Raw genomic sequence first — 72,089 nt, 5'->3', positions numbered from 1 at the left:
TCTGTTCATATATTTTCTGTTTCTTTGTGATTCAATCTTGGTAGTTCGTATGTTTCTAGAAATGTATTCATCTCTTCTTAGTTATCCAATTTCTTGAGTTGTAATTGTTGATAGTGGTCTCTCATGAACCTTTGTATTTCTGTGGTATCAGTTGTGATGTCTCCTCTTTTGTTTCTGATGTTGAGTCCCTCTCTTTTTCTTTTCATGGTTAGTCTAGCTAAAGGTTGTCAATTTTGTTGATCTTTTCAAAGAAAACAAAAACTTTTGGAGTGCCTGGGGGGCTCAGTCAGTTAAGTGTCCAACTTTGGCTCAGGTCATGATCTCACCGTTCATGGGTTCAAGCCCCACATCAGGCTCTGTGCTGTCAGCTCAGAGCCTGGAGCCTGCTTCGGATTCTGTCTCTCCCTCTCTCTCTCTGCCCCCTCCCCCACTCACACTCTATCTCTCTCTCAAAAATGAATAAACATTTAAAAAATTTTAAAGAAAACAACAACTCTTAGTTTCATTGATCTTTTCTGCTGTCTTTTTGGTCTTTGTTTCATTTATTTCTTCTCTGAACTTTACTATTTCCTTCCTTCTGCTAACTTTGGGCTTAGTTTGTTCTTTCTAGTTCCTTGAAGTGTAAAGTTGGGTTGTTTGAAATCTTTTTTTTTTTTCCTTAATGTAGGCGTTTTTGCTCGCATATCAGGAATTGACAGAATCCAAGAGTGGAGGTGAAGGTTGAGTGCTAATTTAAGGGGAAGTTGTCATCCACAGGGAACTTACAATTATCCAGAACCATTGCAGTGAATTAATTGAAGGTGATAAAACTTTGGTGACTTAAATACATAATGACTTAAAGGACATATGCAGGAAGTTCTCAGGTGATGGGGATGAGAATTAAAATGTGGTGACAAAAATAACTCAGAGAAGTAATGGTATGTGAGCAGCAGGTAAACCAAGAAGTAAGCCCCTCTCCCACCAGTGACTTCATTGTTTTCTTTCTTCTTCTCCACATTCCACTTCTTTCCCATTATAACCATGATGGAAGACAAGAGAAGGATGAGACAGTGGAGGAAATGAATGGAGAGGAACAACACACCTTTGATTCCAGGTGCTTTTTATACATTCCCATTGAGTCTCTAAAATAACTGAGGTATAGATAGAAGCCCCAAATAAGTGTTGGCTATGATGTGCCAGGCACTATCCCAAATGTACCTGTAGCTCTGTCTCTTTGAGAATCCTCACAACCCCATGAGCAGGTAGGCTCTGATCCCAAGATCAAAGGTGAGAAAAGAGGCACAGAGAGATCCTGTAATTTGGCCAGTCACCTTGCCAATATGTGGCATTGAGAATAAAAACAACCAAGTGGATTTGAGTCTAAACACTAAGCCTGAGCACTGGATGTGCCCCCGGGTTTTTCCACAGGACAGAGAAACTTGGGGGGAAGGAGGTAAAGACAGTATCTGGTACACAGTATGCTCTATAAAATATGGATTTGATAAATCTATCCTCTTGGGTGAGTTTTCATTTTCTTCTATTTTCATGTCTCCACAGGTCTGGTCTGTTCTCTCTTCCAATTGGTTGTCTTTGTCACTGGCACTGAGGTTCTAGGTCTCGAGAGAAAATAAGCGATGTGAATCAGAATTCTAGCTCTTTTTCCTGCTCTTCCTCCTGCTCTTCTTCCTCTCCTTGTTATTTGTTCCCATCCTTGATGTCCTCTGCCTCCTCCTCCTCCTCCCCTTTTGAAAATGGGGTCATGCTGTACATGGTCTATTTAAGCAAGGAGGAACTACAAAGGTTCAAGCAGCTTTTAGTGGATGAGAACCCCAGACCTGGCTCTGTCCAGATCACCTGGGACGAGGTGAAGACAGCCAGATGGGGGGAGGTGGTTCATCTCTTGATGGAGTACTTCCCTGGACGACTGGCTTGGGATGTGACTCGTGACATCTTTGCCAAGATGAACCAGACAGAACTGTGTCTTCAGGTACAGATGGAGCTAAATGGTAAGTAATAATCTGGTATAAAAATGGGGATGGGTTTCAGTGCTAAAGAAACAAATGCTTAACTGGCCAACCATACTGAATCAGAAGGCAAACAGTGGAGTAAGCTGATGACTGAGTGCAAAGGCAAAGACCATCATATGAGCATATTAACAACAACAACAACAAACTTAATCAGATACTGCTTATTTAGGACCTATCTGTAGCCCATCTTCGTTACTTATAGATGCCATGTTTGTGAATCTGACTACTCACTAAAATTTATTTGTAACTCCGAAATCAACAATGGTGGTACTTTGATGCTCATTTACAGACATGCAGGATGGAGGACAACTGAATGCACATGTTTCCAACTGCAGACGAACAAAGCAATACTCTGCCTTCTTACCTGTGTTCCCATCCTGCAAACGAGTGTCTTTTCCATCATCTATTTAGTGCCACTTTTTGTGTGTTTTTGCGTATTTTGTTGGTGCCATTGCTGTTGAACCTGATCCCCAAAGCATAGTGGTGGAGTGCTATTTGGTGTCCTAAGCACAAAAGGGTCGGGACATGCCTTACAGAGAAAATACATGTGTTGGGTAAGCTTCATTCAGGCATGAGTTATAGCATGGTCGAATATGATGTCTTTAAACAAAAACAAACATATGGATTGAAGAGTCAAAAATGTAGACAGAGGCTATAGGAAGTTATCTCTGTATTCACATGGGAGCAGTATTGGCTAATTGAATGTTCACAGTAATTTTATAGAACATAAATGGCATGAATAAGAAGAATCAATGACTATACGTGTATACATGTATATATATGATTATGTTCATATACATATAAATCTGCACATAGATTTATACAAATACATCTATATGTGAACATACATATATATTAAAGTCTGTATATATTTTATATACACATACACGTGTGTGTGTGTTTTTGTGTTTATTTCTCCCTCTGTGTTTGGCTAGGCTATAAATTTGTTTTTGAACACCTTCCTCAGTACATCCTAAAACAGCACCATTTTCTCACTTCCTAATGTCATGATGGGGTCAAGACAATGTTCTTCTCCCTGGACTAAGGTGGTGAATTGTTGCCCCCATCCTGAAAGATCCCATCCCCTCCACATGGCTTTCCCTGTCCTGTCAGTCATTCCAGTGGAATATTCTCCTTCCCCGTCTGTTCCAGACATTCTACCCAGACTGGAGCCAGCAGATGCAAACCCAAGAGAAATGCCAGTGAATATGGAGGAAAGAGAATCTGGTATGTGCTGGCATCGTGACAAAGCCTGGAGGAAAATAGGCTGTGGGTTAGGGTGAGAAGCTCAGTTCCTGAAGCAGGGCAGATTATAAATGAGTAAGTCAGCATCTCTTCTATGAATCAGAACTTAAGATAAAAGAGTAGTTGGGGACACACATAACTCAAAGTCCAGCCACCAGCCCAGATGGAGGCAGGGGCCCCAGCTACATCCTTGAGACATCGCTCTGTCCTTCTAGCTCCCTCTTCTTTTGTGGGACCCAGTTTCAAGTAGTGTCTCCTGCCATGGTGGCCATCTTGATCACCAGCTACCCTACACATACATTGTACCCACTTAGCATCAGCAGAAAGAGGAGTATTTTCTCATTTCTCCAGCACTCATCCTAGAACTGACTCATCTAATGAACTGAGGTCCCAAGCTCATGAATGAATGATGTGATGAAATGCTCTGGTTGGTTAAGACTGGTTCATGAACTTCAGAGAGAGCTTGGTAATAGGACCGGCCCACAGCCCAATTTAACAAACTGAGGGCTGCAAGAGGAGGTTTTCCTAAAGAATCATGGTAGTGCTCTTGCCAGAATGGGAACGGTTGGTAGGCAGACAAATACAGTGCATCTCTTATTCCGTCCTCTTCTTCATTCCACCATCCTGGGCCATCAGAAGTCAGATTCTACAAAGAACCCAAATTATTTTTGTGCGAAGTGAGTTTGTGCTTCTCAGTCAGGTTGTGTGAAGAGACGAGGTCAAAAGGAACCAAGAGCCCAAGGCCAGCATTCTTATCTGCCATGAAAGCATGTAGTAAGTGGGATGTGGGTTTCCCAACTCCAGCCTTAGCACAGTTAGATTTCACCTGTTCAACAAACACTGGAGGGCTTATAGTTCTGACACCACAGTCTGAGACAGAGTCATAAACCCTACTTTATTTTGGAGATGGCAGGCTGGGGGCTGAGATTCTGTGACTGGCTTACCCTCATAGAGCTAACAGGTCCATAGATCTTGGACTTATAGTAAGCTTCCTTCTACCCATCAGCTGGGGCTGTGGGGGGAATGCAATTGTACCAGACAGCATGTCTAATTTGTAAAGTTTCCTGTTGAGGAGAGGGGAGAGAGAGTGAGAGTGAGAGTGAGAGTGAGAGTGAGAGAGAACGAAAGAAAGAAAAGAAAAAGAAAGAAAGAAAGAAAGAAAGAAAGAAAGAAAGAAAGAAAGAAAGAAAGAGAATCACATGTTGGGATGAAGGTTGTGACAGATCCTGTTAACTCCTGACCCCATATCTCATGTGCTAACAGAATCCAGTTTCAATTAGGGGTAATATGTGACCAGCCCTAAGGGAAATATTTTTTCCAGACTCCCTTAAAATTGGGGTTAACTATCTGACAACTCTAGGCCATAAGATATAATTAAAAATCTCCTGAGTTCATGAATTTGTACTGATAAAAGTAGACATGAGCTGTTAGTATGTCCCTCCTCCCCACTATTTCTGCTTTGAATACAAATGCCATAACCCACTACATAACAATAACATAGCTACAATAGCAGTGTCTTATTCATGAGGCAAGAAATATGAAGAATGGGCTCATAGAAATGTGATATTACTTGGCCCTGAAGCTTCAGAACCACGAAACCGATTTCAACATCTCTACACCACCCTCCCCATATTTCTTTAATAAAAAGCAACCCTTGTTCTGTTTAAGCCACTTCAAGTGGACTCTCCTGTTTACTCGCAGCTTCTAACATTGTGCAGTGCTCTCCAGAAAAGTGCATGGCGTGTGCAGGTGTGTTGTGGGGCTTGATGTAGGCATCAAGGTCAGTTTTCTTTTTGTTCAATTAGTTCTCGCAGATAACCCTGATGTTGTATCTGTATTTCTCCCATCTTGCTCATCTAGATAAAATACAAGAGTACAAACTGCACGTGATCGATGAGTGTTCCACAACATGTAGCAAGACCACTTGGCCTGGGAACCATCTAGACTTCTTCTACCAAGAAAGAGAGACACAAGAGGTTCTTACCATGTCTGTTTTTTCCCAGAAGACCTCAAGGGAGACAGCCCATGACTGTGGTCCTACAGGGAGTTGCTGGGGTTGGAAAAACAACCATAGCCAAAAAGGTGATGTTGGAGTGGGCACAAAACAAGTTCTACCCCCATAAGTTCTGGTGTGCTTTCTACATCCATTGCCGGGAAGTGGCCCAGGTGGACAAGCAGAGCTTCTCGGAGCTGATTGCCCATAAGTGGCCAGGGTCAAAAGCTCTCATGTCCAAGATTATGTCCAAACCAGACCAACTTCTGCTCCTCTTTTATGGCTTTGAGGAGGTAACATTAACCCTCACAGATAGACCAACTGACCTGAGTGAGGACTGGAGCCAGAAATTGCCTGGGTCTATCCTGCTGACCAGTTTGCTGAGCAAAAGAATGCTTCCTGAAGCCACTATACTGATCACTCTGAGGTTCACGTCTCGGAGGAAACTTAAGCCCTTCCTAAAACAGCCCTCTTTTATAACCCTTGCAGGGTTTGGTATGGCAGAAAGAGGCAAGTATTTCAGGACCTATTTCGGAAACAAGAGGGAAGCTGATGAAGCCTTGAGTTTCGTCATGGGAAACACGATTCTCTTGTCCATGTGCCAGGTCCCTGTGGTTTGCTGGATGGTGTGCTCTTGTCTGAGGCAGCAGATGGAGAGAGGAGCAGATCTCAGGCAGATGTATCCAAATGCCACGGCTCTATTCGCCCAGTATCTGTCTAGCTTATTTCCCACCAAGGCTGGAGGACTTCCCAGCAACACTCACCAAGAACAGCTGAGAGCTCTGTGTTACTTGGCTGCAGAGGGTATGTGGAACATGAAATGGGTGTTTGACCCAAAAGACCTGGAGCACCACCGTTGCCACTTTTCTCCGTGTGAATATTTTTCAAAGGGTTGCAGGTGACCAAGACCATTACACTTTTGCCTTCATGAGCTTCCAGGAATTCTTTGCTGCCTTGTGGTACGTCCTCTCCTCCCCGCAAAGACTCAGAAATTTCCAGGTGTTGGACAGCGTTCACGTCACACGCCTGATAGCCTACCCCGGAAGAAAGAAAAACTATCTCGCTCAGATGGGGCTTTTCCTATTTGGCCTTTTAAATGAAGCGTGCGCTTTAGCCGCGGAGAAGTCATTCCGATGCAAGCTGACCTTGAGTAATAGAAAGAAGTTGTTGAAAGTTGCAGCCCTGTCACATGAATTTGGCCCCCCAACCCCACACCACGGCGTCCCACAGCTATTGTACTGTCTGCATGAAATCCAGGAGGAGGCATTTGTGAGCCAGATCCTAAATGATTGTCAGAAAGCTGCTTTGACCATCAGCAAGGTCAAAGACATGCAGGTGTCTGCTTTTTGTCTGAAGCACTGTAGACACCTGCGGTGTCTAAAACTGACCATCACCCCGACCGTCACCCAAGTGTCCACACCCCACCCAGAATCCCTCCGTTCCACTGAGTGAGTGCTCTCCTCTCCGCTTGGGCAGCCTGACCTGTCCAGGGACCTTGCCTGCGGTCCTCCCGGCGTCCAGGGCGACCACCTGTCCTGAGGCGGTCCCTTACATAAGGGACTTTCCATTTTAAAACCAGGACAGGAGGTGCTCCCAGGATGCAGATTTGCATGCTAAAACCAGGAGAATCCTGGAGAAGCAAAGTGATTTGTTTACCTTCTTTATCTCTAGTCTGCATCCCCTCCCCCCCTTCTACATGGGGACATTGCATCTGTCCCCCCTACTTCTGTGTGTCTCCAGCTCATTAGTCTGTAGGGAGGTGCTGTCCAATGGAAGTTTTCTCTGAGAGTGGAAATGCACTATCCAATAAGTGAACCACTAGCTACGTGTGACTACTGAGCACTGCATTTAAAAAAAAAAAATGTTTTTAATGTTTATTTGGAGGTTTTTTTTGGGGGGGAAGGGTAAGAAAGAGAAGAAGACATACAATGCAAAGCAGGCTCCAGGCTCCCAGCTGTCAGCACAGAGCCCAACACAGGGCTCAAACTCACAAACTATGAGATCATGACCTGAGCTGAAATTGGAGGCTCAACCTACCAAGCCACCCAGGTGCCCCCCTGACATGGCATTTTTCAATTTTATTTCATTTTGGGGCACCTAGGTGGCTCAGTCGGTTAAGCATCCGATTTTGGCTCAGGTCATGATCTCACAGTTCATGAGTTTGAGCCCCACGTCAGGCTCTGTGCTGACAACTCAGAGCCTGGAGCCTGCTTCTGATTCTGTGTCACCCTCTCTCTCTCTGCCCTTCCCGTGCTCACACTCTGTCTCTCTGTGTCTGTCAAAAAGAAAGAAACACTAAAAAAAAATTTTTTTAAGGTGAGAAATTTCCTTTGTGTTGGTGAGTCTGTTGATAACGTTTGCAGTTCTTGAAGAGAGTTGGTATATTTATCCCAGCTTTTTTGGAGCTATAATTGATATATAACATTGATATATGTTTCAGGTATACAACGTAGTGATTTTATATATGTACACATTGCAAAATGATTACCATGATAAAGTTACTTAACATATCACTCATCTCACATGGTTACAATTTGTGTGTGTGTGTGTGTGTGTGTGTGTGTGTGTGAACTTTTACAATCTACTCTCTTAGTGACTTTCAAATATATAACATGGTAAATGGTTTGCATGCTTTGACTACCTGTATCCATTCCTCTCCCCACTCCCATACACGTAGTTGGTATTATTTTGATGTATTTGTATTTAAAATGGATATGAAACGTACATGGCTTTATTTAATGGGATTTTATTTTAAACAAAAATTACATGCTAGTGTAAGTATTCCAAACTTTTCTTTTTTTTCACCTAACAGGTCTTAGAAATATTTTTTAAAAAATTTTAATGTTTATTTATTTTTGAGAGAGACAGAGACAGAATGCGAGTGGGTTACGGGCAGAGAGAGAGGGAGACACAGAATCCGAAGCAGGCTCCAGGCTCCGAGCTGTCAGCACAGAGCCCAACGCGGGGCTCGAACCCACGAGCTGTGAGATCATGACTTGAGCTGAAGTCGGACGCTCAACCCACCGAGCCACCCAGGGCTCCGGTCTTAGAAGTATTTTAATATCTGTGCACACTTTCTTTAATGGTTCTTCTTTAACGAGGTGTACTAAAGTCTCCCAAAAATAGGTGTACTGGAGATAATTATAGCAGTTCCCCCTTCGTATGCTTGTGGGTTATTTCCAACTATTTAATACAAACAGCATGAAACAAAATTCCTCATAGGCACCTCTTGGTCAGCCTTTCTGAAAAAGATTGCATGGGGAGAAATGAAGGGGGAAATCAGCAGGTGTTTCCAGAGCCACACTACATTACATGTGAGTCTAGCTATGCATTTTCCTCTCCTGCACTCACCATGCCAAAAGAGACTAATATTCCCTTATTCTCCTACACAGGGTTTTTTTTTTTAATTTTTAATAACAGTTTTATAAGCAAAGAGTAAGACTAGAGAATGCAGATATAATTTAATCTCTGCCTCCATATAAATCCTAAGTGGTTAAAACAGCAACTCTCTTTCTTTCTAAGTCATGGGGAAATACAGGTACCTTTCTTTACCTAAGGCTACAAGTCTTCCTGGAATAAAATGCGAAATCTTGTAATGGTTCTTCTGGGCATTTTTTTTTAAGTGAGGGAGTCTTACTGGAGTCATAAAGGGGTCTGTGGATCACAACCAAGGTAAGGGAACACCAGCCCTGGGTTTACAAGTGGGTTTGCTCAAGTTTAATCTCTGACGACAAGCCACGGGGTTTTTTGTCTCTTGCACACAGACCGGAAAGCAGCAATCAGTGTTTTCTCTGGTGGCGAGACTTCTGCTCCGTGTTTTGGACACATGCGAGTTTGGAAGTCCTGGCTGTGACAAACACTTTTATGGAGACTGATTCAGCGAGGGCTCTTCATGCAGCTCTGAGACACCCTCGATGTCCACTGGAAAAACTAATGTGCGTATAACACAGACCCTGGTTGGAGGGAATTCCATGGAAACAGTCTGCTTCCCATCCCGTTTTTCTTCCCCTTCTCTGCTCACATAGACTTGCAGAAACCACCCATGTTTATATTTTTCCCCCTTCTAGTTGTAATGAGGCAGAACAAACAGCTCTGTGTAAGTTTAAGGTGTGCAGACTAATGCTCCCTCTCTCTCTGCCTCTCCCCTACTCATGCACTCTCTCTCTCTCTCAAAAATAAATAGTTTTAAAAATTAAAAAAATACACACATCACCTTCTAGAGTCACCTTCTAGAGTTACCTTCTAGAGTTAGTTTAATTTTTAAAAATTAAAAAAAATACACACATCACCTTCTAGAAGTTAAATTTTTTTCTTCTTTGTGATAAGAAGGATCTGCTCTCTTGGCAACTTTCAAATAGACCAGCCAGTGGTGTTAACCACAGTCATCAGGCTGTACGTCATGTCCCCAGTACCGGGAAGCTTGTACCTTTTGACCACCCTCACCCAATTCCTCCACCTCCTGCCTGACAACCACAAAAACATATCTCTTCCTGAGCTTTAGGGTTTGTTGTTGTTGTTGTTGTTGTTGTTGTTGTTGTTGTTGTTGTTTTAGGTCCACATATCAGTGAGGTCACTTTTCCGTTAAGACATACAAATGGAAGGGCGCCTGGGTGCCTCAGTCAGTTAAAGGTCCAACTTCAGCTCAGGACATGATCTCATAGTTTGTGGGTTCAAGCCCCGTGTCAGGCTCGGCGCTGACAGCTCAAAGCCTGGAGCCTACTTCCGATTCTGTCTCTCCTTCTCTCTCTCTGCCTCTCCCTTGCTCATGCTCTGTCTCTCAAAAAATAAATAAATAGTAAAAAAAAATTTTTTTTGTTTAAAAAAACATACAAATGGGGTAGGCTTCCCCATTTCACAGATGAACGAACTGAGGCACAAGATGATACAGCTGATATGTACTTAAAATATGGATTTAAACTGGACATCTTGTCTCCAGAGTCTGTTCTGATAGCCAATACCCCATGTTCTTGCTCCCTGTGCTTTTTAATACCTAGAAACCCAGTAGCTCCTCAAAATTGCTTGAAATAGCCCACCAGACATCATGGGATTGCCCCTAGCCAGCATCTGACCTATTTTCTCTGCTGTTACTATAACGATTATTATTAGCTCCCACTTATCGAGTGCCTACTGTACATCAAGCACCGTGCAGTACCAATTACAGGTATCATGTATGTTAATTCCCATACCCATCTGAAGGAGAAGGCATCCTTCACTCTCTCGTGGACTCAAAACTGAAGTTTGGAAGGTAAGGGATATATGTAAGTTTGCCCAACCAGGGAGGCCAAGCTGAGCTGAGAACAACCTGGTTCGGAGCCCTGGACCACACAGAAAGGCTCTCACATGTGTATAGACTAATTGAATGTAGAACTGATTAGCAAATGGGCATGTGTTGGTCAAAAAGTACAAACTTCCAGTTAGAAGATAAGTTCTGGGGATCTGATAAGACAGCATTGTGACTGTAGTCAACAATACTGTATTGTAAACTCCAAAGTTGCCAAGAGTTGATCTTCAACGTTCCCATCATAAAACAAGTAATGATAATTTTGTAATGGGATGAGGGTGTTAGCCAACGCCAAGGCAGCAACCATTCTTCAATATATTAGTGTATTAAATCAACACATTGTGCACCTTAACTCATACATTGTTATGTGTCGATCACATCTCAATAAAGCTGGAGGATAAGAAGGACTAATTAGCCACCTTGACTGTGGTAATAATTTCATGAGTGTATTATATATATATATCCAACACCAAATGATAATCCTTAAATACATGATATATGTGTTTACTGATATATCATTTATACCTCAGTAAAGCTGTTTTTGTAAAAAGAACTAATTAGCCGATAAGATCTTGTAACTAGGCGCTGCTTACTTCTCCAGCTTTAGACATGTGAATCCCTCCATGTTGAATGAAGACTTCTTCCAAGTTTTGATTGAAAACTGGTATATGAGACACTTGGAAATACAAGGCACAGAAGTGAGATGTGAGACCATGGAGTTTCTGTGCACAGCCTTGAAGTACCCACAGTGTTATCTACAGCGTCTCAGGTAAGACAAGCCTGGGATTGAGAGAGACCCAGACTGGTTTTCCGGAGGTGGGATTACATGTGTGGTCTGCCTGCCATCTTTCTTTCGATCTAGTTGTTGTTTTTTTTTTTTTTCCAAGGTGTACAACATGATGATTTGATATACACACACGTTGAGAAATAATCATCACCATCAACCTCACCTAGTTACCATTTGGGGGAAGGAACATTTAAGATCTCCTCTCTTGGCAAATTTCAAGTATATAATACGGTGCTGTTAACTACAGCTGTATGTTAGATCCCCACAATTCACACATCTTACAACCCAAAGACCATCTTCTCCCCCTTACCGCTACACTCCTGACCTTGGCAACCAACATTCTACTCCCTGGTTCTAACTTTCACTCAACTTTTCACACTCTACAATTTGACCATATCCTAGATATGTCTAAGATACAAGACTAGAGCCTCCAGTGGTGAGCTTGACTCCCCTCATACTGGCTTGCAAGAGGTGATTTCAAAGAACACAGGAGTTTTGTGAGCTGATTTTCTTTCTTTCTTTTTTTTAATTTGTTTATATTTGTTACAACCTCTTAAAGCATAGTGTGACTTGAGAACTACATTTCCACTCACAAAACTTGAGGAGTTACTTCTCCAACAGCTTTACAACATGCCTAAAGCAGGCTTATAATTTCGCTACTCTAAACGATGCTCTTCTTTGGAAAACAAGCCCTATAGTCATTCCCATCAAGTTGGTTCAGTTTAACATACTAGTTTCTGGAGGCCTGGTACATGCAGTTGATAACCACAGGGGACAGAAGATTTAAAAAATAGATCCTAGGAGGTGAAGGTTGTTCTAGCCAAGATTTTGCTTTTAAGCATCAAGGTATAGTTCAGAACACTTCAGTGACAGAAACATTTGGTCTTACTTGATGGCTAACACTTTAGACGATGCAGTTCACATTGGGTTACATACACCTTACGACGAATGTTACCTTGTCCTGTTAAGAGCAGTTAGCATGGCACTAGAAAAGAAAAACCAGCTGGGCTCTAGTTTCTATGCATGATTTTCAAACGCCATTATTACAAAGTTATACAGACTTACAATTAAATAAACTATATGAAAAAAACAAATTTAGGGGCACATGGCTGGTTCAGTCAGTAAAGCATGTGGGGTGAGTTCAAGCCCCATATTGGGCATAGAGCCCACCAAAAAAAGAAAAAAAGAAAAAAGAATAATAGATTATCAAAATTCATCACCTCCTAATTTCTTTACTATACTATTATTGATGCCAGCATTCAGCAAACTTTTTCTATAAAGGTCCAGATAAGTATTTTCAGCTTTGTGGGCCATACAGTCTTTTGTCATGACTTTTCAACTCTGCCGTTATAGGTCTAAAGTTTCCATGGCCAATATGTAAATGAATAGGTATGGCTATGTTCAATAAAACTGTATTATTATTAATTTGTTAAGCATCTGTGAATAATACAAGTTATTAATAGCTATTATTAATAATTTATTAAAAATTTATTAATAACTCTATTCACTATATAATTTACTAATATTTATTGTGGGCACAGGATTTGAATTTCATTTAATTTCCATGTGCCACAAAGTATTGTTCTTTGATCTTTTTTCACCATTAAAATTTTTTTTTTAATGTTTATGTATTTTGAGGCGGGGAGAGGGGTAAAGAGAGAGAATCCTAAGCAGGCTCCAAGCTGCCAACGCAGAGCCTGACATGGGTCTCAAACTCATGATGTGAGATCATGACCTGAGCCAAAATCAAGAGTCAGACACTTAACAACTGAACCACCCAGGCGCCCCTAAAAAGTTTTCTAAATTCTTAGTTCACAGGCTGTACGAAACCAGGTGGCCAGCCAGACTTAGCCCATGGCCATAGTTTGCCAACTCCCAGTATGTGTTTCTGAGGTTGTTGCATTTGTGTGGTGGGGTGCTCCTGCACGTCTCTCCCCAACTGTGCGTCCCACAACTTGACATTGGTAGCTTGAAATCAGCCACTGTGGGGGCATTCACACTAGACATTGGTAGACACTGCACATCAGGGTTTTTGTTCTCCAGAGTTAATGGCTGAACATCTACCAGCACCCAAGTGCTCAGCATCCCGACCAGTCTCTCTGTGTGTGACGCTGAACCGACACAACTTGAGCAGTCTCTTGTTTCCATCTGCCAGCTCTGCTCCTTCACACCCGTCAGAGCTGAGTGGAGCCTGGATAATCTCGACATTTAACGGAACCAGGCTCAGGTGGCCAGACTGGAGGTAGGGCAGCACAGTAGTTTGCTAGCGGTCGACTTGAGATGGAAACCTAGCTTGGCAAGATGGCAAGTGCGTGACATGGGAAGACTTGTCTCACATGACTGAAATCTCAGTCCTTCATCTTGAAGATTGCTTGTCAGATGACTGTAAAAAGAAGCTGTATTTCAAGGGCTGAATTGAGTCCCTGCTTCATAGTTAGAGCCCAGTTGCAAGACCATGCCAGTTGGGTCTGACCCCAAGTGCTGAAGCTTTCCTGCTGGAAAGGATGGAAGTAACCCCTGGAGTCACTCTGTGTGAAAAACAAGGATGTGAGACGGCTCATGGGATCTATGTGTCTACACGGGTACCATTTTCCCCAGGGGTTCAGGCTGGGCATTTTTCTGTGGCCTCCGTAGCCTGGAAGACTGCTCACTTAACCCTAAAAGTTGGATTGATATTGCCAGGCATCTCAGAAGTAACATACACTCAAAGACACTAATATTAGGAAGTAGCTACCTGGAGACATTTGGGGAATATTACCTGTCCATGGCCCAGCTGGAGAGGCTGTCATAAATCTTTCTGTTATTGTCATGACTGCTGTTCATTTGTGTGGTGAACTGAGTGCTTCTGGGAGAAAAGCAGTCATGGGGGAATGTGTGCCAACTTAAGTCTGGTGACTGATATAATTACATAGACGGGTCCATGAAAAGCTGAGAACAGACCAAGAATGTCTCCATAAAAGTACACATTTATACCCAAGACCCTGGAATACATAATTATAGTGAGCCTGATATATCTGTCATCTAGTTTATGAACTAGAGGCTCACCAGTATTATTTTCCTTCCTCACTAATTGTATTGATTCCTGCCCCCCTCCCCCACCTCATGATAGCCACCTCGAATTGGGCTGATCAGGCCCCCCACACATGTATTCTTAAACTGAGCACCACACAGTTTTTCATGGCTTTGAATTTCACATAAGTGGCCTCAGCTTAGTATGTGTTCTTTTTCTGATCAACCGACACTTTCGTGCTCAGTGGTTTTGGAAATCTATTCACCTTCACTACTGGATGATCACGTGTGTGTGAATATGCACCATCTGCTGGCCGCTGAGGTTTGGGCTGTACACACACACACACACACACACACACACACACACACACACACTGTGATGAATGCTCCAGCAGTAGGATCTCTGGGTCATGGACAGCGTCTGTGTTCCATTTTACCTGCTTGTTTCCAGCATCTCTGCACCCGTTTGCAGCCTCTCCAGCAGGTAGCCACCAGTTCCCAGAACTCCAGTCCCTCGTCCACTGCTGTTACCGTCCATCTGTCTTCTCCTTACTGTTTTTTGCCAGTCTGCCGAACAGGAGGTGGTACCTCATTGTTCTCACTTGTATTTCCTTTATTACTATGAGAATGTTTTCATGACCTTACTATTCACAGCAGACTATGAATACCTGCTCATGTCTTTAAAATGCATCTCTTTTAAGCATACATTTTTGAAGCTTGTGAAGGGCTGTCTCTCCCGGGCCACCCCGGTGCCCATTATGTATTGTTTAGTCATTGGTGGTCTCTTTCCCATCCTTGTAAATCCCTATTGCTGTTTTCCTGACCCACATCTCCTCCACTCCCCTAGCCTCACAGGAAGGCTGATAACCTCTCCTTTAGGACTCGGAAGCCCTAAGGGGTGGTTACAGAGGTGTGATGACACTTTCACACTGAAAAGGACACTCCAGATGGCCATGTTCCTCTCTCAGTTTGGGACATGCACATGAATGAAATTGCATCCCATCTGTGTCTTTCTGCCCAACAGGTTGGAGAACTGTGACCTCACACTGCTTTCTTGTACAAGTCTTACTTCTTCCCTCAAGAGAAACGAGAACCTGACCCATCTGAGTTTGGCAGAAAATGCCTTGAAAGACGAAGGAGCAAAACAGCTTTGCAGTGCCTTACAGCACTCTTTGTGCCCTCTACAGAGGCTGGTGTGAGTCCCAGAATGTCTTGTTTGAGACTGCCTGGAGTATAACAGAGTGATTGAGGTAGCCGTGCATGTGTGCATGACTGTGTGTGTGTGTGTGTGTGTGTGTGTGTGTGTGCACTGATCTCTATCATAAATTCTTTTTAAAAAATTTTTATGTTTATTTATTTTTAAGAGACAGAGAGAGACAGAGGCATGAGCAGAGGAGGGGCAGAGAGAGAGGGAGACACAGAATCAGAAGCAGGCTCCAGGCTCTGAGCTGTCAGCATAGAGCCTGACATGGGGCTCAAACTCACGAACCGTGAGAACATGACCTGAGCTGAGGTTGGATGCTTAACTGACTCAGCCACCCAGGTGCCCCATCATGAATTCTTTAAATGATTTCCCTTGTGTCAGGATGTATGGTACTGTGACTTATAACATAAAAAATATGTATTTGGTCTTCGTCCCTATTTCTGGCACAGAGGTCCCCAAGCCCTTGGAAATACCTAAGTGGTGAGAGCCATAAAGGCATCTTTTATTATGTTAATGAGGTGGTTTGTGGAAAGTTCCTAAGGATGGAGGCTTGCTGCCCCAAGGACCAGCCTTGTGATGAGTGGGTTAGAACTTTAAGTCCTATGCCCTGACCTCTGGGGAGAAGAGAGAAGAGGAGAGGCAGGTGGAACCAGCCACCCATAGCCAATGATTTAATTAATCATGCCTACATAATGAAGCCTCATAAAAACCCCAAAGGATGGGATCTGAGAGCTTCTGGGTGGATGAACACGTTCAGATGTGGGAAGAAAGGCACACCTGGAGAGGACATGGAACCCCCCACATCCTTTCTCCATGCCTGGCCCTACACACCTCTCCCGTCTGCTGTTCTTGAGTTCTAACCTTTTATAATAAAATGGTAATGTAATGAGTAAATGGGTTTCCTGAGTTCTGTGAGCCGCTCTGGCAAATTAATCAAATCCAAGGAGGGGGTCATAGGAACCTCTGATCTATAGTCAGTCGATCAGAAGCACGGGTAACAGGTGATTGGCCTCCTAGGTTGGAAGAAGGCACTGGAACCTTCAGTTTATAACCCACTGTTCAGAAGCATAGGTAATAGTCTGGGCTCGTGGCTGGTATCTAGGGAGGGGATGATGTAGGGGAAGCAGTCTTGCAGGACTGAGCCCTTAACCTGTACAATCTGATGATCTGTAGACGGTATCAGAAGTGAGTTGAATTCTTGGACCCTATTGACGTCTAAGAATTGTTTATTAGTGTGCAAGACCACCCCACACATGTTGAAATTAGTCTCAGAGCACCAATGCACAGTGCTTTTGTCTATTATTAATAGAAAATAAACTCAGATGGTCTTCAACCATAAATTTTCTAGCTCATAAAACCAGAAATGAGAGAGTGGCACAAAATACCCCCTGAACCCATTACACTTTCAGCTTCCCCAAAAAGAAGCAGAAAATGGTACAGCTGCTTTGGAAAATGGTCTAGCTGCTCCTCAAAAAGTTAAATCTAGACCTAACACATGAGTCAGCAATTCCACTCACAGGTATACACACGACAGAAATAAAAAACGTACATCCGCACCAAAAATTGTACACCGATGCTCATGGGGCATTATTTACAATAGCCAAAAAGTGGAAACAACCCTAGTGTTTATAAGCTGATGTGTGAATGAAGAAGGGTCGGTGCATCCATATGATGGAATATTATTCAACCGTAAAAAGGAATGACATATTGACACATGCTACAATATGGATGAATCGTGAAAATATTATGGTAAATGAAAGATGCCATATTTCTTTTTGAGATCCTGATCTCACTTCCTTCAGATTAATATCCAGACAGCAGTTGCTAGACTGGGGGGGGGGGGGTGGCTGGGGGAAGAATCTGGGAATTAAAAGGGTACAGGGTGTTCCTTTTTGGGGTACTGAAAATATCCTAAAATTGTGGCAAACGTGCACCTTTGTAAATATACTAAATGACGTTGATTTGTACAATCTAAATTGGTGAATGATACAGCATGATAATAATATCTTGATGTTATATCCAAAAAAAAGCGGGTTTTTATTTTATCCAAATAAAATCTAAGGGTGTTTCATTGGTTTTCTTGACATGTGTTCCTTTGCAGGCTGAGAAACTGTAACCTGACCTCCGAGTGCTGTCAGGAAATGGCCTCTGCTCTGGATAAAAATAAAAATTTGAGAAGCCTGGACCTGGGTTTTAACAGTCTGAAGGACGATGGTGTTATCCTGCTCTTTGAGGCCCTCGAGAATCCTGAGTCTGTCCTCCAGATTCTGGAGTAAGTTACCCCCATCCCCTCCTTTGCAATGAGGACAATGGTCTGTAAAATTCTTAGTGGAATGCAGGATCCAGGTCTTCCAGGAAGCTTGTGTGCAGTGGTTCTGAAGGTGGTTCCTCAGACTGGGAACTTGTTCATCTGGGGAGTCGTTAGAAATTATTGCAGTGTTGGTCTTTCTTGGTCTGTTTTGTTTTGTTCAGCATAACTATGGCAAGGTGCATCTCTGACATCACAAATGGTGGGATTTCCTTCTTTCTTGCAGCTGAGTAATATACCATTGTGTGTAAACACCATGTTTTCTTTATCCATTCATCTGCTGGTGGGCATGCAGGCTGTTTCCGGAGGGTAGCTATCATGAGTAATGCTGCAGGGAATGAGGCGCAGGTATCTCTTGGAGATCCTGGTTCCAGCTCCTTTGGTTGAGTACACAGAAGTAGGGCTGCTGGGTCGCGTGGTGCTCTGGAGGCGGGCTCTCTTTGACCAGCATGCCCAAGTGGTTCCCTGGCATGGTACACTTGGAGTACCAATGTTCTAGGAAACAGTCTTCCATCCAGTAAAAGAAAGTGTATTTGTTGGCTGTGGACTGATGCCTGAGATAGTTGGCCTTCTGAAATCAACTTTTGTACTTATAAATTCTTTTCTTTACATATATATTTTTTCTTCTTCTTCTCCTAAATGGTCTCTATGCTAACATGCACACTAGCCAAAGATTTGGCAAGATTCATCCTATTTTTAATGAGTATTGTGGTTAAATTAAGTATTTGGAAAAGATTTGGAAACGTCTCTTCTCTGGTGATCAGTGGATATGGGTGAAAGTGCTTTGCCTCTTTTCTGCCCACATAATCTGTTCTCTATTAGTATAATTTAGGTTTTAAGTCTAGATCATTAAAATCATTGTTTTATGTTACATCTCTAATTTCTTTCTTTCTTTTTATTTTAGAGAGAGAGGGGGAGGAGTAGAGAGAGGGAGAGAGAGAATCTTAAGCAGGATCCATGTTCAGCATGGAGCCTGACTTGGGTCTCTATCTCACAAACCATGAGATCATGACCTGGGCCAAAATCAAGAGTCAGACGCTTAATCAACTATCCCACCCAGCTTCCCCTACATCTCTAATTTCTTAGGATATCCTGATAATGGATTTCACTTTTGTTGATAATTAGCCAGTAAAAAAAAATTTCATTGTTCATTGTAGCTCATGATTCTTTTTCATTTTTTAAAGATTTTTTATTTTAAGTAATCTCTACATCCAATGTGGGGCTCAAACTCACAACCTCAAGATCAAGAGTTGCATGCTCCACCAACTGAGCCAGCCAAGTGCCCCAGCTCATGATTGTTTTTCTCCAGAAATTTAATCTTGGGTTTTAAATACTGATTTATCTCTTAAATTGAGTGAAATACATTTTCAAGGATGAAATAGTGGCTGATGGGCATTGAGGAGGGCACCTGTTGGGATGAGCACTGGGTGTTGTATGGAAACCAATTTGGCAATAAATTTAATATTAAAAACAATAATAAATAAATAAACAAACAAACTTGAAAAACAAATGAACAAACAAAAAGAATGAAATAAATTTCCAGATGAGCATTTATGTAGTGTTCTCTAAGCCTTTGCTTGTGTGAGACTACTTTTCAAAATCTACTACTTTTCACTGATGAGCAGTAACCTGGCTGAGTATGAAATTCATAGACCCCTCTGTATCCCAAACTTCTTTTTTTTTTTTAATATATGAAATTTATTGTCAAATTGGTTTCCATACAACACCCAGTGCTCATCCCAAAAGGTGCCCTCCTCAATACCCATCACCCACCCTCCCCTCCCTCCCTCTTCTTGATCTAAAAATCCCCTAGATTTCATTCTATAGAATTCTAGTCTTGTAGAAAAGCCATCGACATCTTTATTTTTCCCAAGAAGAACCCAGACTTCTATTGCTTATTCTTTTCATTTTAAAAACAGTCCTCACATACCTGTGCGTCTTATTTATAATTAGAATTATTTTAGGGATGCTTTGCAGCTCTTGATCTCAGGATTGTATGTTAGAGCCCAACATTGGGTATGGAGATTAGTTAAAAATACAATCTGGGGGCATCTGGGTGGCTCAGTCGGTTTAGCATCCGACTTCAGCTCAGGCCATGATCTCACAGTTTGTGAGTTCAAGCCCCACGTCCGGCTCTGTGCTGACAGCTCAGAGCCTAGAGCCTGCTTCAGACTCTGTGTCTCCCTCTCTCTCTGCCCCTCCCCTGCTCCCACACACTCTCTCAAAAAGAAATAAACATTTTTTTATTTAATAAAAAATAAAAGCTTTTAAAAAATAATTAATTTAGAATGACTTGCCTCCTTCTGTCAAAAGGAAATGATTTAAGTGACTCTAAATGAGGTTAGGGAACTTTTTGGCTGGTGTGCACAGGGAGGACCAGGGACCTACCTGACAGAAAGAAAGTCAGGGCCTTTGTAAACTAAGGCAAAGCTGAGTGATGCCCTTGTAGTTTTGGCTTGGGCAGCAGCTCCCAGCTTGTCATTTATGGGCTAGCAGAGATGCACAGGGCAGGGGAGGCAAGCACTCAGAATGAAAGCAAACAGTCCACAAGTAGGAGACACAGGGATCCCAAGGCCTCCTCTGTTATGTCTGCTCTGCACTGCTTATAATAGCCTTGCTCCTGGGGAGATTGTACTCCTTGTTCAAAGATGGGAGCCAAAACCACCCCCTTCTTGTACCTTTCGCTCACCCACGCACCACTTCCTCTTATATGCCTGTTCTGAATTTATGATACACAGCACTTCTGTGACTCAGCTCCTTTCTGGACCTGTCTCTCCCTTTTGCCATGAACACTGCCTGTGAGGGCAAAGGTATCTTTCTAGAATACTGAAACCATGCTCTTTGCATATATTTATCTGGTGACCTGCCTGCCCCCCACCACCCCCAATCAACTATGAGTTCCAGGAAGCCAGGGATGCTGTTTTCTTCATGGGTGTGTGCCTTGGTACACAGGTGGTGCTAAATAAATATTTTTTGAATGAACAAAGCTAATGCACAGTGACAATCAATTTCTAAAAGAGATTGTGTGGCTCCTCACTTCTTGGAGTTAGGACTTTTATAGCCTACCCTGGACAGCCATCCTAAACTACAAGAAAAAACTGACGCATCTGTAGCACGTACTTATTGGAAGGAAATGCCTCATTCTAGGGGGTGTGATTTCCAGGATTCGGATTGGCTGAGCTCTCCGATGTGGGGCGTGGCCACTTGTCTATTGTCTGCTTCCACCCCACAAGTTGGAAAGGTGCCTGTTCACCTGTGTCTGTTGCCAGGCTATGGCCTCCATGTTCCTCCACAACCAGAGCCTGAGATACCTGGACGTGAGCAAGAATGACATCGGGTGCAGGGGCATACTGCTCCTGCAGGAGGCTTTTCAGCAGCGCAAGTGGAAAGCGAGGGCTGTTTTGTAAGTCTCTGTTGGGTTCCCTGTGCAGAAAAACAACAGCCCAAGCAAAGCTCCTGGACAAGAGGGAAACTCTGGACCTAAAAAGCTATTGCAGCTGTTGCTGATTTTCCTCTCATTTCCTGGGGATTTATATTTTCCTGGTGCCTGTTGGGAACATTGGCCTGCACTCTCCTGTCGGATTTTAACTTCCTTCTGTCCTTCACCTTCCCTCCTTGTGTTAACTGAGTTAGTCACCACTTACCAGCCATATGACTGTGAACAAGTTCCTTTACCTCTCTGAGTCTCAGTTTCCCCATCTGTGAACTGGGATGGCAGCTTCCTCCATGGAGATGTGACGCCACAGCGTTCTCAGTCAGCGGTGGATTCTGGGTGGAGGTTGTAAGGGTATCTGGAGTTTTCATTATCTATTGCTCGGTAACAAATTACTGCAAAGCTCAATCCCTTAAGGCAACACACGTTAATTTTCTTGTAACATTTCCAAGGGTCAGAACAATGGGAGCGTTTTGGCTGGGTAGTTCTAGCTCATGGTCTTCACTGACGGGGTATGATGGAGACTTAGAAGAGTGATTTCTATGCTCACCCATGTGGCTGTTGGCAGGAGGCCTCGATTACTCTCTGTACGGCTGCTCATGACGATGCAGCTGGCTTCCTCCAGAACAAGTGAGAGACAGAGGACACCCAAAAAAAGACCTCAGTCTTTGATCTCTTCAGTTGAAAGTGGCATCCATCATTCCTGCCCTATTCTGCTGGTGACACAGACCAACCATAGCCCAAGAAGGGAGGAGACTCCATCAGAGTGAGAATAACAGGGCAGAATCACTGGGCCATCTGAGGCTGCTGACCACACTTAGCAAGTGGTTGGACGGAGGACCTCGGCCACCATCCCTGACTCTCCAGAGCAGTAGTCTGGTCTTGGTTTGCAGCATGGGAACAGAGTGGTCTCCAGGGTGGTGCACTTCTGTCTTCAAGGTTCTGTGTACGTTTCTAGGAACACACATACACATGCACACCAAATGTGAGACAACAAAGCCTGATTCTTGTCCTTCACAGGGAGACGAAGCAGAACTACGCAGCAGAGACAATGACAAGGCTGGAGGGCCCAGCTGTGAAGAATGAAGTCCTGAGGATCATACAGGACTGGAGCATTGAGTACTGGAAGGAGGCAAGATGGATGGAGTGATCTGGTGACCCCACCCTGGGTATTTTTTTCCTAGAGAAAACTTGGGGAATTTTGGCCTATTCTGTGGGCCATTCTGAGTCTGGAATGGCCCAATTGTTTCTGGAAAATGGTGTGGGGCATGACCTCTAAACAGCTCCCTTGGAGATGTTGACGGTCATGTGTTAGACATGGATTAGTCACTAAGTTGGGGAAACCAGCCCTCTTCCACCCCTGGCTTCTGGAAGTCCTTGAATTTGTCCTGTTAATATTGTCTCTGGGAAGTATCTGAATTGCCTATGAGGATATCAGAAGAATTTAATTAAAAATGTATACATAAATGCAATGTGAAAGCTTTTCAAGTGTTATTTATTTACCAGTAGACTAGTAGATCAATGGAAGAAACCTCAGGGGCACTGGGGTGGCTAAGTTGGCTGAGCATCCAACTCTTGGTTTCAGCTCAGGTCATGATCTCACAGTTGTGAGTTCAAGCCCCATGCTGGGTGTGGAGCCTGCTTGGGATTCTTTCTCTCTCTCTCTCGTTCTCTCAAACATTAATAAACTTTTTAAAAACTGAACTTCTAAAAATGATTTTAGTGTATTAATACAATAAAACAAATTAAGGCAAATGTTTCTTGGACACATAGCAGGCTGAACTAGATCCTTGCTCTAGAGAGTGGTTCCCTACATGCTCTGTCTCCTCGTGGTCCACAGAACTTTGAGAAACTCTAGTAATATGCAGATGACCTCCCCTCCAACCTCATAGGAAGGGACTATACATCACAGGGCAGTCTGAACTTTCCAGGTCTAAATCATGTCGTACATGAATGAAGGAGTTAGGACAGCATTTGGAACTCAAAGATATAGAGGCAGCCATACGATATTTTTCTCTTGAAAAACTCATGTTTTGGGGCACCTGGGTGGCTCAGTCGGTTGAGCGTACGACTTTGGCTTGGGTCATGATCTCACGGTGAGTTCGAGCCCCACGTCAGGCTCTGTGCTGGCAGCTCGGAGCCTGGAGCCCGTTTCAGATTCTGTGTTTCCCTCACTCTCTGACCCTCCCCCGTTCATGCTCTGTCTCTCTCTGTCTCAAAAAAATAAACCTTAAAAAAAAATTTAAAAAAAAAAAAGAAAAACTCATGTTTTTCTATACAAAGTAATGATCAGGTATTATCTGCATTGGTTCTCTGGTCTCCAGAAGGGTTTCATTACAAAAGTCAGAGCAGTTGGAATCCTCAACCCCACCTCCACCCCATCCTTAAAGCATAGAGAGAAATAAAGGTAATCAAATCTTCCATTTAAAATTTGCTTTTTTTTTTTTTTTTTTGGTTTTTAAAATTTATTTATTTAAATTCAAGTTGGTTAACATATAGTATAATATTGGCTTCAGGAGTAGAACACACTGATTCATCACTTACTTATAACACCCAGTGTTCACCCCAACAAGTACCCTCCTTAGTGCCCATCACCCATTTAGCCCATCCCCCCCATCCACCTCCCCTACAGCAACCCTCAGGTTGTTCTCTGTATTTAAGAGTCTCTTATGGTTTGCCTCCGTCTCTGTTTTTATCTTATTTTTCTTTCCCTTATGTTGATCTGTTGTGTTTCTTAAATTCCATAGATGAGTGAAATCATATGATACTTGTCTTTCTCTAATTTCGCTTAGCATAATGCCTTCCAGTTCCAACCACATTGTTGCAAATGGCAAGATTTCATTCTTTTTCATCGACGAGTAATATTCCATTGTATATATGTACCACATCTTCTTTATTCATTCATCAGTCGATGGACATTTGGGTTCTTTCCATAGTTTGGCTATTGTTGATAGCACTGCTATAGACACTGGGGTCCATGTGCCCCTTTGAATTAGTGTTTTTGTAACCTTTGGATAAATACTTAGTAGTGCAATTGCTGGGTCATAGAGTAGTTCTATTTGTAGTTTTTTTGAGGAACCTCCATATTGTTTTCCAGAGTGGCTGCCCCAGTTTGTATTCCCGCCAGCAGTGAAAAAGGGTTCTCCTTTCTCCACATCATTGCCAACATCTGTTGTTTCCTGAGTTGTTAATGTTAGCCATTCTGACAGGTGTGAGGTAACATCTCATTGTGGTTTTGATTTGTATTTCCCTGATGATGAGTGATGTTGAGCATCTTTGCACGTGTCTGTTAACCATCTGGACGTCTTCTTTGGAAAAATGTTCATTTATTTTGCCCATTTCTTCACTGGATTATTTGCTTTTGGGGTGTTGAGTTTGATAAGTTCTTTATAGATTTTGGATACTAACCCTTTATCCAATATGTCATTTGCAAATATCATTTGCTTTGATTTGTTCTCCAGAGCCCAGAATTTAACAGCTGGGGCTGATCATAATGTACCACCACTAGGATCCACAGTAAATGAGGTGGGGCTGCCCTGAACTGCCTTGCCTGGGGGCAACAGAAAGCCAGAGAATCCACCCACTGACAGTTTCCCCACAAGGGCCCAGGAGACACCCCTTTGTTAAGCAGTAGGGGAATGTGCCTTGAAAATAGCCGGGCTTGAAAGTGTGACAATGTCCCCAGTCTTTGTGGCACAGGGTCTTACCTGGGAATCTTTAATAAAAGCACTGTTGCCTGGCTGCCAGCCCCAGACATCCAGACTTAATTGGAGTAGGGTGTGGCTTGGGCATCAGGGGTTTTAAAATTCTCCCAGATGATTCTAACCTGGGGTGAAGTTTGGGAACTACTGTAATAGGAGGTATCTGTTAGCATTGCTGGGAATCACTTTTCAGTGAATCAGTGTGTCAGAGCAATACATTGTGTAGCTTGAACTTACATAGTGTTGTCAGTTATATTTCAGTAAAGCGAGGAGGGCAGGGGGAAGGATGGGAGAATTCCAGGAGACAACGATTAACGTGGAGACTCAAGGCACAAAATGGCTAGTACTTCTACTGCCCAAGATGGACACTTCAGAAGGGGAGAATTTCGGAGACTGTTCTTTTGATAACAAACAGGAATGCTTACGATGAGTTCACAGGGAATCCAGATAAGAGTTTTATGGAGAGAGGTGCCTAGGTGGCTCAGTTAGTTGAGTGTCTGACTTCGGCTCAGGTCATGATCTCGTAGTTTGTGAATTCGAGCCCCACATTGGGCTCTACGCTGACATCATGGAGTCTGGGATTCTCTCTCTCTCTCTCCCCATCCCTCCCTTACTCTCTCTCTCTCTCTCTCTCTCTCTCTCTCAAAATAAATAAATAAACATTTAAAAAAGAGTTTATGGAGAAAGTCAACTGAACAGACAACAGCAGTGGCATTAGACACTGGTCAGTAAATGCAGGTTGTGTAAAATAAGAACATTGCCCTGGGACAACCAGGTGAGGGCTGAGCACAGGTGTGCTAAGGATGAGGCAGCATCTTCAATAGTGCAAGGACAGTTGCAGAAGACAGCTGCTCCACATCTACCCTGGAGCTGGCCATTCAGAGCCCAGGACAACCAATGGTAAGCAACAACGTCACTGACCCAGGATTCCCCAAAGACCCTCACCGTGTGGTTGCCCATTGGCCGGGGAGCGGGCTCTGATTTTGGAGGCGAGTTGGTGAGTATTTTCTCTTGTTCCTAGATTTCGTCTCCTTTCTTTCTCTGGCACTGGTTAGGACTTATTCCTTGAGCTTGGCTCTGTGTGCCCACGCTCTCCATTTAGACTAGCCAGAGCCCAAGAACCAAAGATATGCTTTGAAAGAATGAGGCGTCCCATTTCCCCATTTTGATAAAAGAATATTTTTCACGTTTGTTTGGGTTCCTTCAGTATGTTCCTTTAATCCTTCCCAGTCTCTAGGTCTAAAATAGAGGACAGAGTGGGGGGGTGCTGTGACTCTAAGTTCAAGATCAGCTGATGTCTGGACCAGGTCTTGTGGGAGCTCAGCGTTGTCACTGTGTTAATTATATGTTAATTATAATTAAGGTGCTAATTATATGTTAACCACACAGGGAAGGGTTACAGTTATTGAAGCGCTATACAGTCCTGAGGGTGTTGTCACATGGGGAAACTGAGTCACAGAGGAATAAATGGCTTTGCCTGGAGTAGCAAGGGCTGAATGAACATTCAAAACTGCATGTGATAGATCTCAAGCCCTGTGATCTTGACCACTTCTATGGGATCATTCAAGACCCGGTGCAGAAAGCTATTGCAAGACATAGATAGAATAAAGGATAAAGACAAAGGGGAAGCTTTGGCTAGTCATTTATTTCCAGAAAATAATATTAACCAACCACCAGTCTTACTCTACATCTTTCCAACCTACAACTCTGCCCTTTGTGGGAATAATGTCCTTACCTTCTCCCCAATCCCTCTTCAGCTTTCCAGGGGAAGGGATCCATCTGCCTTCCCCAGGCCAGTCCCTCCACCTGTGCTTTCCTCCTGCTCTGTTGGGTTTGATTATCAGCTCCCTCCTGGGATGTGTTGGAAGAGGTGGAGCATTATAATCAGATGTGCGTTAAAATGCTTTTTCCTAAAACACTCTGTAAAGTGAAGACAGTAACACTCTTCGTGTATCCACATTACTGATGGAAAGTATTAATGAGTTGCTGTAAATTGCCTAAGAAGGGATTTAGAAAAGAGTAAGTACTCATTTAATTGTTTTGTTTCCTGCCTCTACTTTTACTTACTCTTCCCTCTGAGCATATAAACTTTGTCAAGCATCTCATCCTAAAAATAACCTTCCTGAGACCACTGAGACTTTTGTGACTTTTTACAGCCACGGTTCTCCTCTACTTGTTCCTTTGATTGCTTTGCACGATAAGGCAAACGTTCAATTCAAATCATGTCTATACCCGTGTGCAGGTGTGGCCATCTGAAATTTATTCTCCTTTAAATGAGCTTCCCATATTCATTTAGTCACCACTTAACCGAATAGTTGGGAGATTGGGGCAGGGGGAGAGGGGTGTTTTGTTTTCCATCTCCACGTATCTGGGTTGTTTTATGTTGGAGGGGGAAAAATAGGAAATTTTAGTTTTAAATTTTTTTAGGTTTATTTATTTTGAAAGAGAAAGAGCAAGTTGGGGAGGGGCAGAGAGAGAGGGAGAAAGAGAGAATCCCAAGCAGGCTCTGTACTGTTGGCACAGAGCCCACAAACTGTGAGATCATGAATGGAGCCAAAACCAAGAGTCAGATGCTTAACCGAGTCACCCAGGCACCCCAATGTTGAAGCTTTTTTTTTTAAGAGCGTAAGTCAGTGGACTTTCTTTTTTTTTTTTTTTTTTTTTTCAACATTTTTTATTTATTTTTGGGACAGAGAGAGACAGAGCATGAATGCGGGAGGGGCAGAGAGAGAGGGAGACACAGAATCTGAAACAGGCTCCAGGCTCCGAGCCATCAGCCCAGAGCCTGACGCGGGGCTCGAACTCACGGACCGCGAGATCGTGACCTGGCTGAAGTCGGACGCTTAACCGACTGCGCCACCCAGGCGCCCCTCTGAACTGTTTTAAGATGTAATTCTCATAAACCAGACATTTGTGATCCCCTGTGTCCTATATCCTAGGGGGAAAATTTGTGCCCATGTAGACCGCTTCATCTCTGAAAGCAGTGTTTGAAATACTCTAGCTTAGGAAAACTACCATTTTGTCACAGTGGCATCTGTGTCCCCCTCTTTCACCAGCCCAGAGCCCTTCCTTCCACGTTTCCTTCCATGTACAGTAAAACCTTGGTTTGTGAGCTTAATTCATTCCAGAAATATGCCTGTAATCCAAAGCACTTGTATATCAAGGTGAATTTCAAGAAGCATTGGCTCAGTTGTGACCATGTGACCTTCAGCATCACGTACTACTCATACTGCAAGACATTGCTTGTTAAGTTAAAATTTATTAGAAATGGTTGCTCTGGGGCAACTGGGTGGCTCAGTTGGTTAAGCGTCTGACTTCGGCTCAGGTCATGATCTCACAGTCCGTGGGTTCAAGCCCTGCGTCAGGCTCTGTGCTGACAGCTCAGAGCCTGGAGCCTGTTTCAGATTCTGTGTCTCCCTCTTTCTCTGACCCTCCCCTGTTCATGCTCTCTGTCTCAAAAATAAATAAATGTTAAAAAAAATTAAAAAAAAAGAAAGAAATGCTTGCTCATCTTGTGACACACTCACAGAAGAAGTTCCTCGCAATCCAAGGTTTTAACTGTATTTTATAATCTTCAATTTCTTTATCCTCCAGCTCTCTCATTGTAAATTGAAGTAATCTTAGTCACCACCCCCTCCTTAAAACTGCACGTAGAGAATGGCAGGGGAGCAGCAGAGAGAAACTACCAGAATCCAGTGTGTAAGTTAAGGGCACAGAGAGTAGATGCCCTGTCTACCTAGGCAGCAACAACAAAACTCCGAGTTTGACCAGACATGTACCTTACAATCTGGTTACACCTTGGTGACATGCTTCCAGTACCAGGAAGGAGCTCGAGAGGACCTCACTGGGTATCTACAAATCAGACCTAGAAGCACAGCAAGTATAGGAATATCCAGCACAACTAACCTCCACTCTACTATGGCTCATGGGGAAAAAATCAAGTTGCCGTCTACTTGAGCCCTTAAAGTTTTTTATTACATGATATCCCTTTGATTGCTTTATTTTCCACCACAAACCAATGGCTGGGCAAGACCAGAACAGCCCCAAAATGCCCAACTGGTATTGGTTGTCCCTGTTTATAGAGGCCATATAATAATGAAAGAGGAGATTTCCTAGATTTAAGAATTCTTCCTGGAGCATTCCTAACAAGTACAAAATGTTTGTCACCACCGACCAGCCTAGACGATTCTGAGGAGAAATGCATGGCACAGGTCATGGACGTCCATGTACAGAACAAGCTGATGGAGGGGGTCAGGGGTGTAGAATCTGTTCTGATGGCCAAGGAGGTTGAGCATCTTGTCATGTGCTTATTTGCCAATTGTAGATCTTCTTTGGAGAAATGTTTATTCAGATCATTTGCCCATTTTTAATCAGGTTGTTTATCTTTTTATTGTTATATTTTCTAGATAGAATATCCTTGTCAAATAAGATTTTCAAATGTTTACCCATTTATTGTTATACCACAACTCTTTACTATGTTTATGTAACTTCATATTACGTTAACAGACACAGAAGGAATCAACTGCTCTAAAAACTGTGTGACTGGGGCACCTGCCTGGCTCAGTTGGTAGAGCGTGCAACTCTTGATCTCAGGGCCATGAGTTCAAGCACCACATTGGATGTAGAGCCTACTTTAAAAAAATAATAATAGGGGAGCCTGGGTGGCTCATTTGAGGGTGTGATTTCGTCATGATTTCGAACTATGAAATCGTGGTGGGTTCGAGCCCCGTATTGGACTCTGTGCTGACAGCTCAGAGCCTGGAACCTGCTTCAGATTCTGTGTCTCCCTCTCTCTCTGCCCCTCCCCTGCTCATGCTGTCTCTGTCTCTCTCTCTGTCTCTCTCTCTGTCTGTCTCTCTGTCTGTCTCTCTCTCTCAAAAATAAACACAATAATAGTAATAAACAGTGTGACTAATTTTCAGTAAGTGGTGGTAACTTATTTGCCAGTTTTCATGAGTATAGCTACATTAGCCAAGAGCATCACTGATAAGTGTTTTGGGGTTTTTTATTGTTGATTTTAATTATTTTAATTCCAGTATAGTTAATATAAGTGTAATACTAGTTTCCGGTGTATCATATAGTGATTCAACAATTTCATACAACACCTAGTGCTTATCACATAAGTGCCCTCCTTAATACCCATCACCTGTTTGCCCATCACCCCCACCCATCTCCTCTCTTGTAGCCATCAGTGTGTTCTCTTAATATCCTTAAGAGTCTGTTTCTTGGTTTGCCTCTTTCTCTTTTTTTCCTTTTCAATTGCTCATTTGTTTTTTGTTCCTTAAATTCCACATACAACTGAAATCATATGTTATTTGTTTTTCTCAGTCTGACATATTTCATTTAGCATAATACTCTCTAGCTCCATCCATGGTGTTACGTATCTCAAGATTTTGTCCTTTGTCATGGCTGAATAATATCCAAGTGTGTGTATGTGTACATATACACACACCTTCTTTACTCATTCATCTATCGATGGACAGTTGAGTTGCTTCCATAATTTGGTTATTGTAGGTAATGCTGCAATAAACATATGGTGCACATATCCTTTCAAATTAGTGTTTATGTATTCTTTTAAGTGTTTTGAATCTGACCCTATGCTGGGTGGTGTTTTGGGAACTAGGGATAAGGGCAGCAAAACATCCCAGAGCTTATATTCTTGTAATGAGATAAACAGATATGAAGTCAAGTAATTTTAAGTCTATAAAGAATTGTTACCCATGAATGGGGTTTTTCTGTGTGTTTCACAAAAGGAACAGAGAATGTTGTTTCTAGTGAGTTAACTGAGGTTGGTTGTATGAACTTGAGAACTTGATGCAAGATCCTCTTTTGAATCTTACTACTCTTCCACAGGTATCATTTGCTCCATATTACCAAAGAATCCACTTTTCCATCAAAACCTGAGCTCTCAGCCTTGCACTAAGATGCGGGAAGCCAAACTACCCTCCTTTTCCAACTATGGACTGCAGTGGTGTTTCAAGCAGCTAGGAAAGGAAGAATTTCAGACATTTAAGGAATTGCTCATGGAAAATGCTTCAGAACTGGCAATGTGCTCTTTTCCGTGGGTTGAAGTAAACAGTGCCAATGTGGAACATCTAGCCTCCCTGTTGCATGAGCATTATAGAGAATCTCTTGCCTGGAAAATATCTATTCACATCTTTGAAAAGATGAACCTGTCCATACTCTCTGAGAAGGCAAGGAAAGAGATGAAAAGTGAGTAAGACTTGGGGCAAATCCGGGGGTAGGAGAGAAAGGAGATGACATCAAGCCCCCATGGGAATGAGGAAGGTATCCTTGATGTCTAATTGGGTCCATCTCCACAGCGTGAGTCTGAACTATGAGAAGTCACTCAATGGTCATCCTACCTGGCTGGAAATTAGAGTAGTCTCTCCCCTGTGAAACAGTGGAAGAGAAGAATTGAGTAGATAGACCCTCTACCTGGACAGAATTTGGTTGAAGTTAGTAGATAGGATTTGGAGTCCTAAGTGCTAAGCTTGAGCTCTGGACCTTCTACTTGTTCTGTGTGACTTTGAGCAAATCCCCTTTTACTCTGACCCTTGGATTCCACATCTTGGAACACTAATGCTTACATGTGCTGTTGCAAAGTTTCAACAACACAACGTATAGAAAGGGATCAACAAAGCTTCATTCACTTATTGAGAACACTATGGTGGATGTACAGCGGGTGTATCCCATATTTCTTGCCCCAGGCTGAAGGACTAAGGCTCAAGGAACTCTAAGGATTGATCTTGTCAGACTCTTGGTGTCCATATTATAGCAATGTATTCAGATCATATTGTGTGACTATCTTAGGGTATTTAGGAGAAAGGTAGAAAAAAAAATAATAGCCCTCCTTTATCAAGAGGAATTCTCTTCTTCAACTGTGGACAGAAAACTTAGAAAAGAGTCCCAAGGGTGAGCAGTCAGATTGGCCCTAAATGCCTAGTGTAACTCTGCATCTATCTGAAGTTCAAAGGACTTTAAGAGAAGCTATCCTTTCAGAGCTTCAAAAAAGCCCTGTGTGGAAAACAAAAAAAGCCCTAATTGATTCACAGGAAATTAGGGCTCTAAAATTAAAATGATGGGTGATGTTTACTGAGTCAGTACTCTAGATAAGGCACTATGTTGAAACTGCCCTGTCATTGAGTCTCAAACCCACTCCATGAAATAAGTTCCCCATTGAAGAAGCTAAAATAGAGGTTCTATGACTAATGGATGAAGAAGATGTGGTTTATATATACTATGGAATATTTCTTGGCAATGAGAAAGAATGAAATCCTGGCCATTTGTAGCAATGTGGATGGAACTGGAGGGTATTATGCTAAGTGAAATAAGTCAGTCAGAGAAAGACAGATACCATATGTTTGCACTCATAGGTGGATCCTGAGAAACTTAACAGAAGACCATGGCAGAGGTAAAGGGGGAAAAAGTTACAGAGAGGGAGGGAGGCAAACCATTAGATTCTCTTAAATACTGAGAACAAACTGAGGGTTGATGGGGGGTGGAGGAGAGGGGAAACTTGTTGATGGACACTGAGGAGGGCACCTGTTGAGCACTGGGTGTTGTATGGAAACCAATTTGACAATAAATTTCATATTAAATAAATATAATTTATTGTCAAATTGGTTTCCATACAACACTAAGTGCTCATCCCAACAGGTGCCCTCCTCAATACCCATCACCCACCCTCTCCTCCCTCCTACCCCCAAACCACCCTCAGTTTGGTCTCAGTTTTTAAGAGTCTCTTATGTTTTGGCTCCCTTCCTCTCTATATAAAAAATAAAATAAAATAGAGTTTCTACCAATTTCTACAACATGACCCAGTTCATGAGCTTACAGGTGACAAAGACAGGACTCATTATTTAACATATCTTTAAATCTCTGGCATGTGACCCATGAGAATTCATAGTTTCCAGTGCAGCAAGGAAGAGGAATAAACGGGTGATTTTTTTAATGGTGTAGAAAAAGGAGAGGTTCCTATTCCAGACCAGAGGAAAGTGAAGGACAGAATCACTTCCTAGAAGAAGTGAAGTTCAGGCTGAAACAAATATGAAGAAAAGAAGCTAGCCAAGCCAACTGGGCATGATTAGAGAAGCACATAGCACATGATGAGTAGAAGACAGGAGCATCATGAAGCCTTTAACAAAGAGCTTGGCTAGAGCATGAAGAACTTGAGGGAACAAGACAAGAGATAAATATGGGGAAGTGGACTACAAGTTGGACAACACAGCATCTTGAAAATAATTTTAATAGCAAAGAATAAGCCATTTGTTTGAAAGGGGATGGAGTAAAAATAATCCAATTGACATTTCATCATTGTTGCTGAAGTGTTTTGTGGTCCAGACAGAATAAATGAATAGGTGTGGGGAGACCAGTTAAGAGGCCATTCTGGCATCCCCTGGGAGAAATAAAGGTGTCTTGGGCCAGGGTGGCAGTGGCCATTAGAGAAAGTAGAAATTCAATTGAAGATGTTTCAAAAGCAGACAAAACAGTTTTGTAGGACTAAATGCAGAGAGAGAATATGCTATCATGGATGACACCCGTGTTTCTGGCATGAGACTGGGTGCATGGGGTTCCATTACCTCATCCCAAGAAACATTGGAAGAGTTGTTTTGCAGCAAGTAGACAGGAGAAGGAGTAAACAATGTTAGAACTGATGAGCTGGACACCTCTATTTGGATAATTCACAGGTCCCTAGTGATTAGTTAACTAACTAGTTTGAAGTTGAAGACAGGTGTTCAGGATGACTCTTGAAGATAAATTCTTGATAGCCACCATAAACTGCCTTGTTATGTTAATTACCCAAGGCCTTACAGCAAAACTGGGACTGGAATTTACAAATTCAAAATCAGAGCTGTCTTTGCAACAAGTCTCTGTTGCTTTGCTGTGCTGGTGGCACTTGAGGATCTGACTCCATTGTCTCTGATACCAGTTAGTCATGGAATAAACTGAGATCTGAGACTTGTCTTGGTTCCCCTCAGTATTTAGTAATGGAAAATCTCATCCCTAGTCTTGGAAATTGCTGACTTTATTAGAGACTATTATTTCATCTACTCTCCGTTGCAGGGTATTCACTGGCTGAAATGCCAGAAAATTCTACAATGAAGAATGACCAAGAACTGAGCATGAAAGAAGTACCAGGTCAGTATGGGCATGGTGGGAAAATGGATACGTCTCAAGCCACACGGTGATGAGTTAGTGGCACATCTGGGACTTGAACCATTACTCCTGATAGTCCAGTGTTCTTTCTGTTCTGTCAGATGGTTGTATGGGTTCTGAGGATCTGGTAATCATGGTCTTTCTTTTTTTTTTTTTTTTTTTTTTGGTTTTTAAGAATTGGTAATTTTGGTTTTTTTTTTTTTTTTTTTTTTTTTTAATTTTTCAAAAGATTTATTTTTTTAGTTTTTTAATCTATTTTTTAAGTTTTACTCTTTTAAATTTACATCCAAATTAGTTAGCATATAGTGAAACAATGATTTCAGGAGTAGATTCCTTAATGCCCCTTGCCCATTTAGCCCATCCCCCCTCCCACAACCCCTCCAGCAACCCTTAGTTTGTTCTCCATATTTATGAGTCTCTTCTGTTTTGTCCCCCTCCCTGTTTTTATATTATTTTTGTTTCCCTTCCCTTATGTTCATCTGTTTTGTCTCTTAACGTCCTCGTATGAGTGAAGTCATATGATTTTTGTCTTTCTCTGACTGACTAATTTCACTTAGCATGACACCCTCCAGTTCCATCCACATAGTTGCAAATGGCAAGATTTCACTCTTTTTGATTGCCGAGTAATACTGCAGTGTGTGTGTTGTGTGTGTGTGTGTGTGTGTGTGTGTGTGTGTGTGTACACACACACCACATCTTCTTTATCCATTCATCCATCGATGGACATTTGGGCTCTTTCCATACTTTGGCTATTGTTGATAGTGCTGCTATAAACATGGGGGTGCATGTGTCCCTTTGAAACAGCACACCTGGATCCTGTAGATAAATGCCTAGTAGTGCAATTGCTGGGTCGTAGGGTAGTTCTATTTTCAGTTTTTTGAGGAACCTCCATACCGTTTTCCAGAGTGGCTGCACCAGCTTGCATTCCCATCATGGTCTTTCTTATTCTGAGTCCAAAGAGCTCTGTGATCTTAAAGCTTTCTTACAACTATTTGAGTTTCCATCTTCAGTTTGGATAACTCTATGACCCCACCAGGACAAGCTTCACCTAATAATCTGTTTTGGAGGCTTTGGTGAGGAGAACCAGATAACATGAAACCATGTTCAATACAAGTCCCCAAATATTTGAGTATTGGTGATATGCCAGGCACCGCTCTGTGACTTATGATACATCCATGGACAAAGTACATGCAGATCCCCGGCATTCATGAAGTTTACACTTCAGTGGAGGAAAAAGGAGACCAACAAAAGGACTCAAAGCAGTGATGCCAAAACATACAGGGAAAGATGTAGGCTTATATAGACAGCATACTTTCCCCCACTGTTACCCACACTACCACTTATATATTGCTAATCTTCTAGCAGTCAGCATTGACCATGAAGTCTAACACCTCAAAAGAATCAGGACCAACCTCCTATTGAAGCAGCTTTGTTCAGACTGTGGGCAGGAAAATCCCTTTCAAAACTAAAGTCTGAGGAACTGATGAGTCAGAGTTTCAGAATCCCAGAGGGCATAAATTATCCCAATTTTAATATAAATCTAGGCTTAACAGGGGGAGTCCCACATATTCTCTTTCGAGGGATAAAATCGTATCTTACTGGGTTTAAAGATTACTAAGTAGTGATTTAGCGATATGAAATAGAGACACCGACTGACTAATCTTGGCAGTAGGATCAAAATGGACAAAAGCTGGGGTCTTCTAAGCCACATTGGGAAACCCCTCGAAATTACCATTGTGCACAAGAACTACCACTTGTTGAGACCTTACGGGTTAAGCATGGTGCCACGTGCTTCAATCTCCTAGATCTCCACAGGACTTCGTGTGGTAGTAACTGTAATTCCAATCATCTGGTAACAAAACTGAAGATCCAGAGGCTAAGCTGTATACTTAAACCCTACACATGTTGACACTCTAACCACTGCTCTATCTCCATGCTGTAAGTTTTAGTTTGTTGTTCCATTTTCACGTTGTGTCTTATGGGCTAACATGTGGCGTGTCTTAGAGAAAGTTCTATGCGTGCTTCAGAAGACCATGTAATCTGCTGTTATTGGTGTTCTTGGTGTTCTATGTATCTGCCTCCTCTGTTTTTTTTATTTCAGTAAATAGGACTGCTATCCACCTGCTTATTCATTCCAAAAGCCTACTCGCTTTTTAGTCTGACTGACTGATTTTTTTCTTTCTCCACCTTCATCCAATGAATCAAAATCCTATGAGATGCACATCTAGAGTATAATCCATTTCTATGTTTTTCTACCCATACCCTGTATATGAGAATCATTTCCTTCAAATTTCTTATCCGTTTCCACTCTGGTTGTATGCAATCCATTTTCCATACAATAATAACCAAGGTGATCTTTTAGAAATTTACATCTGAAAACTTGACTCGTCTGCTTTAAAATGCTCAAATGGTTTTCTGTTACATTTGTGATAATTTATTGCATGGTTTTTTTTATAATTTGCAAGATTAACACCACCCTTTTGACTATTCCTTAAATACCGTAAGTCATTCCCATATCACCTATGTCAAATATGTACTTAGCCACATTAGGAAACTATTTTTAATAAGTAGATATAATGGTTATTCTCAGCAAGTAGTAGCTATTATACACCAGAGACTGTGCTATTCCTCTACCAAAACACCTGATTTAATTTTCAGAGCAACTCCACAACGTAGGAGGTATTATCCTCGCTCTACAGATGAACCCACAGAAGCATGTTAGACCAGCAAGTTGACTAAGACCTCATAAGCAGGAAGGGACAGAATTCCCATTTAAATCCTATGTCTGACTCCAGACCCTTGGTTCTTATCCACCAGATTTTATCCACCATTTTAATGACTTGCCAAAAGGTCTCCAAAGAATTAAAAGCAGAATTGAGACCAGAACTTCATATCTCCTGATTTTGAATCAAGTGCTCATTTTACATACACTTGGCATCTCTAGCTGAGCCAGTGGCTGCCATGTTCCAAACTGGTCCTGAGATGTGGGTCTGTGCCCTCTCTAATTCAGATATTCACATAACAATGGGGAATTTATACAATGAGATACAACCTCACGCCAGTCAGAGTGGCTAAAATGAACAAATCAGGAGACTACAGATGCTGGAGAGGATGTGGAGAAATGGGAACCCTCTTGCACTGTTGGTGGGAATGCAAACTGGTGCAGCCACTCTGGAAAACAGTGGGGAGGTTCCTCAAAAAATTAAAAATAGATCTACCCTATGACCCAGCAACAGCACTACTAGGAATTTACCCAAGGGATACAGGAGTGCTGATGCAGAGGGGCACTTGTACCCCAACGTTTATAGCAGCTCTTTCAACAATAGCCAAACTATGGAAAGAGCCTAAATGTCCATCAACTGATGGATAAAGAAGATGTGGTTTACACATACAATGAAATACTACTTGGCAATGAGAAAGAATGAAATCTGGCCGTTTGCAGCAACGTGGATGGAACTTGAGGATATGCTAAGTGAAATAAGCCAGGCAGAGAAATGCAGATACCATATGTTTTTCACTCATATGTGGATATTGAGAAACTTAACAGAAGACCATGGGGGAGGGGAAGGGGGAAAAAAAGTTACAGAGAGGGAAGGAGGCAAACCATAAGAGATTCTTAAAAACTGAGAATAAACTGAGGGTGTGTGGGAGGAAGGGGAAAGTGGGTGATGGGGATTGAGGAGGACACCTGTTGGGATGAGCACTAGGTGTTGTATGGAAACCAATTTGACAATTATATTTAAAAATAAAAGAATGGGGGAGTTTATTCTTCCTTCTCTCTTTTGCAGAAATTTCACAAGCTATAGAACAAGATGGTGCCACAGCAGCAGAGATGAAAGAACAAGGTAAAGAAATCTGATTCGCTGTGGGGTTTTTTTTTTTTGGTTTGCTTTTTTTTTTTTTTTTTTTTTTTTTGGCCATCCTGGAATGGAGTTTGGCTGGCAGAGGAGTCCACTTTCCCATTGCTCATCTGCATTTGTCTCTGGTACATCAGTCTCCTCCCCCAAGAGCTCCTAGAATGAATCATCATCAAAGGCATCACATATGTCCGCTGTGATCATCTACAGTTACTTTGTATGAAGACACATTCCAAAGACCTGGGATTCTGGGGAAGTTGGGCATGAAGTGTAAGCTCGTTTGACAGGTGCTAAATATAGACAAGAGTAATCAAGCACTTTGTTCAGAAGTACTTGGCTAGTGGTGACCTCTTTTCCCAAGTCCTTCTGTCAACCTTTATTTTGTGAATACCTACCATTTGAAGAACTGATAGGAACATAGTGGTAAAATATATATACATATGGCCATATAGAGTTATATGGCCATACTAAACAAAACAAAATACAAAACGATGAGATCCCAGGTGCCATGTTTGTATGAAACAGCAATTGACCAGTCAAGGAAGTGACAGCAGACTTCTCTGAGGAATATTACTTGAGGCTTTTTTCTTTTCTTTTCTTTTCTTTTCTCTTTTCTTTTCTCTTTTCTTTTCTCTTTTCTTTTCTTTTCTCTTTTCTTTTTTCTTTTCTTTTCTTTTCAAGTTTATTTTGAGAGTGAGCGAGAGAAATCACGGGAGGGGCAGAGAGAGAAGGAATGAGAGAATCCCAAACAGGCTCCTCGCTGCCAGCACAGAGCCCGATTTGGGGCTTGACCTCACAAAGCCTGACATCATGATCTGAGGCAAAATCAAGAGTCAGTTGCCCAACCAACTGAGCTACCAGGCACTCCACTTGAGACTTTTTGTTGAGCTATAATCAATGTACCAAAAAGCTCACCCTTTTAAAGTGTACGATTCAGTGTTTCTTTGCATGTTCACGATGTTGTGCAAATAATCACCATTATGTTATTCCAGAGCATTTTCCTCTTCCCAAAAGAAACCCCAAACCCATTATCACTCTATATCTCGTCTTCTCCAAGTCCTATGAAACCACTAATATACTTTCTGCCTCTATGAATTGGCCTATTCTGGACTTCTATGTATGTATGCCATACATATAAATGGTATCCTACAAGTGTGGTCTTTCATGACTGGCCTCTTTCATTTAGCATAATGTTTTCTATATTCATGTTGTAGCGCATACCAGCACTTAGCTCGTTTCTACTGCTGACTAATATCCTGTTGTGTAGATAGACCACCTTTTATCTGTTCATCAGACAATGGACATTGGGTTGTCTCTACTTCTTAGCTATTGTGAATAAAGCCACTATGAATATTCATGTACAAGGAAGTGTTGATGGACAGAAGTGATTTGACTTATGAGGTATTTGATAAAAGTTGGTGTTTGGGATTTCTGGGGAAAAAGTGTCAGGTGTAGTTCCTGCCTTTCCACTAGACAGCCTGATGGATGGTGATGCCAGGAATCAGTGATTTATTTGACTTTCAAGCTGGACTTTTATTCCACCTCTGTGACGTAACCTATGTTAGCCTTAATCTTTCACTAGACAAATGCTCGAAGTCCCAGCAGTTGCCAGTGTTGTCCATTTTCAGTTGAGATGAGTGGTAATAAATGCCAATATTGATGACCTCTCTAGAATACTTGCCATGGGCCAGGTGCTATTCTCCATGTCTTATGATTATGTCATAGCATCCTACACCAGTCTCTTAAGGGAGGTATTAATATCCCCATTTTGCAGATGAACAAACCACCATAAGAGTGAGATGGGGCTAAAATTAGGTTTATGGAGAAAGCATTGAGGCAAACATCTGTTCCAAAGTAAGTCCACAAACAGAAGCTTTTGTCTAATTGCCACTTACAGGAAACTTATGAGGAGTTTCTTGTTGGAGGTAAAACATGAGTTTTTGACGCACTGAGTTTGAGGTCCCTGTGACCCTCTGAGGTGGTGAGTTGGACACATGAGCCTAGGATCTCAGGGAAGAAGTCAGCACCATTGAAGGAGACTTGGAACTATTGGTCACAGATGCAATACTTGAGTCCATGGGAGAAGAGGTGGCCAAGGGCGACCCAAATTCAACGCAGACGTACCTCCTTGGGGCTTCCTCCTCTCTTTGAAAACCTATAGCCCAGGAGCATAGTCTGTCCTTTGAGGATAATGCATCAGTCTGAGCTCAGCAAATAGAGGTTGTTCAGACCTCAAGGTCTGCTTCCTGCAGTTTTTTTTTTAATTTTTTTAATGTTTGTTTATTTTTGAAGGAGAGACAGCATGAGCAGAGGAAGGGCAGAGAGAGAGGGAGACACAGAATCTGAAACAGGCTCCAGGCACTGAGCTGTCAGCACAGAGCCCGACGCGGGGCTCAAACTCACGGATCGCAAGATCATGACTTGAGCCGAAGTCGGAAGCTTAACCGACTGAGCCACCCAAGCCCCCCGGATCTTGTCATCTTTTTAAAAAATATATAATAGTATTACCAGCAAATGTAAGGACCCCGGCTTAGAGGAGGTTTTTTTTGTTTGTTTTTTTTTCATGTTATTGAGTACCTGTCAGATGTCAGAGGCTGTTGAAGAGTCTGGAGGTATGCAGATAAAGTGCTTTCATGGAACTTCCATCACAAGCTAGGGACTAGGCAAAAACCAGATGCATAAAATAACTGCCATTTGTGACAAGAGCTGGGATAAAAATAAAATCAGATAATGCGAAAGAACTATGGTTTGTAACGACAATAGTGGCCACTGATTGTTTTTGCCAGGCCCTGTGCCAATAAATTTTGAAGGCACGTTCTCTCTTAAGTATTTATTCCAACACTTCAAGAGGATGTTAATCTCCTCTCAGAGGTGGGGAAACTGAGGCTCAGAAATTGACACCATACAAGAGAGCCTGGAATTTCAAGCAGGATCTGTCTGACTTCAGGGCCATGTCTGCCTCTTTGTGGCAGAGCAGGTTTTCCCATTGCATGGAGGTGTTTCTCCACAGCAGCCCAGAGCTGCCGGAGATCCATGCCTGTTGCAAGCCCAGAAATCAGTGCCGATGCACACACATCCTCAGCTCCCCTAAGCTTCTCTGCCTTTCATAGACTGCATAGTAGTGTTTGGCATAGATTATTCGTTTAACAAATACTTGAGTGTCTACAGGGTGTCAGGCATCATTCTAATAAAGATACAACAGTAAATAACAAAGTCCCTGCACAGAGTCTACTGAGGGGAGACAGACAAGAAACAAACAAAAATGTAATGTGTCAGGTATTAAGTGCTGAACAAAAAGACGGGACTAAAGGGACAAGTAGAGGTATTTTGTAGGACGTTCATACGTTTTAAGGAATTGACCTTTGCATGAAGGATGGAGGTTGTTATCAGCCCATTGCTAGGAAGAAACAAAAGAACCATGTACACATACATGCTCTAACTTAGGATCCATTGATTCTAGGTCCAGGGGTTTGGGGACTTGTGTTTTGCTTTTTCCTGAAATCCAGACTTTCTTCTAACTTTGTTTCCTGTTTTTTCTTCTCCCTTCCCCTGTCCAACTTGGGCTGTGGAGGTAATACAGAGGACTACAAGAGTCACGTGATGACAAAATTTGCTACGAAGCTGGACACACACCATGGTGTTGACAACTTTGCCTTTGACTGTCCAGAAATGCAAATACTATTTGATGCTTTTAATCCAGACCAGAGGGGCTTCCGGCCTCACACTGTGGTTTTGCATGGGAAATCAGGAATTGGGAAATCAGCTTTGGCGAGAAAGGTCCTGCTGTACTGGGCGCGAGGTGAACTCTACCAGGAAATGTTCTCCTATGTCTTCTTCCTCCATGCCAGAGAAATGCCGTGGATGAGGGAGGTCAGTTTTGCAGAGCTAATTTGCAGGGAGTGGCCACACTCACAGGTTCCGGTGACGGAGATCATGTCCCAACCAGAAAGGCTTTTGTTTGTTGTTGATGGTTTCAATGACCTGGAATTTGCCTTCAAAGATGCTGACTTGGGTCTCTGTGAAGACTGGGGAGACAAGCAACCCATGTCCGTTCTGATGCACAGTCTGCTGAAGAAAGTCCTGCTCCCTGAGGCCTCCCTGATGATCACCGTCAGAGACACGGGCATAGAAAAGCTCAAATCCATGGTCCTGTCACCCCGTTACCTGTTAGTCAGGGGCATCTCCGTGGAGAAAAGGGTTCAGTTGCTCCTTAAGCACATGAAGAATGAGCATCAGAAGACGAAAGTCTTGAACTCGGTGGTGGACAACCACCCGCTGTTTAACGAGTGCCAGGTCCCCATCTTGGGGTGGCTCACCTGCGAGGCTCTGAATCTGCATGAGGCGTCGGGAAAGAGCCTTCCTCCTTCCTGCCAGACCCTCACGGGCTTGTACACCACCTTTCTGTTCCATCATCTCACTCCCCGAGACCCATCCCAGCGCTGTCTCAGCCGGGAAGAGAGAGCCACCTTGAGGAGCCTGTGCCGCATGGCGGTGCAGGGAGTGTGGAACATGAAGTTTGTGTTTTACGGAGATGACCTGAGTGTTCACGGACTCAGGGAGTCCGAGCTCTCTGCTCTGTTTCACATGAACGTCCTCCTCCGAGACAATGGCCACGAAAGGTGCTACACGTTCCTGCACCCCAGCATCCAGGAGTTCTGTGCTGCCCTGCACTACGTTCTAGAAGGACTGGAAATGGAGTGGGATCCCTACCCTGTGTTCATGGAGAACATAAGGAGCTTGATGGAGCTCAGACAAATCAGCTCCAATGCTCACTTGCTCCAGATGAAGCGTTTCTTGTTTGGCCTCATGAGCAAAGAGGTGATGGGGACCCTGGAAGTCCTGCTTGGATGTCCAGTCCCCCTGGTGGTGAGGCAGGGGCTTCTGGGCTGGATCTCCCTGCTGGGTCAGCAGCCCAGCACCCCCTCCCCTCTGGACTTCCTGGACTCCTTCTACTGTCTTTTTGAGACTCAAGATGAAGACTTTGTTTGCTTGGCATTGAACAGCTTCCAAGAAGTGTGGCTTCCAATGAACCGGAGAATGGATGTACTGGTGTCCTCCTTCTGCCTCCGGCATTGCCAGTATTTGCGGAAAATTCGGATGGATGTGCAGGAGAGCCTCTCAAAGGATGAGTTCACTGAGGCACAGCCCCTGAGTCCCCAAGGGTGAGTCCTTCACTTGTGCCATTTTATTCTTCTTATTATTATTATTAATGTTTGTTATTTACTTTTGAGAAAGAGAGAGAGAGACAGAGTGGAAGCGGGGGAGGAACAGAGAGAGAGGGAGACACAGAATCGGAAGCAGGCTCCAGGCTCTGAGCTGTCAGCACAGAACCCGACGCGGGGCCTGAACTCACGAGCTATGAGTCATGACCTGAGCCAAAGTCGGACGCTTAACCGACTGAGCCACCCAGGCGCCCCTGGATTTCCTGTTTTTCAAGCTGAGTAATACTCCCTGGTGTGCGTGCGTGCGTGTGGGTGGGTGTGTCACATTTTCCTAATCCGTTCATCCGTCAGCAGACATTTAGGCCGTTTCCATATCTCGGCTGCTGTGAAGATAGCACAAATCCCTCTTCAGGGTGCTGCCTTCAATTCCTGAGTGTAAGTGGGCCTCCTGGAGCATTGAGTAGTTCTGCTTCTAACTTTCTGAGGAACATCCTTGTGAACCGCACCTTTTCCCGTTCCAGGGGGAGTTGGGATCTAAGGGCATATCTGACCGTAGAGCTGGTGGCTCCAGGTCCCCTCCGCACACCCCCCTGGGGTGTCGGAATGTTCCGGAAGCAGGGTGGGTAGGCGAGCACTCACGCAAAGCACAAGGCGACAACGCTAAATGGGCCTCAGACCCTCGGAAGCCATCCGAGTCTTACCGTGATGGACGGGTCTCTTCTGACCCTGTTGTGACACCTGCTCGCGCTAAACTCCATCCCGTGGAAGCAAATGCTTCTTTCCTTCTCCAACGTAGGAAGCCGGCGAGGCACCTTGCTGATGAGTGGTGGGGAGACCTCTGCTTCGTGCTCAGCACCCACCCAAGCCTGCGGCAGCTCGACCTGAGTGGCAGCATCCTGAGTGAAGGGGCCATGAAGACCCTCTGTGCCACGCTGAGGCAGCCAACCTGTAAAATACAGAATCTCATGTAAGGGTCCATGCCCCTTGGCGTGGCTGTGTCACAGCTCTCCTCTCCCACCTATGAGAAAAGACCAATCTAAGAATGTAATCAGAGAGGATAAGTCCTGCAGAAGTTACAGGAACCGGGTCACCAGAAGCACACAAGGGGGGAGTAACTAGAGACCCTGTCAGGCGGATTCACTCAGCCTGGGTACTGACGGATGAATAGGAGTTGGTTACTAGGGGCAAAGGTGAGGGGAGCTCATTTCAGGCAAGTGGGTAGAGGAAGATCAGAGAGGCTTTCCGTCAGTTCTTAATGCTTTTACGTTTGTTAATAAGGTAACAAATATTTGAACAGCTCGTAGGTTCCTGGGTCTGTGGTAGACCCCAGGGTGCTCACCAAGCACCTGGGGCACGAGACGACAATGCTAGTTCTACTGCGGACAGAGTCTATTCCAGACTCTTCCCTCCAAGCAAAGCACAGGTGACCCCCAGACCGGAGCAAGTCAACTTCTCCACGCAAACATTTTCCCCTTGTTGCCTCTATCTCCTCCCTAAGTAGTTTCCTTAAGCTGGGCTGTGCCAGGGAGGCAGGCGATGCCAGAGTACTGACAGTGCCCTGTCCACCTCCGTCCTCTGCCAGACTCCTCTGCCAGCTTTATCTTAGCATTTTCCCTGGACACCCCTTCCCGCTAAGCAGTCCCTGCTCTCTGCTCTTGCCCGTGATGTCCTAGAGTTCCTGTCATTACGGTATCTGTAATTCAGCAGGAATGCATCGAAATGGTAACGGGATTCGGGCACTACAAGGGTCTTAGGTAAATCCTTTGCCACCTCTCCTATTTCTCTAATTAACTACTTTCACATCTCCTGAACTTTCCATGCAACTATATGCACATATTGGCAAATGACTTTTTTTTTTTAAACCAAACAGTTATCACCTTAGACTCCTTTTTGCGACATATGACTTCTCTGTCAGCTTGAACTTGATCATATCTGTTTGCAGTTCTGTTGGTATTTTTTTTTTAAGATTTTATTTTTAAGTGCCCTCTACACTCAGCGTGGGCCTTGAACGCACAACCCCAAGATCAAGAGTCACGTGTTCCCGGCTACTGAGTCAGCCAGGTGCCCCTGTAGCTCTGTTCTCAATGGACCGTCCTGAATTTCATTCTTCAGCATAGCTGTCTTGTTCAGCTCTTCACTGAGTGTCCCCCCACGAGATTAAGCTCCGTGAGAACGTGCAATATTAGCATCATTTAATACTGTGCCCACTGCCTGCTGCATCATAGATGTTCAAGTATTTGTTGCTTTAAAAATTTTTTTAACGCTTATTTATTATTGAGAGACAGAGAGACACAGAGCATGAGCAGGGGAGGGGTAGACAGAGGGGGAGACACAGAATCTGAAGCAGGCTCCAGGCTCTGAGCTGTCAGCACAGAGACCGATGCAGGGCTCAAACTCACAAACCTCAAGATCATGACCTGAGCCAAAGTTGGTCACCTAACCAAGCTACCCAGGTGCTCAAGTATTTGTTGCTTTAAAATTGAATAAATTAGGGGCACCTGGCTGGCTCAGTCAGTGGAGTGTGTGACTCTTAATCTCAGGGTTATGGATTTATGCCCCACATGGGGTGGAGAGATTAAATTTTTTTTTGATCTTTAAAATTAGGGGCACCCGGGTGGCTCAGTCGGTTGAGCGTCCGACTTCGGCTCAGGTCATGATCCCGTGGTCCGTGAGTTCGAGCCCCACGTCAGGCTCTGTGCTGACAGCTTGGAGCCTGGAGCCTGCTTCCGATTCTCTGTCTCCCTCTTTCTCTGCCCCTCCCCTGCTCACGCTCTGTCTCTCTCTTCAAAAATAAACATTAAAAAATAATGCAAATAGTGAGAGATAAGAGAGTTGTAATACAAGAAGAGGAACAAGGGAAAATTGAGCTATAACTGTCACTTATGTCTGATGCATCGTTGTCTTTTCTCTCTTCGGTAGATTTAAAGGTACACAGGTTACCCTTGGTCTTTGTCATCTCTGGACGACTCTCATTTCCAACCGTAATATTAAATACCTGAGCTTGGAAAGCACCCACCTGAGGGAAGAAGATCTCATGATGGCGTGCAAAGCGTTAAGACACCCAAACTGTTTGCTGGAGTCTTTGAGGTAAGTTCTGGGGATGGCTTTTGCTTTTTTTATTTTGGTTTTGCCAATGTTGTCTTTACCTTTTTTTTTTTTTAATGTGTATTTATTTTGAGAGAGACAGTGTGAGCAGGGGAGGGGCAGCGAGAGGGAGAGAGAGAGAGAGAGAGGGAGGGAGGGAGGGAGGGAGGCAGGGAGGGAGGGGGAGAGAGAGAGAGAGAGAGAGAGAGAGAGAGAGAGAGAGAGAACATCCCAAGCAGGCTCCATGCCAGTAGCACAGGGCCCACCGTGGGGCTCGATCTCACAAATCATGAGATCATGACCTGAACCGAAACCAAGAGTCATTCGCTGAACTGACAGCCATCCGGGTGCCCCTGCTTTTTTTTTTTTTTTTTTAAATAATTGTTCACAGCAAGTTGCAAAACTAGTAGGAAGACTGCACGATCTGGAGGTGGATGGTGTGGATGCTTGTGTAGCACCGTGGATGTACTTAATGCCACACACCTGTACAAACTTTGTGAGGCATATTTCCCCACAATAAAAAGGTAACTTTCAGTGCTTCATAAAGATAATCCAATTTGGGGCAACTGGATGACTCGGTTGGTTGAGCGCTCAACTTGAGCTCAGGTCACGATCCTGTGATTGTTGAGGCCAAGCCCCAAGTCAGAGCCTGCGCTGACAGTGCGGAACCTGCTTGGGATTCTTTGTCTCCCTCTCTCTGCCCCTCCCCTGCTTGTGCACTGTGTCCGTCTCCCTCAAAATAAATAAATAAACTTTAAAAAAATTAATTAGATGACAGGAACCCTTGAGCCAATTTCTCATTGTTGTATCTTCCATAACTAACAGTGTGATGTCAAACCCAGGGATGCTGACACAGTGACCAACGTGTGTATGTCGTTTTGTGTCAATTTGTGAAGCGTGCAGATTTGTAAAACCACGCCGTACCCAAGATCCAGAAGTGCCATCAACCCCGTTCCCTTTTGCAACCACACCATCCGTAATCGTACAGTATGTCACTGCCCTGTGACTGGACTGTTTTCAATCAGCCAATTCTTCCCGATCCAGCATCCATGCTGGTTCCTTTTTAGTGCTGAGTACTTCCTATCTGGTAGCACGGTACAGAACAGTTAGGTAACCATTCAACTACCCGGGGACGTTCTGTTCATTTCCAGTTTGGGGGCTGGTACCACAGTTTTGTAAATCCTGGGTGTGTGTTTTGTGGATTAGATTAACTTGGTCAAAAGACACCGCTACTTGGGATGCTTATGAGACGCTGAGGGAGCAAACTTGCAAACCTGTACACAAATAGGTCCTATAGACCTAACGCACAGTGTAATAATCATAGACAGCAAGGTTGTATTACAAACATCAAAACTGCGAAGATACTAGATCTGAATCATTCCCACCCCCAAAAAAGAAATAATGGTGCTCACTAATGCTTACAATGGCAATCCTACTGCAGTACATAAATGTTTCAAACCAGCATGTTTATGCCTTAAACTTACCCAATGTTACGTGTCAGATGTATTTCAACGTTTTTTTAAGTGCAAACATATAAAACATTGGCTGGCGATCATTGATCTGCATAAAAGAATGCTGGAGAGAGGGGTGGCCAGGTTGGGCGGGGTGGGGCAGGCACAGGTAAGTAAAGTTGGGAGACTGGCTTACTCAGAAGAGGTGACATTCAAGAGACCCGAATGGAAAAACTGAACCACATAAAGACGTGGGGTTGGAGGTGGGGGTGGGGGGATGTTGTAAGCAGAAGAAATAGCAAATGCTCAGACCCTGAGTCTGGAGCAAACAGTGTCCAAAAATCAGCAAAAAGGCCAGCGTGGCTGGCATGCAGGGAAACGGGTTGCTTTATGGGCAGAGACGAGACTGTGTTTCGTGTTGCCTGTTTCTGCAGGTTGGACCACTGTGGATTAACCCCCACCTGTTGCATGGTGATCTCCCAAATCCTTCTTACGTCCATCAGCCTAAAATCTCTGAGCCTGGTAGGAAATAAGATGACAGCCCAGGGCATAAAGCCCCTCTGTCATGCCCTGATTGCCTCACAGTGCACCCTGCAGAAGCTGATGTGAGTTGAACTTCTTTTCACCCGGGCTGTTTCCTCTTAACTGAGACGGTCCAAGCGATGGGGAAGGAATTAGCTGATGCCTAAGCCAAGGGTTGGAATGGTAGTTGTGACCCCATGGGAGTGCCCCAATACTGAGGATTAAAAAAAAAAAAACACCCAGTAAATAACATCCGTGCCTTCGCCACTAAACTCTGAACCAATATGAAAGTCTAGGGGAGAGGCCAAGCTCATAGGACCAGCGAGTGGAACGGTGGTTGCCAGGGGCTGTTGGCTGGGGACCAAAGGGGAGAGGTTGGTTAGACACAAGTAAGTTCTGGGGAACTAACATACAGTGTTCAGCTTAGAGTTAGCAATGCTGTGTTACCTACTGGCAAGTTTCACCCATGCCGAAATCCTGGAGAGTCTTAGGCTTGTGGCTGGAGCCACCATCTACGGTGTCTTTGAACACCAGCCTCTGTGCTGGATGTTCTCTTCTCATTAATCCCGTCTTCACAAACAACTGCCAGGGAGGAATTATTTTCATCCCGTTTGCTGATAAGGAAAAGAGAATCCAGAAGAAGGGAAATCTCTTGTCTAAGGTCACGTGGGGAATAAAAGGCAAAGCCAGAACATGAGCTCTGGTTGGATACCTAAGGGACTAATCTATTACTTGGAAATTTCCCCCTCGAAGACCTGCCATCTGGGCAAAGTTGTTTCCCTCACCACTCTCAAAGCATGCCGTGGCAATAACCTCCCTCTTTCATGGGGAGTTTGGTGGCTAAAGTCGTACCAAAAAAGGAAAACTAAGTGGCACAAACTCCCCTTCAAAGTCCGGGGGGGGAGTGGGGGGGGGGGGGGGGGGGGCAGAGAATCACATGAGAAGCCAACACATCTTCTCTTCCTCGGTCTGTAAGGGAGGGGGAAAAAAACTATACCTCTATCCTCTTGGGTGCTATGTCTGAGGTCTGCAAATTAAACTGATGATTGACAGGGGAAAGTACCGACCAGTTTTATTGGTGGTACTTCTTTTTGAATGTGCCTGGGGGCTTCACAGAAAAGATGTGAGGAACCCAAAGGAGCGGGCAGACTTGAGCTTATATATCATTATAATAACATATGATAAATAGTGGAAGAGTAACTAGATAAAAGGGGTATGGAGCTTCTAGGAACTGATAAATTGTGGGTAGGTGACTAAGAAGTATATGGGGGGACCTAACGGTAGATAAAGTTTATAGGATAAGTCACCTCAATGTCATGCCCATCTTTGGTGACAAGTGTCCTTCTCTTTCTGGAATCGAAGAGGAGGGACGCATGCACAAGGGAAATTCGTGCCCTGTTTTTAGGCAGGTGAGGGAGAGCAGAGAGCTCTTCCTGTCTCTGCTTTTTCTCAGATGCTCTCAGTTCAAGATCATCCTTATGCCAAAGTGGCATATTTCAGGCTTACATATCCTGACCCCCTTCTAATCCAACCCACATAGCATTTCTTCATCTAAATAAATCACTGTCAATAATATGGAGTAAGTGCTTGCTGTATGCACAGCTCTGAGCACCTTAGAGGGGTTAACTTATCTAACTTCATCACGAGCCCCTGCCAGAAGCACCATTAAACTCTTCTCTGCAAGTACTCCTGCCTATGAAGCTTTGAGAAACCAATGGGATAGGAAGGTCAGCTTCCAAACAGGAAGGTCACTAATCCAGCAACACCTCCCACCGCAGTACGTGCGAGGAGCAAAACAACTGGACGGAGAGTGGTTGGCATCGCCCGTGTGTTTCCCGTTGGGGCTCACGGCAGATCTAGTCACCCACATCATTTAAGTGGCGTTGACTTTGCAAGTTAAATGCAGATATAATGTGATGTCCCTATAGCGGCAGGGGCACGCCAGCCACGGGGGTGACCTCTCCTTCCCCTCCTTGCCAGGGAGGGAGGGATGGAACTTGAACAACCTCACCATTCCCTTCTGGGGGGCTCTCTCCTTGCAGACTGGGGAACTGTGGCCTCACAGCTGCCGACTGCCAGGACCTGGCCTCAGGCCTCACCAGCGGCCAGAGTTTGACACACCTGTGCCTGTCCAGCAACAGCCTGGGGAGCGCAGGCATGAATCTGTTGTGTCGAGCCATCAAATCCCCCAACTGTGGGCTACAGAGGCTGATGTGAGTCCGACTCCCTTCCCTGGGAGGTGCACTGTCCTATTACAAGCAGCATGTATCACCTGCCGAACACAAAGCAGAGGGGAACACTGTTGTCATGATGAAAGGAACTTATAAGGGCTGTGTCCTGTCCCGCACCCCGATTTCCTCCTTCCGTGGAACATTCCATTTCTGCCTCTGTTTTCTTTCAGTGGGAAATCATCATTCACCCAAAGGCAGGCAATTCTCCTTACTGTCACCACAGTCACGTTCTGAAAAGTCACCATAAACACAGAACCGTTGCTCCCATGGGAAACATGGGGTTAGGTTCCTGGGTGCCTCTGGTCACGTTTTCCTCTATCAGTCGATCAGTGCCTAACCTTGCTTTGTGCGTTTCTGTTTAAAGACCCCTTATTTAATGCATATTGTTGACTCGTTAGCATTGAGCTCAGGGCCAACAGGGCCATAACTCATGCCTGGAGGAAGCTATTTTCTCCACTCATAAGCACAGCCTTCTTGTGCATGGACACAGTGGGTAGCACTTCAGCACTAGACATTACCACTGCATTTTAAACAACAAAAGCCACAAAAACACGAAAAAACGTGGCACTGAGTGAAAAGGATACTTGTTTATGATGAATTTGAAATGAGTTCAGCCTCAGCTGGGAGCGGGTGCCTTGGGCAGCTCAAAACATTCTCTGCTCTGCACGTGCACGCGTGTCCATGAAGGACCGTGAGCACCGTGCTTAGGGGTTTTCAGGGTAGCAAATAACTTTGAGCGGGCAAATTTGCAAACACAGAATCCAAGAATAATGAGGCTCGGCCACATTCATAAACTCTCTTAGTTGCTAGAGACACAGAGATGGTAAATGTGTTCTCTAGGTTCACAGAGCTTAGATTCTGGTAGGGAGAGCTGGATAAGGGAGATGTTTAGACGATGGTAATGGTGGCACAGGGTTGAGAGCCACAGAGGCAGCGTTCCTCGGCTCCAGGGAGGGACCCGCACACAGTCAGGCGATGTTGTGTACTCTAGCTGGGTTACAAGAAGATGTCTCAGTAACTGCTTTAAAAACTGCCACCCCGTGTTGCCAAATTACTCTTCTAGCCTCCATCTTTGGTGTGGGAGTGAGAACGAAAGGGTTTTGTTACACCTGTTCCATACCATCAGTTTGCCTTGCTGGGGTCATTTTGTTTTATGCCATCTCACCCTGTTGACCAATCAGTTCACCAATAACTCTGTAAAAGCAAAAAACTGATCTAGGCTGATGGTGTACCTGTAGCCATAAATTCTGTTAAAGAATATAACTTTAATGTTCATGTCTCTTAGAGTGAGTTCTAAGTAGTGATGGGATATTGAGTATAGTAGACAGAATAGTGCCCCTCCCCCCCCAGATGTCAGTGTCCTAACCCCTGTAAATACATAAACTCACATGGCAAAAAGGACTTTGCAGGTGCAATTAAGTTAAGGATCTCGAGATGGGGAATGGTCTAGGATTCTCTGTGCAGCCCTAATATTATCAAAGAGGTTTTAAAAAAAAATTTTTTTACGTTTATTTATTTTTGAGAGACAGAGACAGAGCACAAGTGTCAGGGGCGGGGGTGGGCAGACAGAGAGGGAGACACAGAATCCAAAGCAGGATCTAGGCTCTGAGCTGTCAACACAGAGCCCGACGCAGGGCTAGAACCCACGAACCGCGAGATCATGACCCAAGCTGAAGTCAGATGCTCAACTGACTAAGCCACCCAGGTGCCCCTCAAAGGGGATTTTATAAGAGAGAAGAGGAGAAGAGATGTGGTAACAAAGGCCAGAGGATGTAACTGCTGACTGGAGACTGGGAGTAAAGAATACGGGCAGCCTATAGAGGTTAGAAAAGGCAAGGAGCAAAGATTATCCCCTCGAGCCTCCAGAAGGCACACAGCTCTGCGGACACCTTGAGTTTGCTCCAGTGAGACTCTGAACTCCAGAACCACATTATCATAAATGTGTGTTTTAAGCCACTAAGACTGTGCTGATTTGTTATAACAGCAATAGGAAACTAACACATTGAGCGTGAAGGAAAATTAAAAACAGGGGATCTTGAACGGCATCCAGAATGTGCATCATACCGGGCATCAAGCTTTTACTTAAATTCTAGTCCCTGAACATGCAGCATAATTTTGTTTTCAGCAATAGAATTCAGTGATTCATCACTTACATACAACACCCAGGGCTCATCACAAGTGCCCTCTTTAATCCCCATCACACCCATCTAGCCCATCCCCCCAACCAATACCCCTCCATCAACCCTCAGTTTCTTGGCTATCGTTAGTCTTTTGTGGTTTATTTCCCTTTTGTCCCCTTCCCATATGTTTATCTGTTTTGTTTCCTAAATTCCACATACGAGTGAGATTATATGAATTTGTCTTTCTCTGACTGACTTATTTCACTTAGCATAATATGTTGTTCCATCCACGTTGTTACAAATGGCAAGATTTCATCCTTTTAGTGGCTGTGTAATATTCCATTGTATGTATATAGCACATCTTCTTTATCCATTCATTAGCCAATGGACATTTGGGCCCTTTCTGTACTTTGTCTATTGTTGATAGAGCTTCCATAGACATTGGGGTGTATGTGCCCCTTCAAATCTATATTTTTGTATCCTTTGGGTAAATACCCAGAGGTACAATTTCTGGGTTGTAGGGTAGTCCTATTTTTAACTTTCCAAGGAACCTCCATACTGTTTTCCAGAGCAAGCTGAAAGGTTCTTAAGTACCCCCGTAAATATCCCCCTCCCAAAGCAGGAATAAATTGGGCCAACAGAAGTTGCTTCCCCAAGGTTACCCCAAGTCCTGAGTACGCCTTCCTCTCTCCCTTGTGTGTTCCCTGCAGACTAAAAGAATGTAACCTGGATGTCGCTGGCTGTGGCTTTCTTGCATTTGCACTTATGGGCAACGGACATCTGACACACCTGAGCCTCAGCATGAACCCCTTGGAAGATGATGGGGTGAACCTTCTGTGTGAGGTCATGATGGAGCCATCTTGTCGCCTCCAGGACCTGGAGTAAGTTTCAATGGTTGTTGGGGGCCAACTCTACCATATTGGGGCCTGGGGTTCCTAGAAAGTCAAGAGATGTGAGCAGGAAGACTGATACCAAAAATCAGTTCTGGGGTCAACCAGATGCTTATGTGTTCTGGGGTACACTACAGTGAGTGTGGGAAGGATGGAGAGATGAGTCCAAACAGAAGCCCCAAGACAGGATCTTTGCAGCTTAGGTCGCCCTTGGTTTCTAAAACCTGTTCACTTCTCAGAGGACTTCTTTTTGTCCTAAGTTACTCTTCTGCTGTTCTTTCTGTATGTAGGGCGAAAACGGAGGGGCTCTCTCTCTCTCTCTCTCTCTCGATACCTTTTCACTCCCTTTTACTGGAACGTTTCTATTTAATAAGAGTATTCCATCCTTAAACAGACTACAGGAAAGTTAAAAGGTCTCAATGAGAGGAAATAAATCCCCAATTCATAACCAAGCAGTAAGCGCTGTTACTCCTTTGGCAAATTCCTCCCAGATGCATAAATAGCATTTAGTGTTACAAAGAAAGGATCTCAGCAGTTACCACTGGAGGCTTTCTTGCCCACGTGGCAGGCACAGGGCTCTATATATTTTGCATGTGAAGTCTCATGTAGCTCCCCTACCAATCATTCCCAGGGGAAACCAGAACTCCCAAGGAGCCAAAATCTTGCCTTTGGTCTCACATTCTGTCCCCCAAGGATCTGCAGACCATAGTAGTAACTAAGTATTCCATTTAAGGAGGCATGATACCTTTAAAAAAATCCCCTAAAGCTAGACACTGAGCTTATGGCCAATGTTTTAGTCATATGTACCTTGCAAATCTTTATGTAATTGGTAGCACCTTCTCTTCAATTACAAAAATAGAATTAATGAACCAAAAAGTAAGACCATTTTAAGACCTCTTCCTCTCCAATAATACATAATAGAGAGGAATTGGATAGAGATCATAGCCCACAAATCAGAGTCCCCCCACCCCAAGCATTAATTTTTATGTTTGTTTTCATGAAATTGGCATATCAAGCCCTACTTTTGTATGGAGTAGAAACTAAAGCTTAATCAATTGGAGATGACATCTCTTTGGGATTACATTTATGTGCTGGGGGGTTATCTGGTCCTCACCTCATCATTTATCCATGCTGACATCCAAGACCTGGTCATTCCCACCTGATCTGCAGGTGTGGGCCCTAACAACCGTGTTCTTGCTCATTCTTGGTGTGAATGCCTCATGAAGAAGGACTCTCTCATCCCCGACGGGATCGTTCATTTTAAAATGAAAATAGGAGACAGTGAAGCTGTTCCCATCATTTCTACTCAGATGAGTCAGCCGGTCCTTACTACAGGGGCTCTCTCGACTCCCACCTTCATCATTCCTACTGGGAACAGAAGCACAAGACGCCTCTCCTTTCAGACCCCAAACCTAACTCGCATTTCAGTAGCTTCTGTCCTCTGTCATCTTTTCTCGCTCCCTCAGGGCTCTGTCCTTTGTCACGGACTCTACCAACTTCCCTCTTGTAGGTTGTTTTTTTTTTTTTTTTTCTGTCTCTTTCTTCTCATCCACCAGGGAGAATCCTTACCCATCTCCAGGTGGGAAGCAAGCTCTGATGTGCTTGTTTCTTTTTTTCCAAAGATACCTCCAGCCACATCACATACTTTCCCCACCTGCCACTATCTCCCTCTGCACATGAACTAGTGGATTTTGCACAGTCTAAAACATTACCAGGGATGAACAGAAAGGTTACCAGTTAGGAAAGAGTAAAGGAAACGCCCCACTGATGTTTCTGGGCATCATCCCCTTGAAGCACTCTCTCCTCAAATTACACGGACTGTCTTCTTGCAGACTGGTTAAGTGTCATCTCACTGCCACCTGCTGCAAGAATCTGTCCCAGGTTATCTCAAGGAGCAAATACCTGAAGAGCCTGGATCTTGCCGCCAACGCCCTGGGTGATCATGGCATCGTAGAGCTGTGCGAGGGACTAAAGCACAAGAAGGCTTCTCTGAGGAGGCTTGGGTGAGCTCCTGGGGCCACCTGTTTGAGGGCTGGGTGAAGAGAAATGGGGACCTGAGCCTGAAGTTGCTTGAACAAAGACGGTGTTCTCTCTTGATTCCACTTGAATTTGCTTTGTTCTTCCCGGTGCTTAAGACATGACATCACCCCCTTCAAATCAACATAAAGCTACTTCATAGGAAAGCCCTAGACTCTCCACCATGAAAGCAGCTAATATCTGCATCCACATTCCCTTCTTTCTAAACAGTAAAGGAGGAATCCCTACCTCTATCAGAGGCTAACTTTGCTCACACTGGGAATCCAAGAAGCATCTACGAAGTGCCTTATACTATCACAGAATTACCTCCCCTTGTCTCCTTCCACAGACACCCCACTAGAGATTTTGTTTTCATAAATGCTTAGATATAATTTCAGAAGCAAAACCAATAATAAGCCTTATTCAATCCCACCTCACCATCTAACTACAGGCAGCTAAAACTACTTGAGCTCCATGCCACAGACTTTTTACTCTATCACAAAAAATTCCCAAACACGCCAAACCTAGAATGATTGGGACATGAAAAACTGTATGCTCACCATCCAATTTAAACAATCATCAATATTTTGCTCTGGTGAGTTACAGGGTTTGTCATTGTACCTCTAAATACCTCAATATGCATCTCCAACATGTGAGAACATGGTCACCATACCATATTTACATCCAACAATGCCATTTGGCTCTCCACTGCTCTTAGGATAAAATCCTAAATCCTTAATATGACCTAAAATGTCCAGCCTCCTCTCACGCCACTGCCTCTGGCTCCCCTCTGGCCATCTGGTCGACTCTCCATGTCTCAGACATGTCCCACCCCTTCCTTCCACAAGAGCTGTGCAGTGTCCTAAGCTCTGTTGCTGCTTCCTGCCCCCATTCACTGGGCTTACTTCTTGTCTCTTGAGTCTCACATGAAATGTCAGTTCCTCAGCAAGTCTTTCTCCACATGTCTTGTTTGGTTCCCTGGTGACAGATGCTCTCAACCTTTATCTTTCATTCTTTCCACAACTATAATTAAGTCACTCAGGGATTCTTACCACCAGAACCAGCAGCAATGGCAGCATCATCACCTGGGAACTCATTAGAAATGCAAACATTGGGACAGGTTGGGGGCCTTGGGTGGCTCAGTTGGTTGAGCATCTGACTCTTGATTTTGGCTCAGGTCATGATCCCAGGGTTGTGGGATCAAGTCCCACTTTGGGCTCCATGAAGCCTGCTTGAGATCCATTCATTCATATTCTGTCTCTCTCTCTCTCTCTCTCTCTCTCTCTCTCTCCCCCTCTCCCTCTCCCTCTCCCTCTCCCTCTCCCTCTCCCTCTCCCTCTCCATCCATCCGCCCCTCTCCCCTGCTCTCTCTCCTTAAAATAAAAAATTAAAATTAAAAAAAAAAAACTAAGCAAATGTTCAGGTTCCTGCCCAGAACTGCTGAACCAGAAACTTCTACAGGTAGTGCCCACAACTCAGTTTTAAACATTGACGTGAAAGTCAGATGGGTTGAAGGATCAGTCACTAATCTTTGGAGGCATTTCTTGGCATGTTGGCTTTGCAGGTTGGAGGCATGTGGACTGACTTCAGACTGCTGTGAGGCACTCGCTTCGGCCCTCCTCTGCAGCCAGCGCCTGACCAGCCTAAATCTGATGCGGAACAATTTCAGCCCTGCAGGAATGATGAAGTTATGTCCAGCCTTTGCACAACCCACATCTAATCTACAAATAATTGGGTAAGTCCCTGGCATTGTCTTCTGAGATACAAACCTCCTTGTACTACAGGCATGCTAGTTGGTGGACAAACACTTTACCCCAGAAGTTGAGATTGTGGCTCAGAAACCAGATATTTATTCAACCACTAAGTGCCCACTGTGTTCCAGGCACTGTGCTGGGGATACAGGGACACAGACATAGAGGCAAGGTGCCTGATTTCACAGGGCTTACTTTTGGATGGGTTTAGAAACAGTGGAGAAACAACATATAAATAAGATGTTTATCCTTAAAAAACTAACAATATAATTGCTAGATGAGCCAACAATTATAGCTCTGGGTACATATCCAAAAGAATTGAAACCAGGATCTAGAAGAATTATTTGTACACCCGCATTTATAGCAGCATTATTCACAACAGTCAAAGGGCAGAAGCAACCCAGGCATCCGTTGACAGGTGAATGAGCAAATGAACTGTGGTATAGCCACACAATGGAATAAAATTCAGCATTAAAGTATAAGGAAATTGTGACACACATTACCACATGGACGAACCTTAAGGACATTATGCTGAATGAAATAAGTCCGATGCAAAAAGACTAACACTGCGTGACTCTACTTAAGTGAGGTCCCGAGAGGAGTCAAATCCATAGAGACAAAAAGTAGGGGCTGCTGCCAGAGGCTGGGGGAGATGGATGGGAAGTTGGTGTTTAACGGGCATGAGGTTGTAGCTGGGGAAGATGAAAAGTTACGAGGCTACACGTGGAGATGGCTGCACAACAGTGTGGGTCCAGTTTAATGCCACTGAAATGTACACTTAAAAACAGTTAAGATGGACAACCCATTGAGGCTGGTTGTCCTGTATTTGTATCGGTAGAAAACTGCCCAACTGAGACCCTGTCGGTTCCTGTAATGGCCCAGATTGCAGCGGCTGGGTTTATGCAGGGGTCACGTGTTGGCATATGGGTGTAACCAGAAAGAACACAAGGCTTATCGTGTGGGATCTGAGGGGGAAGATTGAGAGGCTTGGCTGAGTGGATTTGGAAATCTCCACGTGGCCAGGAACTGTTACAGGGATCTTTTCAGCAAATGAGCAGAAAAGGCGGAAGACTGGGTTGGAAAAGAGCATACTTGTATCAGTTACTCAAAAAGCAGGGTGGCCTTGGAGGGGGCCAAGATGGCGGAACAGGATGGAAGGTTTTTGTGCAACCCTGAAATACAGCCAGATCAACCATCCTGCACACCTAGAAAACTGATCTGAGGATTAACACAACAATCTGCACAGCCTGAACCACAGAATTCAACAGGTACGCGGTGGGGAGAGCTGAACTGGGGGAGAAAGTCACAGAGGGAAGGGAGCTGTTTGTGCTTGCGGAGAGAGGACGGAGTCGGGGGGAGAGTACAGGAAGCATCCCCCCACCCCCAACGCCCGAAAGTGGCTGGAGAGAAAAGAAAGTATGCGTAAGGGGCTGAACAAAAAAGGGAGAAAGGAGAAGGAGAGGGTTTAAATTCCATTAAACTCTGTAAACAGGGGGAGCGCAGAGTCCAAAACTCCGCAGCTGCATACCTGGTGGAGCTCTGATGGGAGGGGCGAATACCCTGGAGCAGAGAGCGAGGTCCTCAGGCCACACGGGAGGCTGTTCCCCTTCTGGGAGGAATCCCCACGGGCAAAGGTCCCAGCGGATCCTGCAGAACCACCACATTCTCTGGTGCTGGAACAGGGCCCTTGGGGGTGAAGCCTGGCGCCAGATGTGAGTTGTGATTTTCCAGAATCCCCAAAATGCTGCTGCTACACGCCTGCGTGAACTTTTTCTGGGGCGGGCTGGCACCCGGCCGCGGTCTCTGGGCGTCGGCAGCAGCACGGTCTCGAGAAGGTTCCTGGGGGCGGCAGGCACCAGCCATTGCTCGGTGAGACCCTCCCGCAGGTCTGAGCGGAACAAAGCTGCAGTCCCTCAGAAGTGACAGCCGGAAACAGCCGCATCTGAGATAAAATTCAGGAGGGAGGAGCCGCCTGGCAACCTGACAGCTTGCTCACAGACAGTGTGGAAGCGGGGGGTGGACGGAAGCCGGACACAGAGGATGAGTGCGCGATCACTGGCCAGAGAGAACAGAACTTCCATACCAGAGACCCGCTACCTGGGTGACGCCATTTTCGCCCCTCCCGCGCATGCGCACACACGCCTAGGTGCGCCGCAACATCCACCCCAGTAAGCTAAGCAGCGCCATCTAGTGGAGAACTGGGCTGTTACACTAAGCCCCACCCAACTGCCAACCACGCTCTTCAGGAACAACACGAGTCTCTCCACCTGCTTAGTTTATGGACTACAAAGTGCTTCATAGTTCAACGTCAAGGGGAAACCGATGTAATTTCAATCGTATTTCAGTCTGCTTGCTGGTCCATCTATTCAATTTTTTTTTCTTTTCTTATTCTTCAATACAGAAAGAGAAAAAATTTATTTTTATTTTCCATTTCTATTAAAAATAGTTTTTCTTTAACTTTTTTCTACTATATTTTTACTTTTTTGTAAAATTTTCAAATTGTTTTTTTACTTCCATCATTTTATTTTATTCTCTTTCATTGTATACATTTTTTTTTAATTTTTTTTCACATTTATTTTTGATAGACAGAGACAGAGCATGAGCAGGGGAGGGGCAGAGAGAGAGAGAGAGGGAGTCACAGAATCTGAAGCAGGCTCCAGACTCCGAGCTGTCAGCACAGAGCCTGATGCGGGGCTCGAACATACAAACCGTGAGATCATGACCTGAGCCGAAGTCGGATGCTTAACTGAGCCACCCAGGCACTCCCCATTGTATACATTTTTTCAAATTTTCAAATATTTTCTTTTTTTTCTTATCTTTCCCTTTTTTCTCTAATCTATCAAGCTCCTTTCAACAACCAGACCAGAACACACCTAGGATCTAAGCATCCTTTATTTGATTTTTTTGTGTGTTGTTTTTAATTTTTTTACCTTATTAATTCCTTTTCTTTCTTCAAAATGATGAAATGAAGGAATTCACCAAAAGAAAGAACAGGAAGAAATGACAGCCAGGAGTTTAACACAGATACAAGCAAGATGTCTGAACCAGAATTTAGAATCACAATAGTAAGAATACTAGCTGGGTTGAAAACATATTAAAATCCCTTTCTGCAGAGCTAAAACCTGCAGAATGAGGTCAGGATGAAATAAAAAATGCTATAACTGAGCTGCAATCTTGAATGGGTGTCACAGCGGCCAGGATGGATGAGGCAGAACAGAAAATCAGCAACAGAGGACAAACTTAGGAAGAATAAGGGAGCAGAAAGAAAGATGGAGATTAAGGCAAAAGAGCACAATTTAAGAATTAGATAAATCAGTTACTCATTAAAAAGGAACAACATCAGAATCATAGGGTCCCAGAAGAGGAAGAGAGAAATACGGGTAGAAGGGTTATGTGAGCAAATCATAGCAGAAAACTTTCCTAACCTGGGGAAAGACACAGACATCAAAATCCAGGAAGCACAGAGGACTCCCATTAGACTGAACAAAAACCAACCATCCACAAGGCATATCATAGTCAAATTCACAAAATACTCAGTCAAGGAAAGAATCGTGAAAGCAGCAAGGGAAAAAAAGTCCTTAACCTACAAGGAAGACAGATCAGGCTTGCAGCAGACCTATCCACAGAAACTTGGCAGGTCAGAAAGGAGTGGCAGGATATATTCAACGTGCTGAATCAGAAAAATATGCAGCCAAGAATTCTTTATCCAGAAAGGCTGTCATTCAAAATAGAAGGAGAGATAGAGTTTCCCAGACAAACACAAATTAAAGGAGTTGATGAGCACTAAACCAGCCTTGCAAGAAATTTTAAGGGGGACTCTCTGAAGGGAAAAAAGATGAAAGAGAGAGAGAGAGAGTGAGAAAGAGGGAAAGAGTAAAAGACCAAAAGCAACAAAGACTAGAAAGGATCAGAAAACACCACCAGAAACTCCAACTCTACACCACCAGAAACTCCAACTCTACGGCAACATAATGGCAATAAATTCATATCTTTCAGTACTCACTCTAAACGTCAATGGACTCAATGCTCCAATCAAAATTAAACAAATAAATAAACTTAAGGAAAAAAATAAGTAGTAGTAGTGTAGGCTTGGACAAGCTCAGCTTGTGACCTTGGGACTTAGCATAAAAGAGCCAGACCTAGATTTTCCTAGTGGACATTTCAGGAACCTGTTTCCCTATCTGCAAAATGGGGAAGCTGCTCTGTATCTATTTGAACACCTATTTCTCTCTCCTGTCCTAGAAGATACAAGCTTCACAAGGGTGGGGACTTTGCTTTGTTCATTACTATGTCCCCAAGCCCTATAATAGGACCTGGCTCATAATAGGTTCTCAAGGAGTTTGTGGATGGATGAATAATCATGCCTGACTCTTAGGATCATGGCAAAGGGCAGATGCCTCTAAAAGCTCAGTGTAGCATCTAACACATTGAAGAGTGCCTTTCCACGTAGGGATTTACTCTTGTTCTATGGGGAACCTTCTGTTTCTCCTCAAGAGTACAAAAAGAGGTTTCAAATCCTTAGTGGGGTTTCTGGGAACTTTAAAGAAAGAAGGGTCAGAAACAAATTACCTGGAGTGCCTGAATGGCTCAGTCAGTTAAGTGACTGACTCTTGGTTTCACTTCAGGTCACGATCTGAGGGTTCATGAGTTTGAGCCCCATGTCAGGGTCTGCGCTGCCAGCTGTGGGTTCTTGGGATTCTCCCCATCTCTCTCAGCCCTTTCCCCCATTCATACTGTCTCTGTCTCTCTGAAAATAAACTTAAAAAAAAAAAAAGCAAATTCCCAGAGTAACATGTCCCCCTTCTGCCTCACCAGGCTGTGGAAATGGCAATATCCTCCTCAAATAAGGAAGCTACTGAAGGAGGTGCAGCTACTCAAGCCACACATTGTAATTGGGGATGGTTGGTATTCTTTTGATGAAGATGACCGGTATTGGTGGAAAAACTGAAGATGCGAAAACCCTCCCCACCCACACGCATTCTGATGGAGGAACATTGAAAGCTGTGCCCAGGACTTCCCTCTCGGAGATGGAATATGATTTCTGTTTCTCACAAAGCCCTCACTGGTAGTTATTCTTGTGTGTCCAATATATCTTGGCTGTTGGATTTGCCTCTGACATAGCCTGTGACCTTCAAGTCCTAGGATTTCTGTATCTATGAAATGTCTGTCCTACTCAGAGCATATGGAGAAAATCAAACATTGAGAGCATTTGGGGAACAAGTACCATGTGGCCTTGTGCAGTGGAGATATGATCCAGGAGAAGAGTGGGGAAACAGGTCCCCAAAGTGGCCCCCAAATGTTAGTGATACAATTCTGCTGGAGTTAAAATAAAATATTGAAGCACAATCCAAAAGTCAAAGAAGGTGTGACTATCAATATCTAAACTTAAACACAAAGCCGAGCGCATTGCTTAGTGTAGTGAAGAACTGGTCTACCACCATCTCTCTGAGAAGAGCAGACTGCTGATCTCATGTAGGCAGGGATGTGGGGGAGCATGGGGTTCAGGGATTGGTGGACCTTTGGGGTGAGTTGACATGTAGCATTCACAGGTGTGTTTACCAGAGTGAATCCTTCCTGATTGGCTGGATTTCAGAAGCTAAGGGGGGGTCTTGGTTGGCTTGTCAAAGCATGTTCACCGAGGCAAGTTGTCTTGGATCCATTTAACGGGTTTACACCTGGTTGGGTAGCTACTTGTTACCATGGCTACAGAACAATCAGTCTCTTCCTAGGAAAGTGGGAAATTCTTGGGGTTCTCACCAATATGTACTTCTTTTTATTATTCCTCATATTTATCTAGTCTATGATGATGATACCTAACACACATAGTCCTTATTGTGTGCCAGGCTCTATCCTAAGCACAATCTACAACCCATTTGGTCTTCAAATCCAAGGATGATTTTTCAAACCTGGAAATGTTTTAGGCTTGTTCCCTGTCAGCTCAAATCAGATGGTGATTGGCCTGCCTCCTCTCACCCCTGTAATATGGCTGACGAAAAGTTTTTGCCAGGCATAGGAGAAATGTCAGCCCTGTGGTTTCCTTGGGTTTATGCAGTTAGCATTATCTTCAATCTGTGGTGTCTTTGCAGGAATACTTTTTTTAATGTTTATTTATTCATTTTGAGAGAGAAAGAGTCCATGCGAGGGGAGAGGGGCAGAGAGCAAGGAGCAGAGAGAGAATTCCAAGCGGCTCCGTCTCATGACCCTGGGATCATGACCTGAGCCAAAATCAAGAGTTGGACGCTCAACCAACTGAGCCACCTAGCTGCCCCAGGAATACTTTTTAAACACATTCTGGGAGTGTTCACAGTACATCATGCTGTATATTGGGCCAGTGGGACAGGGTTTGTGGGATACGAATGGGGGAGGGGTGTCACAGAGACACCTTCTAAACTGGAGTCTTCAGAACATCACATGGGACACATGACTATCTGACCTACAGACCCAGTGAGGCAGTACCACTAATGCGTGTGTTAAAGCTAATAAAGCATTACTCTTTCAGTCTTTTTAAAGACTATCATGTTATTTATAGCTAAAAATACCTAATGCCCGCCTTCTGTGTTTAATGGAGTTTCTTGAGCACTGCTTGTCCCTGTCTCTCCTGACAATAGATATGTCCCACTTTGGAAAATTCCCACCAAAAAGGGAGATCAAAGAGTGAAGGCAACAACTTTTTTATTCAGATCCGTGTTGAAATCCTGACTCTGCTAAATGACACTAGACAAATGTCACCCTCCATCAGCCTTTGTTCCCTTATCTGTAAAATAAGGAAAATAGTACCTGCCTCTTAGGGTCAGTTTGAGAAGAAGAATTTTGGAAAAGCTCACCAGCAGCTAGAACATTCATTCCACAAATATTAAGTACCTACCTGTGTTATCTATGGCAGTTCACAATATTGTTCACAAACTTAACAGCTTAAAACACATTATCTACACAGTTTCTATGGGTTAAGAGTCCAGGAGTGGCTTAGCTGGATCCCCTGCCTCAGGGTCTCACGAAGCCACAATGAATGTGTCCAGTGGGTCTGTGGTCTAATCTGGGACTCAACTGGGGAAGGAACCTCTCCCAAATTCAAGTGGTTCCCAGAAGTGTTCATATGTTTTCAGGCTGTTGGACGGAGGACTTAAGTTTTTTTTCTTGCTGGTTGTCAGAGGGCATTCCCAGCTACTTGCCATATTGCCCCCTCTATATGGCAGGTTGCTTCTTCAAAGCTAGGAAGAGAGAGAGTCCCTCTGCAAAACAGACTTATAAATTCATGTCGCCACAGAAGCAAGGTCCCATCAACTTTGCCCTATTCTATTTGGCTATAAGTCACAAGTCCTGCTCACACTCAAGGGAAGGAGACCCCACAAGGACATGAACATCGGGATGAAGGGAGCATGGGGCCACCTTATAGTCTGTCCAATGCTCTGCTCTATGCTCTAGAGGGAAGCCACTCTCAACTCACTTCTGTGTTTTGGAAAGGACAGCTTCTGTCTTGTTTCCCCCAGCCATCTCCAAGGGTAGAGAAGAAGTTATTTAGTTGGTAAGGCCAGAAGGAAGACACTGGACTTGTGTGGCTTAGCCCATCTGGGCACTCCTTCCAAGCAGCCTGTCCTTAGCAAGCCTCCACGGGCTGGAGGACTCTAAGGCAAAGTGTTAGGAATCTGCAAGTACAGGCCATCCGACCAGTGGCGTTTTGAGCACTGGAAGCGACATCATGATCTATATCTGATTCGTGATTTCTCATTTAATTCCAAGTTCCAAAAGAAGAGGAAATGCCCAGCCCCTATGTGCTGGCCGCTGGGCCAGGGCTGACCGTTCAGCAGCACGCAAGGCCAGCAAGGTCTCTACTCTCTCTAACATTGTAGCGAGGAGACCAGTACAAGCTGCAAATGTCCAATCAAACATCCTACAAAGAATCAGACAGTAGTGGCATGTTGGCAAGAGTGGGCCAGCCGTTTTTGACTTTGGAGCCTGAGAAGGCCATGTGTCTTCTTCTGTTTGTATTTTTTAAAGCTGGCTTTGGGATATGCTTTTCTCCATTTAGTGTGCTGTTCTGAGCTTTGACAAACACTGGATAGCCTTCACCAAGATGTACGGAACAGTTCATCTTCCCAAAAAGTCCCTCATGCCCGTTTGTACCCCACAGTTATTCCCCACAACCTCCCTGTGCTGCTGAATTAACTAAACCTGGAACTGGCCACCCGTGGAATTGTTTCTGGGTGTAGCACAGATAGGGGCTTCAGGTCAGGATCCCTAGCCTGCCTTTCCATGGCTCCACAATTCCCTTGAATGTCCCCGGATGTGCACTAGATGGCAGTGGAGCACTTTAATTTCTAAAGCTAAAATTGCAGAAAGATGTGCTCACACCTCCCAGTAGTGAGGTTTTCAAGTCAGCCTTGTTGTGGGGGAGGGGCTGTGCAAGAGGGGATATTGAGCAGTATCCCTGGCTTCCCCCCGGCTAAGGGGGAGCACCCGCCTGCCTCCAGTCGTGACCACTGAAACTGACTCCAATCACGGCCAGATGTCACCCGGGGACACAGTCGCCCTCGCCTGAAGACCACCGCTCTATATTAAGCCGGAACACCTCCCTTAGAAGCATCCTCAGTGGCTTTGCCTCTACCCCAGTGGACTGGATCAATTTGCAGGCAATCCCATATCAGTATGCAGTGCTGAGGGTACCACCGCTTCAGGACATTTGTGTACTGGGCACCCAAGAGGGTAGCTGCCCCAAACCCGGAAGCAGTCAAGATGCCCTTCAGGAGGCAAATGGATAAATACCCTGTGGTCCGGCCAGATAATGAAACATCATTCAGCACTGAAAAGAAATGAGCTATCAAGCCATGACACAGAGGAGCCTTAAATGCACATTACTAAATGAAAGAAGCCAATCTGAAAAGAGTGCGTGCTGTAGGATTCCAACCATGTGACATTCCAGAAAAGACAAAACCACGGAGGCAATAAAAAGATCAGGGCTTGCCAGAGGGTGGGGGGAGGCGGGAGGGATGAACAGGTCAGGACAGTGACATTGTATGATACAATATACACGTGTCCCAATCCATAGAATATACAACACAGAGAATAAACCCTAATGTAACTTGTAGGCTTTGTATGATAATGATGTGTTGGTACAGGTTCATCAATTAACAAATGCACTACTCTGGGGGAGGATGTGGATAGGGAGGGAGGCTGTGCACAGGTGGGTCAGGCGGTATGTGGGAAATCTGTGTACCTACCACTTAGCATTCTGTGAACCCAGAACTGCCCTAAAATGCCTTTTTTTTTTTTAAGAGAGTCTGGTTGCAGAGTTTTTAAATTCTTAGTGAAAACCAACTCAGGTCCTTCTATAGTCTGGAAATACCTGTGTCACTCAGATGGTTTTTCTTCATCTTTTTGCCACAGATCACTGGGGACCATGATCAAAAATTGAAGGGGGAGAGGAGAGACAAAAATCTAGAAAGCTAATTTTTTTTCATTTTTTTAATGTTTTATTTTTATTTTTGACATAGAGAGATAGAGCATGAGCAGGGGAGGGGCAGAGAGAGAGGGAGACACAGAATCCAGAGCAGGCTCCAGGCTCTGAGCTGTCAGCACAGAACCCAACACGGGGCTTGAACTCATAGACCGCGAGATGATGACCTGAGCCGAAGTCAGATGCTCAACTGACTGAGCCACCCAGGAGCCCCTAGAAAGCTAATTTTTTAAATGTTTTTAATGTGTATTTATTTTTAGGAGAGAGAGTGTGTGTGTGAGCAGGGGAGGAGCAGAGAGAGAGGGAGACACAGAATCTGAAGCAGGATCCAGGCTCTGATCTGTCAGCACAGAGCCCGATGCGGGGCTCGAACTCACGAACCCAGACCCACGCATTTAAATGATATGGCATATAATATCCCCTACTGCTCTTCACCCTGGAGCCATCTTTTCATGATTTCACAAACACTGTGCTACTCTCAAGAATCCACACAGTGGCAGCAGAGACCAGCATTTTCCTAGAGGACCCTAGGAGGCTGCAGAATGGGAACATCCACCTTGCCTGGTTGCATGGAGCATTTCTGCATCGTAGAAGGCTACTGCCGAATTTTTCTGGATTTATCCACAGCAGTGAATGCAGCTAAGGACAGACAGGAACCTCTGAGGTCCAGGATGAGGGGCAGGGGGGGAGGATGAAGGAAGCTGCCAAACTAGATGGCATTCTGGGCAGTATTTCCATCCCATTGGGAATGATAGTGTATCAGAACATCACCAGATCTTGAGTGAGTGGCCTCACTTAACAAAATGTAGCCATGTCTCTGCAGCGTGTGGCAGAACCTAATGACTGGAACCCAGTATTACTGTGTCTCCTTGTATATTTTTGGGTGTGTTGCCTCACCTCTCTGAGGCTGCTTCTCCCTCTGCCAAATGGAGGAAATAGTTCCTGATTCCTGGTGTTAGTGTGAATATTAGGCAAAATGAGACCTATGGAGCCCCAGACACACAGTAGATTCACATTAAATTGTATCTCCCGAGAGTCTCTTAGATAACAGCCATCTCGAAACCCTCACCTGTGTGTCTCCTCACTGGGGAGAGCAGGCAAAAAGGGTCACTTCATGCACTGTTGGGGACACAATCAGTCTAACCTCTGGGGAGAGGTTGTATCTGTCAGAATTCAAATGCACATTCCCCCTCATGCCAGGAGAGGAAGAGTGAATTTTGGTGGAGTATTTTTTCATAGCAGAAGATGAGAAAGCATCTCAGTGTGCATCTGACTGAGACTGGGTAATAAAATGCTACATCCATGATAAAGTGTTTTTTAAAATATTAAAAGGAATAAGATAATGTATATGGGCTTCTCTGGAACAATCTTGGATACACAAGTAGGTAGGCAGGTAGGTAGACAACGGACACATACATAGACACATAGACATACAGGTGCAAGAATACACACATAGATGATAGAAACATAGATACATACATAGATATACATAGATGCGTAGGTACACAGATACATAGAAACATCATATATACATACGTCCATACATACATCCATAACAAGTGGCAGGATGATATGCATGATGTGCTCCCATTGATAAATTATTTTTTAAGTATTTATTTAAGACTTTATTCACGGAGTCTCTTAAAGGATAATGTAGAAAGAGGGATAAGGAACCTGGGAATTGAGATAAAAGAGAGTTGGTGTTTTTCCTCCAAGTATCTTTTTTTTTTTTTTTAAGATCTTATTTGTGATCACGTATCAATTCCTGACACAAGTTCCCTTGGCACAGCCCCCAGCAGCCATATCGAGATAGTGTTTTTGCTCTGCTAGCTGGGGTCCACATCCATTTCATAAGCATTGCATGGAGTAGAGACCACTGTGAGGACGGGAATTAGATTTGGACTTTTAAGCTCTGCTACTTACTAGCTAGGATAGCCTGGGGAAAGCCTCCCCTGAGCCTCTTTTCTTATCTGTAAAATGGGGACAATACCACTTCATGAGATGGTTAGGAAGCCTCAGATGATGTCTGTGGATTAAGCGGGTTTCCAACACCCTAGACCCAACGGCGAGGCTCTGTCCGTGGTGCTGAAGGATCTAGCCAAGTGACGAGGTGGGGGGGGTTGTGGAATAGACTTTTTTTGTCTCTCAATGCAGGAGAGAAGGCAACATAGATGGGGCCAGAAACAATCCCCTCCCCACCCATAATTTCTTTGGGAAGTCAGTGGAAGAGAAAAGATGAGTAGGTGTATGATACACAGAGACACAGATACATACACAGACACAGGCACCTACAATGATACATACACACAAGGACACAGACATGTGGGACTACAAAGACACACAGGGACACACACACACGTGTGTGTACACGCACACAGATACACACACACGACATTCACTCCTCTAAGGATGGCTTGGAGCACACCAGTCCCCAAGACCTCTATTAGCGGAAGGTTTCATGATCAAACAAGTTCAGGAAATACTGCTTGTTATAACTTACCCTCCACCCCCACCTCTGCAATTAAAAGGCTCCTGAAGGGAAACAAAGAAACAAAAACTTGTTTAATGATTTATTCGGTGATCAAAATCTCAACTCCACACCTACCATGTGCCCAGCACTGTTCTATGTGTTGAAAAAAAAATTCAAATACAACATTTTCCCAAGTTACTTGAACACAGGATCCTGTTTTCTCCAAATATCTAATCAACATTCCCTGGACCCTACATTCCCCAGGGCACACTTCGGGAAAGGTGTTGTCCAGAGCTTAGCTAAGTGACTCCAGGGAATTGTTGCCTTGGCATCCTTTCTGTGTGGCCAAGTGGCCTGTGGGAGACTGAACCTGACACCCACCCCTCCTTTGAGCATGTGCCCTCAAGTCACAAGCAAAAGCAGGCTCCTGGTGACTCACACAAGCACTCTTATGAGTGAGTATCTCCTGACTCCAGAGCCTATATGCCTTATACTCTCCTTGGTTGAGGCTGCTATGGGGCTCACCAAAACCCCACTCTCTTGGTTTGAATTGGCCAATCCAGCCCTAGCCTGGGAAGCCCAGAGCACTCCACCCAACACTCCCCAGTAAAAGCATGTACCCACATCTTTCCTCTGTCTGCACTCTGCCTTGACCTCCCCACACAGCCCCTTGAGACGTGTGTTATACTTCCTCCATGACCTGTAAGTAATAAACTTCTCTGTTTCAGTTTCTCTTGTCATCTGCTGTTGAACCACAGCTCACCATCTGTGCTCAACTTAATACATGTTCACTTAACGGTCATGATATGGGGAGACGTGGGAAGGGAGTTGGACAGTCACCCCATGACTGTCTGGCTTCCACCCCTTGAGACCCCACCTCTTCAGACAAACACCTCCCCCACTTCCCCCACCCCAGGACCTTCTCCACATCAATCCTCACCCACGGGTCACTCCCTGATGCCACACACATGCACGCAGACACCAGCGGGTAGCTCCAGGGGGGCAGACTGTGCCTGTCACGTTCATCAATGCGTCCCCCGTGCTTGGCAGGGTCCCAGACATGTAGCAAGTGCTCAATAAACATGAACAAGGGGGTAGATGTGGACACAGTGGAAGGAGTATGAGGTTTGGGGCTTTGAGTTCAGATGTCAGTGCTACTGCTTTACAGACCGTGATCTGGTAGCAGTTCCATCACCAACAAGGGAGGAGTAAGGCCCACCCCCGGGCCTTTGTGAGGACTGGGTTAAGTGAGGAACAGGAAGTCAGCCTTGCACCAGGGCGGGCACTGAATACATGGCAGCAAACAAGACTCTTGGCACTATCACCACTGTGCGCTCATGGGATTGAAAACTTGTCCAAATTCCCATGTCCCCGATTTCTCCATTTTCGCAGTGGGTGAAGGGCCACGGTGTGGGCTCACCATGAGGACTACACGGTGAGATCCGTAAGAGAACATACACCTCTTTCTTTTACCTGAGCGCCCAAACCAACTCCTGGCATATTCCATAAGGACTTGCTGGGGAAGTGAGGGGCTGAGTGAATGTGCGTGTGTGTGGACAAATGGATAAATGGCACAATGTGGCACGAAAGCACAGGTCTGGTGCCTGGTCCTGTGGAAGCTGACGTGTCTCCCGCACCGGCCACCAGTTTGGCCGGAATTCAGGGGCTGGTTAGACACGAGGGCCATCGAGCCCTGTTGCAGACACACTGCATGAGAACCGCTGGGGACAGGACCCAGGTATCTGCCTGACCAGCAATGCCCCTCCACATCCGTATGTCCGTCAAACCTTGAGGACAGCAGGCCCAAACACAGAGCAAGTGTTCCTTCCCAGTGGAGAAGTCTGAGTTCATTCTGGAGCAGACAGCTTCCCCACTACGGCAGCCACCAAAACCACCCAAAAAGCTCATTAATTAATTTTTTTAATGTTTATTTTTGAGACAGAAAGAGACAGAGCGTGAATGGGGGAGGGTCAGAGAGAGAGAGACACAGAATCTGAAGCAGGCTCCAGGCTCTGAGCCGTCAGCACAGAGCCTGATGCAGGGCTCGAACTCACGGAGTGTGAGATCTGACCTGAGGCGAAGTCAGATGCTTAACCAAGGAGACACCCAGGCGCCCCCCAAAAAGCTCATTAATAGGCAGATTATCAGACCCCAGTCTCGACTTCCAGAATCTGAATGCAAAGGACAGAGCCTTCCCGGGAACCCGCATTGCAACGAGTTCTTGGGGACGACTGGGGATATTAGTTTTTGACCTGAGGCACTGGCAGAGTCCTGGCTCTCGTAGGCCACCACAACCTTCCCCAGTTGCCGTGCAGGATGGTTTACCCCAGAGTCAAAATCTTTGGCCTCCAGAACCAACTCTACCATCTAAAAAGGAAACCCGAAACATATTGGGTCTGCACATTGTAAAGGCCTGCTTCAGGGTCCTGTGACCAAGCACAGTACAAGTCCCTCCCCCTGGGCTTGGGGTGTACAGGTGAGTATCTTACACACACTAACACATATACCTGCACCCCAGCCAACGGTCTCCAGGCAACAAGATGCCCCATGTTGCCAGAACTTCTAAGAGAAGCCAGAAATCCATATGTTTTTATGCGATATGTTCCAATTTAAAATTCTGGGTCTGGGCACCCGGGTGGATCCGTGGGTTAAGCGTCTCACTCTTGATTTCGTCTCAGGTCATGATCTCATGGTCATGAGATGGAGTCCTACATCAGGCTCTGTGCTGACAGCAAGGAGCCTGCTTGGGATTCTCATTCTCTCTCTCTCTCTCTCTCTCTCTCTCTCTCTCTGCCCCTCCCCCACTCGCTCTCTCTCAAAATATATAAACATTTCTTAAAAATAAAATAGAATTCTGGGGGCGCCTGGGTGGCTCAGTCGGTTAGGCATCCAACTTTGGCTCAGGTCATGATCTCACAGTTTGTGAGTTCAAGCCCTGCATCAGGCTCCATGCTGACA

At 44.3% G+C, this 72,089-nt stretch overlaps 2 protein-coding genes across 2 annotated transcripts; both read left to right on the top strand.

Annotated features, from left to right (window-relative positions):
* Positions 1 to 1,693: 1,693 nt before the first annotated feature.
* On the top strand, positions 1,694 to 21,471 carry NLRP8 (NLR family pyrin domain containing 8). The gene is given in 13 exon segments (XM_049622266.1): positions 1,694 to 1,985; positions 3,159 to 3,233; positions 5,112 to 5,208; positions 5,210 to 6,091; positions 6,093 to 6,656; positions 7,259 to 7,293; positions 8,178 to 8,187; positions 9,009 to 9,179; positions 11,127 to 11,294; positions 13,947 to 14,111; positions 15,346 to 15,516; positions 17,627 to 17,801; positions 21,067 to 21,471. Coding segments are annotated over 13 exon segments (2,979 nt in total). The 3' UTR covers positions 21,241 to 21,471.
* A 9,356-nt stretch (positions 21,472 to 30,827) lies between these two features.
* Positions 30,828 to 62,547, top strand: NLRP5 (NLR family pyrin domain containing 5). The gene is made up of 11 exons (XM_049622265.1): positions 30,828 to 31,180; positions 34,034 to 34,154; positions 41,490 to 43,145; positions 43,942 to 44,112; positions 46,065 to 46,232; positions 48,115 to 48,285; positions 50,245 to 50,415; positions 53,264 to 53,434; positions 55,276 to 55,446; positions 57,024 to 57,194; positions 62,026 to 62,547. The coding sequence occupies exons 1-11, from the start codon at positions 30,892 to 30,894 to the stop codon at positions 62,156 to 62,158; spliced, it is 3,393 nt and encodes a 1,130-aa protein (XP_049478222.1). The 5' UTR covers positions 30,828 to 30,891; the 3' UTR covers positions 62,159 to 62,547.
* Positions 62,548 to 72,089: the final 9,542 nt, after the last annotated feature.

Source organism: Panthera uncia (genome assembly GCF_023721935.1).
Source record: "Panthera uncia isolate 11264 chromosome E2 unlocalized genomic scaffold, Puncia_PCG_1.0 HiC_scaffold_19, whole genome shotgun sequence".
In the NCBI taxonomy this organism is placed as follows: domain Eukaryota; kingdom Metazoa; phylum Chordata; class Mammalia; order Carnivora; family Felidae; genus Panthera; species Panthera uncia.
The sequence above is the reverse complement of the archived record's forward strand: the minus strand, read 5'-3'. Positions and strand labels throughout refer to the sequence as shown.

Coding starts and splice junctions, on each gene's coding strand:
- NLRP5 (XM_049622265.1), top strand. CDS start 30,892: ATGCGGGAAGCCAAACTACCCTCCTTTTCCAACTATGGACTGCAGTGG. Junction 34,155..41,489: donor GATACGTCTCAAGCCACACG/GTGATGAGTTAG, acceptor CCTGAAATCCAG/ACTTTCTTCTAACTTTGTTT. Junction 43,146..43,941: donor CAGCCCCTGAGTCCCCAAGG/GTGAGTCCTTCA, acceptor TCTCCAACGTAG/GAAGCCGGCGAGGCACCTTG.